At 47.2% G+C, this 72,089-nt stretch overlaps 1 long non-coding RNA gene across 3 annotated transcripts; it reads left to right on the forward strand.

Moving 5' to 3' along the window:
* The first annotated feature begins 2,769 nt into the window (after positions 1–2,769).
* Positions 2,770–54,887, forward strand: LOC146871987 (uncharacterized). 3 transcript variants are annotated; one of them, XR_014981301.1, is made up of 4 exons: positions 2,770–3,543; positions 15,383–15,466; positions 49,062–49,317; positions 53,044–54,887. It is a non-coding gene; the product is annotated as an uncharacterized LOC146871987 (long non-coding RNA). The 3 variants fall into 3 exon arrangements; XR_014981302.1 differs by having other exon boundaries at positions 2,774–3,543; positions 49,062–49,249; XR_014981300.1 differs by lacking the exon at positions 53,044–54,887 and having other exon boundaries at positions 2,780–3,543; positions 49,062–50,135.
* Positions 54,888–72,089: the final 17,202 nt, after the last annotated feature.

The following is a 72,089-nucleotide window of genomic DNA, read 5'->3' on the forward strand; positions in this document are numbered from 1 at the left end:
TGTGTGCCCGCTGCTGGAAGGAGGGGGCAAACTTGCTCCACATGCTCTGTGCCTGACCACAATTATCAATTGGGCAAGTGTAACAAAAGCACTGGATGAGGTCAACGGGCCAGACCTGATGGGACATTATAGAATGTTGCATACTGGGGATACCTGTAGGCCCTGGGGGTTTAAAGATGAATGTGTGTTTTGCAAACCTGGCATTATTACTGATGAAGCGCCTTCTCACTAGATGCTTGAAGTCCCCAAGGGCCCCAGGATCTAACAGACTGGCGTGACAATTTATGCCAGTGGGACCTAGCCAAAAATGTTGCCCTTAGACGAGAAGAATGTAGGGGACCCCGTAAAATCCCAATCTCTATGACATGGGCAATGTTATTAGAGAGCTGTAAGGCACAAGCTCCGGATCTTGGAGGTACGGCTGACTCCCAGTGAGCAGATATCCATGGATTCAGAAATTATCATATGCTAGTAAATGCGAGTATATATGACCCATTATCACCGGTATTCGTTAGGTTCATAAATAGGTTGCACTATACCCACATGAGCGCCCCCGTTCCTCTTCCTCACCCCTTTTTTGCTTCTTTTTTATCTAATATTGATGCCACTCAAGTGACACACAATGGTCTAGTTTGGGTTGGGATCAGGATGGAGAGGTTTTATATCCATGCAATTGATCTTTTGTCTTTGATTACAACCAGTCTATGTTCTGACACAAATTAAGATGGAGACTAATGAATACATTATGTTAATATGTCACAGCCTGCATTATATTATATATGTTACCAAGATGGACATCACTTTCCTGTACTACTGTCTAAAAAAAGAAACTTGGCAAACACGAGGAGATGATGGACGGAGAGCTGAAACTTTTCAAACACTCACCCCCAGTCACAGATCTGGGTTGAATCCATCATCATTCTTTAGCTCACTTTGCCACCCCAGTTCAGACACAGCTATATGCTTTGCCACCCCAGTTCAGACACAGCTGTATGTTTTGCCACCCCAGTTCAGACACAGCTATTGTTTTGCCACCCCAGTTCAGACACAGCTATATGGAAAAAAGAAACTTCCCTTCTCTCTTCGAAACATAAGTCACATATAGGGTAATTTATCAAGGGTCTCAAAATCGAGAGCATATTAGTTATCAGCATGATCAGACTTCGGTAGAAGTTTTGGAAAAAGGAAATAAGGGCCACATGTACGACTGTCAGGTTTTGAGACTCTTAAAACTTATGTATAACAGTGTCTCAGACACTGTTTTCAATTTCCAAATGGGTTGCAAGGGACCTGCCTCATTAATATTCATGAGGCAGGTTGCAATTTGCAACCCATTGGAAATGCCTGTCACTCACAGGGACGGTGGCCTGGTGGGGGACAGCAGACCACCATGTCTGTGACTGTGTATTAAATAAAACATTTTTTTAATTTATAGCCCATTTTCCATAAAGGAAAATGAGATGCATTTCAAAAAGAAAAATTACAAATTTTCTTTTAATTTTTTTACAGTGAGCAGTGGTCCGTGGGACCACTGCCTGCTCTGAAATAATGTAGACGCCCCATTACCAAAGGGTAATAGGTCACTTGGAGACCTCTACCCATGTGTGAATGGCTTACCACCAATATTAAATTGGTGGTAAATTGTGATTCTTTTGCGACCGCATTCCTGGTCGCAAAACATTCATACATACCATTGCAACTCGCTATTAGGAAGGGACACCCTTTATACGCCCCTTCCTATTAGCAACTCACAAACCCTATTTTGCGATTTGGTAATAGGTTACCGACTCTCAAAATAGGGTTGGTGTTGGACTTGGCCTTTTTGGCAGGTTCACCCCAAAACTTTTTGCATTCTCCTAGCCTTTTTCTGTAACCTGGTGTTGGTGATTTTAGGCCTCTGAGCACTTTAGCACTATGGTCCAGTGTAAAGTGCGAGCGCTCTGTGTGCGTGTGGTGAGATTGGCCTGCCCTCCCATAGGAATGCATTGGGGATGAGTGTGTCCGTGGTAATTCCTGGTATGAGGGGCGAGTTTAGTATGTATGAACTCGTGAGGATAAATGCTGCGCAATGGTGTGCACACTTTTATGGTGACTGGTGGAGAAATACCACTTCTAGAAGTTGGTATTTCTGGGTGCCCTGTGTCTGCCTGCCTGATGTGAATTGCATGTCTGGCTTGTGAGTGACAGGAGCTGAGAGGTGTGGTTGGCTCCAGGAGGGGCAGGGTGAGTCAGCGCTGGGCTGAATGGGACACCTGGGCTGGTAGTAGTGGGAGGAGAAATCCCCCTGACTCTGAATAGGAGTGTGCCTGCCCTGTACAATGCTGGCTCTGCCCCCTGAGGTGTGTCTGATCACCTAGCCCCCACCTGACAAAGGGGAAGAGGAGCTTGAAAAACAAAGTGCTCCAAATCCCCCTTGAACCAGTTGCATCTGGTTCCCCCATGCCCTGTACTGCAGACAAAGAGATTACCTGGTATAAATGTAGGGGCTGTGACTCCATGTTCAGTGTGTGCTGATCCTGCTGGGGCGTGCTGCTGCTGGGGCCCAGGGGGAATGCCATGAGGGCTTGCCTCCCTGGGCCCTGCATTGCCTCTTGGTCTTGAGAGGAACTTTTGGCTGGCTTCTAGCGCCTCGTGAGCGCTGATTTTGAATTGCCCCCTTTACCTCTAAAAGGACTTTGGGACTTTAAGCGCCCTGAGAGTGCCCTACTGGTGTTCTGCTGAAAGAGCTTGGCTATCGCAGCGCAGAGCAGCCACCGGTGTGGAGGGAATCCCGACGTGGGGATTCCCCTGCATTCCTGCCCAGCGAAGCGGGAGCCCACCCCGCGGTTTTGTATATTTAGGAAAGCGGGTGCCCACCCCACATTGCCACGGTGTTGGTGGGAGCCCACCCCACTTATGGGGTAACTAGCGGGTACCCACCCCAAAATCGCTTATATCTAAAAGCGGGCGCCCACCCTGCACTTTCCCGAGTGAAAGATATCACCGCCGCAGCTGAGCGACTAAGAAGACAGGCATGGTTACCTGACTGTGGGCGGGGCCTTGAAGCCAGCAACAGGAAGTGCCGGGCGAACGAAGGGGAAGGAAGTCCTGGAAGTCGGCATGCCTGCGCCGGGCTCCCGTGTGAAAGGAAGAGCCCCGCGGTGCCAACAGCAGGAAGCGGGGAGAAAACAGCGCAAAACCAGGAGACCCAGGCAGGATCCCACCCCGTGCTGGGACGCTCGCTGAAGAAAAACAGAGTCTGGCTGCTGGCGGGGCTCCCCGTGAGAGAGAGGAGAGCCCCGCGTGTCCCTGAATGCAGGAAGTTGCCGGCCGGTGAGGAAAGGAGGACAGAGGACGGGAGCCTACCCCGCCTCCCAGAGCGTCCCGATGCAAGACGACGTGCTGCCTGCAGCCTAGGACGACCGGAGAGTCCCGGTGAGCTGGGATGCCTAGAAGTATGCCAGGAGCCACCTAGAAGAGGTCTCGTGATCGGGGCCTGCTGGTGATGTGTCACGGCCTGCCTTCAGCCAGCAAGAGGAGCGGAGGGGAGCTTGTAATGACCCGGTGAGTGGGGCCTAACAGGAGGCAGCATTATTTTGATTAGGGAGCCCCGTGGGGCTCACACAAGCATTGTTGGTGCCTTCCCCCCCCCCTGCAAGAGATACGGGAGGTGGCGGAACCAAGCCCCGGTGAGTGGGGCTTCTCTTTGGCATTGTAGGAACCAATCGATGGTTCCCAGGGCACCTGGGCTAGTGAGGCCTATTGTGTAATGTGATTAATGCTGGTGATACCTAATGCGTAAGGTGTTTATGCTAATGAGGTCTGGGCCTAATGTGCTAATGCCTAATGTCATGCTATGATGTTTTGGGGTAGTACCTGTTTGCGTAATGTATTTATGCTTATGGGGTTAGTGCATAATGTGTTTATGCTGGTGAGGCCCATTGCGTAATGTGTTTATGCTGATGAGGTTTGGGCCTAGGGTGGGTTTATGTCTAATATGATAATGCTGAGGTCATTATGGTATCAGTAATTACTGGTCGTGGTTTATACTTACCTGTTCTGATGGTTCTGACCGTGGCCCGATTGGCCTGGTCCTGTATATAATTCCCCTGTGAATATTGCCCGTGCCAGTTGGCACAGTGTAAATGTGTGATTATGTGTCTAATGTGTTTATGACAATACAAAGGCTATTTTTTTATTACCTTATGTGGAGTTCCTTTTGTGGTGTGCCTAGTGTGTTGCTTCTGTGTGTGTGTGTTGCGCAAACGCTTTACACATTGCCTCCGGGATAAGCCTGACTGCTCGTGCCAAGCTACCAAGGGAGTGAGCAGGGGTTATCTTCGACGTGTAACTCCCTTGCCCTGACTAGAGTGGTGGTTTCTGCCTGGCTTTGGCGCTAGCCTTAGCCAACCAGAAATCCCATTTCTAATAGTTGGTATATAGGAAAATGCTTCTTTTGCTACCGGTAATATGCCTCGTACATCTGGCCCCAAGTGTTTAGCACAAAGCTTCATACTTGCAAGAATAAGGCATGCAGAGAGGTCTGTAACTCTTTAAGTCTAAAAAGGATGTGCCATGACCCTAACTCTGTAATCACCAATATATTAACAGTAACGGGAGACTCAGAAAGTCCTTACCTCCCTTCACACCATCAGGGACAGATCAGGCCATTGCGTGAGTGCATCTGCAACATTGCTCCACTTACCGAACGCATCAAGCTGAGATGGTGGTTTTCAACCTTGAACATCTTGCCATCGTGGTACATGATGGACAGAAAGTTTCTTTCAACCATGTTCTTCCATGTTCACTGCCAAATTTCCCTTCAGGCCTCTCTATCAGCAGTTTAATGCAGACAATAAACCTTTCTCTAACTAACGAAATAATAAACCTGCAAGAAAGGAAAAACATGCTCAGCCCTGCCAAGTGTCACACATCTCATGTTACACTAATGCATTTTAAGTCACTGTACCGCATTACTGTAAGTAAATACATTGTCATGCAAATCAGCTTGTTAAAAAGAGGCGCACTAGTAAACTAATAAATAAAAAGTGACCTGCCAGTGCTCTAAAATTGGCTTGCTCTGCATGCACCTCTGATAATTTTCTCTCACAGTAGTGATAATGAATCAGGATCTGTTATCCGATTTCATTTCAAGCCACCGTGAGCTGCTCATGCTATGCAGACCTGGTGAGCTAAACATAAACAACAACAGTGACTGGCCCGCCGGCAGCAGCACATGGATCTGGCAGCACCGAGCTTGCCTTGGTTTAGGGTATCACAACTCACAAGTCATAAGGCCAGTAGGAGAACTGCAGCCTGGAGCATTTCTATTCTGTGCCCTCTCTTTCCCAGTGCATCCCCTCCCATAGTCATTGTGTGTTTTAACTTTGTTGGCCCAGGGAGAGTGGCCCCATCTGGAACTCGTCAGGGTCCCACAATCGATCCCAGGGGTTGGAGGCTGATCACTGGGCTGCTTTCTCCCTCGACTTCAATATTGATCACTACCACAAAAGGCGTTATACGTCTGTCCAACCAGCCCCCTGGGGGGCCAATGCAGCGGTGAGGCCAGCGGGAAGGGCCAGGCCCAGTTGTACAACCTGTCGCCATCATAGCCCGCCAATGGGCGGCGACTTCTCTCCCCAGCCAGAACAGATTTCACCCCTTCTGACCCAGGTAATCGGACAAGGGACAAGCTGACCCAAGTTCCAGGGGTTTTACACCGCTAGTTTAGGGCAGGGGCTGATATCAAGCCCCCTCCTCCAGTCTTATCAGGGGCCTTCTTTCCCAGACGACTTGCCCCTCGGCCTCAGTTGTACAGCCCGTACCCTGCCTCCCTCTGCTGCTGGACCTGGATGATGTGAAGTCAACAACTTCTCACACATGACCACCACTGTTTGTTGGGGGTTGGTTGCACACAGTGTCCGTCTGGGCGCGAGCAAATATTTAATGAAAAGCGTCAATTGCGATCACCAATCTAGCTAGCCACACTGCTGTCAGAGCAGCCCTTTACAACGTGGCTCCTCAGCTCTGCAGAAGATGGAGTCCTGACTTACAACAGACTGAGGTACTGGCCTGGAGTCCGATCTAGAGCCTGCCCAACACAGCAAGTGGCGCACCAGAGCAGCACTCTAAAGCTCAGCAAGCAGCAATTTAAGGCAGCAAGAGTTAATCAACCAATAAGTGCATTAGGCAGAGGTGGCAGTGCCTAGCGCCGCTCCAACATTAGAAAGGCTGGCGAGAGCGGTGGTAAGTAGTGGTCACACCAGTAGTTTCCCAGCTTCTCAAGTTATGCTATGGTGGTTGTCATAATTAAGATTGTAGAGTTAGGATGAGTTCTCCTGTCGTATTTGCCACTAGAAGCATATATAGTTGAAAAGTGGCCAGTGGGATGAGACCTTACTAATCACTAGGTGATCTGTGGCAGAGGTTGGCTGCGCCGAGTGTCAGATGACATCAGGACTGTGTAATGGCTTTGAGTGATTTTTCTAATGTTTTTACTGGCAGGGGGACTGGAGTTCATTGATTGATTTTGGTCTCGAAAAAGTGTCACTCATAGTCATTGAAATATCACTCATAATTACACTGAAATTATGAAAATATCAAACATAGCAATCTGAAACCTTAGCAGCTATGCATGCTGGCAAAGCTAAATGCATTTCAACTGAGGCCTGTAGTTAGTCTAACTGTAACTAAGCACATAACGTGCACTTCGAATACATGGTTATACATGCACACATGTAACCCGTGAGGGTCTCAAGGTGCTGGGGGAAGTGGGGTGGCAGCTCCGGTCAGTCGAAGAGCCAGGTCTTGAGGGTCTGTCTGAAGAGGTGCAGGGTTTTTATTATGGAGACTGTGGTAGCCTCCAATCCACAAGTGCCTGATCATGTTCCAGCAACACCAACACTGAAGCATACTCTTTGCTTCAATGCAAGAGTAACACCACCTTAGCAACACAATAATCTTCCAATTCACATAAAACAATTAAAACCGTGTCCACATTCAATTCAATAAGCTTTATTTCGACAACTAGTCCCATAAAAGCAAGTTTTACAATAAATACATACAGTGTGTTTAAAAATAATAAAAACAAATCATACAATAGGTGCCAGCTCTTTCTAGTATGAGAGCCAAGGCATCAAAGCATACATAAAAAAATTAGATGATACACTAGTAAACATTTCGTCGTTCTATTTCCACAATTGATGCTCAGATTGTGATGTCATGCCTAGGTGGCCGCCGAGCACCGGGCCAAAAATCCAAGTGACCCCCCTTGCAAAACCAGGTCGTTTTGAGATAGGCAATTTTTATGTCGCCTCACTGCGTTTTGGACCCTTGCCCGTGGCGGGTCCTTAGGCCTCCCACACGATTGAGGCACCGTTTTTATCGGGAGACCCGGGGGAACGCTGGGTGGTAGGAAATTTGTGTCAGCCCGGTGATGCCACAACTTTCCCACACAAAAATGTGTGAAAAAGGTGATTATTTCAGCTAAATTTGAGGTTTGCAGGGCATTCTGGGTAAGGAAACGTTGGGGGATCCACGCAAGCCATACCTCCCTGGAATCCCCAGGGGGTCTAGTTTTCAGAAATGTGTGGGTTTGGTAGGTTTCCCTAGGTGGCCGCCGAGCACCGGGCCAAAAACCCAAGTGACCCCCCTTGGAAAACCAGGTCGTTTTGAGTTAGGCAAATTTCATGTCGCCTCTCTACGTTTTGGGCCCTTGCCTGTCGCAGGTACTTGGGCCTCCCACACAAGTGAGGCACTGTTTTTATCAGGAGACCCGGGGGAACGCTGGATGGTAGAAAATTTGTGTCAGCCCGGTGATGCCACAACTTTCCCCCACAAAAATGTGTGAAAAAGGTGATTTTTTTCAGCTAAATTTGAGGTTTGCAGGGGATTCTGGGTAAGGAAACTTTGGGGGATCCACGCAAGCCATACCTCCCTGGAATCCCCCGGGTGTCTAGTTTTCAGAAATGTGTGGGTTTGGTAGGTTTCCCTAGATGGCCGCCAAGCCCGGGGCCAAAAACTCATGGGACCCCCTTTGCAAAACCAGGTTGTTTTGTGATAGGTAATTTTGATGTCTCCTCAATAGGTTTTGGGCCCTTGCCTGACGCGGGCACTAGGCCTACCCACGCAAGTGAGGTACCATTTTTCTCTGAAGACTTTGGGGAACGCAGGGTGGGTGGAATTTTGTGGACCCACGCAGATTCCAGAACTTTCCACCACAGAAATGTGAGGAAAATGTATTATTTTGGACACATTTTTAGGTTTGCAATGGATTCTGGGTAACAGAACCTGGTGAGAGCCAGTGAAGTCACCCCATCCTGGATTCCCCTCTGTGTCTAGTTTTCAAAAATGTACAGGTCTGCTAGGTTTGCCTACGTGCCAACTGCGCTAGGGCCCAAAATCCACAGGTATGCACATTGCTAAAAAAAATTCAGAGCCCAGTGGGCTTTCTGCCGCCCTGGGGGGGAATCGGGGAAGGGGGTTTCCTCCCGATATGCCCCTAAAGGGGCAGAGATACTGTGACTATTTTTTGTGGGGGTGGGGGCATTGGTATGACCATTTTGGGCAGCCCCCACCCCCACGCATAAAAAAAGCCTGCGTACTCGCTGGCGCCTAGCGGGCTTTCTGTCCCCCCAGGGGGCAGATCAGGGGCCACTGTCACCATCTGCCCTCCCGGGGGGGGCAGAAAGATTGGAAATTCTCTCTGGGTGGGGTGGGGTATTGTCATGCCCATTTTGGGGAGCCCCTACCCCTACACTAATAAAACAAAAAAATCCATGGTTTCTAGTGGGCATTCTGCGCCCCCCAGGAGGGCGAGATTGGGGGCTACAGCTCCCATCTGCCTCCTGGGGGGCAGAAAGACTGTCATTTTTGTCGGGGGGAGGGTGGGGGCATTGGCGTGCCCGTTTCGGGCAACCCACACCCTAAAAACATTTGTGCAAAAAAATCCCTGGTGGATAGTGGGCTTTCTGCCCCTCTGGGGGGGGCAGATTGGGGGCTACTGCCCCATCTGTCCCCTGGGGGGGCAGAAAGGCTGTAATGGTGGCAGGGGGTGGGGGCATTTGCGTGCCCGTTTCGGGCAGCCCCCACTCTAAAATAAAACTAAAAACAAATCCCTGGTGTTTAGTGGGCTTTCTGCCCCAGCGAAGGGGCAGATTAGGGCCAGTGCCCCATCTGTCCCCCGGGAGGGCAGAAAGGTTGTAATGGTGGCAGGTGGGTGGGGGCATTGGCGTGCCCATTTCAGGCAGCCCCCGCCCTAAAAAAAAATGAAAACAAATCCCTGGTGTGTAGTGGGCTTTTTGCCCCCCCGAAGGGGCAGATTAGGGGCCAATGCCCCATCTGCCCCCCGGGGGGGGCAGAAAGACTGTAGTAATTGGGGGGTGGGGGCATGGGCCTGCCCGTTTTGGGCAGCCCCCACCCCTATTTTTTTTATTCCCTGGTGTCTAGAGGCCTTTTTGCCCCCCCGGGGGGGCAGATTGGGGGCCAATGCCCCATCTGCCCCGGGCAGAAAGGCTGTAATGGTGGCGGGTGGGTGGGGGCATTGGCGTGCCCGTTGCGGGCAGCCCCCACCCTAAAAAAAAACTAAAAACAAATCCCTGGTGTGTAGTGGGCTTTCTGCCCCCCCGAAGGGGCAGATTAGGGGCCAATGCCCCATCTGCCCCTGGGGGGGGCAGAAAGACTGTAGTAATTGGGGGTGGGGTGGGGGTATGGGCCTGCCCATTTTGGGCAGACCCCACCTCTATTTTTTTTTTTTTTTAATTCCCTGGTGTCTAGTGGGCTTTTTGCCCCCCCTGGGGGGCAGATTGGGGGCTACTGCCCCCATCTGCCCCCCAGGGGAGACAGAAAGACTAAATGTTGCCAAAATTAATTGGGGGGAGCAAAGGCCCTTGCCCAAGGGGCCGCTCCCCCCTCCCTGGTGTCTAGTGGGTGGATCCCTGCTTGGGGATCGCCCTCCTGTGGTGATCCCCAAGCAGGGATCCACTGGGTTTCACTTTCACTGTAATGATGTCGGCGCAACATGCGCGCCGATCGTCATCACAGTGAAAGGGGGGGGGGGCCTCGGGAGCTGGGGAAGCTCTTCCCCAGCTCCCGAGGCTATTTTGAATGAAAGGGATTCCCCAGGGAATGCCTCATGACATGCTGGACACGTCATGGGCACAGCGCGACTGTGCTCCATGACGTGTCCAGCACGTCATGGGCACAGAAGGGGTTAATTAACAAAACATGAAGATCATGTATTTCTGGGAATAAATCATACTTGGAAATATTACTAGCTGTACTAAGCCCAACAGTGTTAAAATGACATCAGTAATATGCACACTTGGGGAAAATCAGATTTTACCCCCAGCACCCTTATGTGCTGCGATATCAGGAATACGTACACACAGGAATTTATAACACTTTTCAGCTGCACTGTGGGCCTAAGCTACACGAGTAAAACCAATGTCAAAACACAGTATTTGTTAGGTAATGAAACAAACAAGCAAAACAACACCACTGCATGGTGCAACTATTAGCAAGCTGTTCTCATGTAGCACATTCTCTGACACTCACACAGCACCGTAACGCGGTTCAAAGGATATCGGCAAGTTTGTATGAAGCACTCAGCACCGTAACAGGGTCAGTTGATAATAAGAATGCAGACCCCGTGGCCCAATCCCTCCACAACCTCTCAGTTACCCCCTTTCTACTCTGCCCACAGATTAGAGTCGAACCCCCCCACCCCTTCCTATACCGGTTTAAGGCCAGAGTCACACTTAGTTAGGGGCCCAGGGGAGAAGGCTGGGCTAACTATCAGGGTAACCAGGCAACAGTCGACAAATGGGGGGATAGCCACCACTTAGGTAGTTCACCCACTTTATGTGAAGCAGAAACAGCTAGAGGCTGTCCCAGTTCAATCAAGAGGTCCCTCAATTGCCTTCCGGCACAAGCCCAGTTCTGCGAATCACAGGGGGCTCACGCAGTCTTCCAACCATCTTCGGATTGCTCTCGGAAGTGTTCCTCAGCCCAGTCACTTACTCTCATCACCCAGGATCGATCCGGGCGATATGACTTGGCAGCACAAAATCATCTGGCTGGGTGAGGAAAGGGCAGTTGATTTGCTGCACTGAGGGCAAGACAGAACACTCGGTAACTGGGAGGTGCAGCTGTCCCCGCACCTCACGGGAAGTGATAAAATTATGGTGCGCTTTGATCCGAGTCACACCAGATAATCTGTTCACAATGAACCATGAATCATGTTCTCGATACCTCCCTCGAAATGAGGCACAATGTCTGGTGCTCCATGATATGAGTCGAACCAGATAATCTCACCACAATGAACCAAAAGTTGGGTTCGCCGTACCTCCCTGGAAATGAGGCATAAAGTCTGGTATGTGATCATCCGAGTCGCACCAGACAATCCGGTTGCAATCAACCCCCGGTCGGGTTCACTGTACCTCCCTGAAATGAGGTACAACGTCTTGTGAGCCATGATATGAGTCACATCAGCCAATACAGCTACAATCAACCCAGTCAGGTTCGCCGTACCTCCTGGGAATGAGGCACAATGTCTAGTGCGCGATGATGCGAGTCTCACCGAAAATTCTGGTCCCACATACACAGTAGTAAGTTCAGTAGTGCCCCACGAGGTAGAATGAGGCACTTCTATGGATGCGCCCTCTCTCGGAGAGAGTCGCAACCTGTGAATTGGACACGGCACGCAATGAGGAATGCAGGTGGCATGTCGCACAAGAGAGATGTGGCACGGACGATGATGTGGGCCATGCTGAGTCCCGCAACCGGGGAATCCACTCACCACCAGCAAGATACTTCTGCATGCTGAGGCCCCACGCAGTAGGGGCCTCACTCCTTAGATGCGTGCAAAGTTTGGGGACTCCTGACAAAGCAATCTGGTCTCCAGGCACAATACTTAGTTCCACGCTCACACGGCTCTGCAGGCAAGATCCAGCAGATGAAGTAGGTGCTTGAGAGGGCATTGATCTCCAGGTGAAATATGTAAACTAGGTAAGTTTCTCACGGGAGGTCTTTGATGTCCCTGAGGCCTCCACATAGACCAGGGGGCAAGCCAACAAGCCCTTGGAGAGCACACCTCAGGGTGCCAAACAGCAGCAGGTAGTCAGCCCAGGCCAGCCACTATTCAGGGAGGGTACAAGGTCCCTCCAAATGGCAGTCTCCTCCTTGTGCACAACAGATTCCTTTGGCAGTGTACACCACGCAGTCCAGGATGTCTGGTCCCACATCCCCACAAGTGTATCTCTGCCCTGCTGAAGTATGGCACCAGTAGTTATACTGTAGTGTGCCTTTGAAATAGGGGGTAGTTCAAAGAGTTCCCTTTGAACCACACATGTCTCCCCTAAATTTCAGTCCTGTTTGCCATAAGGCCTTGGAATGCAGATCCTAATCTTTAGTGGGGCCATTATCTGGCTTCACAAAGTGCAAGTTTCAAAACCTTAATCCAAATCCAGCCAAGTCCTCAAATGGCAGAGGTCTGTCATTCCAGTTGCATGCCCAATGTTTATGGCTGTCTCTGGGGAATGCACAGATGTGCTCCCCCAACCTCTAGTGTGGACTTGAGTCAACTTAACGGGCACACAAAATAGTTTAGTGCAGATACATGCCCACTTCAAAGATGTAGCATTTCTCAGCTGTTAGCGACAAATCCACCTTTACAGCAAGGGAGGATTCGTCATTGTGAATCCAATGATAGTAAACAACCTGGGGCTGCTCCACTGTAAGCCACCATTGCAGCTTAAAGTAATCTCAGCCATTCCCCCATGTTAACCTATGGGGAGAGCAAACCTCATAGGTAGTGAAAACACACATGGGGTTTCTTCACTACCTGGGCAGGGAGCCCACAAGTGTACCTGTCCTGCCTTTCACCTATCACTTGCTCAACCCGCAGGGCTCACCATAGGGGTGCTCTAGTGCTGGTGAAAGGCACCCTCAGCATTGGCCAATGATTTAGAAAGGCCAACCTGAGCTTAAGTGCAACTACGCACACACAGGCCTGTAATTTCAGGCTTAAGACATGTTTGAAAACATCATGAAGCTACTTCCTACTGTAACTATAGTTTGAAAGTCATTCAACGGCGTGGCTTGAGCCCGAGGAAGATGGCGGCATTCCTGTGACTCGCTTGAGGTGACAGGGCTTTCTGAGGGATTTTCTGGCTTTACCAGAGTCTTGAAGGTCTGCAAAACTGCAAAATTTATGGTCGGAATGTAAGAGCCTCTAAATGGAAGTATTTTTGTCTTCTTTCTGGCAAGCTTTGACCTTTTATTAACCTTTCTGCTCACAGCTGAGGTATCTGTGACAGCTGCTTAACTGCCGCTCACGCGCTGGGAGCATAGATTTCTGGAGGTTAACAAATTGAACTAACATGAGAAGAACTCTAAAGTTAAATTCTGCAGTGATTTATTGCCTCACTTTGCCTTGCAATGCCCTTTCTGTGAAACACATGGCTTCTTGACTAACTGAATGAGAAATGTGGCTTCAAAGCAATCTGCACACTGAGGAGATTATTTCCATCGCACTCTGAATTTCTTCAGAACGGAGCAATGTTTTATTCATTTACTGACCCCGGTTCACTGATTATGGATGTTTCACACTAGAAATCATATTGAAAAGTGAATTTGGACATTACTCCCTTGCGCTTGTATTAACAGGCTTTAGATAGGCATTTCAGCAACCTTGTTTCTGTGTTGCTAATATGTGTATGTGCAAATATCTGCATTTCTTAGCTGTTTTTCTCTCAGAACCTACAATGTTATATGAGTGTACCACGAGATTCTTTATTTAAAGTGGCTTTATTGGATATGGTATTAAGCTAAGCATGTGGTATGGTTTGCTTGGGCATAGACACACTCTTGTAATGTATTGTGGTGACTTACATTTCATACATATATTCTATTCCATTTAAGCATACAGATATCACTTTTATATTTCACTTCATGCTTATTGGTAAATGTATATTTTGATATTCTGTCATGCGCCAAATGCACACAAATTCTGTTACAGTGTGCCTTGCCCACTATTATTAGGTGGAATTACGCACGTAAGTTATACCTTGCAGTTTTACATTATCTTGTCTCTATAGGTTTTAACTCTCCCCATTGCATGGGTAGGTTAAAAAAAGTATCTTCATCGCAAATATCTTCACATCGTAGATTTATTGTCCATTCAAAGTCACGTGTGAACTTAATTAAAATGGAGGACTCCCAAACATCGACGCCCAAAACAGCTGCTTCTTCGAATACGACTAATGGCTCCTCTTCTCTTACTAAAATAACAACTAAACGCCTTAAACAAAATCCACCCTCTCCACCCAAGCCTTCTTCGTCTGTCTCCATGGATCTCCTTCTGGAGGAAATTCGAGCTCTGCGGCCATTTGTTGAAGAGACAAATTCTAAAATACAAATCTTAACCGATGGCTGGGAAAAATTGGAAGAAAGAGTCACCAAGGTTGAACATAATGTTGAACCTCTCAGTGCATGTTACAACAAAGTAGACATCTTTCATTCCCAGATTACATCCTTGCAAAAACAGGTTGAAAGCCTTGAAAATAGAAACAGACGCAACAACCTTCGCATTTATGGATTATCGGAAGGCACGGAGGGATCGGATCCCATCTCCTTCTTTCAAAAATTTCTACCGACAGTACTAAATCTACCGGAGGGCACTACTCTCAATATACAACGTGCTCATAGACTGGGCCCACTGCATTCAACACCCTCAAGCACGAAAAGACCAAGAGGGGTTATATTATATTTCCTTGAGTATACGGACCTCCTCAAAGTGATTTCCGTAGTTAGGCTCCTGAAGCGTATTTCATTTTCAGGTCATCAACTATTCTTCTCGCAAGACTACGCCAAATCCACAGCAGATAGACGCAAAGAATTCCTCAATATGCGTCCAGCAATTGGAGCAATTGGAGCTCGTTTCGGATTGCTTCATCCTTGCTTGTTTAAAGTCACTCTCAACAATAACACCACAACTTATGAGGACCCAACAAAGCTGAAGAGTTTTCTCAATGCACAATGCCCAGAAAAGATGGACATTTCCAGCACTCGCTTTAAATAGTTTTTTGTCTGGAATATATTTGAATAGGGATTAAATCCTCAGTGTGCTGTTTTAACTATAGAAGTTTAATATACCTTTTGCCATGGTATAATGGTTTGTTTGATCTCATGAATCTCTAAATAGCTCTTCTTCTGTTATATATTGGAATAGGGTTTAGCTTTTCAGTATGTTGTTTTACTTACAGAATTCTAGAATGATTTTTGTCATGGTATAATGGTCTGTTTGTTCTCACTATCTTCTTCCATTTCACATTATGACCTCATAATGTGTCGTGACATATTCCATCCTGTTTGTATTAACTATTTGTTGTTTCTTTTTACACAGGACCGAACCTCATGTGCTTGACCTTTTAGTTTTGAATGTTGTTTACATCCCGAAGTCTTCCCCGCCTTACCTCATGGAGTCTGGGTACGTCATCATTCCATGTGGTCTCCCCCCCCCACATCCTTCCATTGTTTTGACTTCTTTGTGGATATGATCCTTTTTCTTATATTCTTCTTTACAGCTCTCACCCCTTCTCATTTTTTCCCTCTTCTTTCTTATCATACATGTTTCTATCATTTGCCTCTTTTTCCAATCTTGCTTCTTCCTTTTCTTCATCTTTCCCACCTTTTCAGCTTCTCTCAATTGGTTTTAACTTTTAATATCTTCGTACCTAATATAAGTTTTACTTCAATGTTTTTTATAGTTTCTATTGCTGAATTTTTCACATGTACTATCGTTCACAATTTACGAGATTTTATTGGTTCACTTATGTTTTTATTACTTTCATTTCACAAATGTTTTTGAAAATTGTCACATGGAACGTCCGAGGCTTGAACTCCCCCATTAAGCGACAGAGAGTCTTATCTCACCTCTCCAAATTAGCTGTTAATATTGCGTTACTGCAAGAATCACATCTTACCGAAGGAGAATCACTAAAACTCAAAAGAAACTGGGTTGGTGAAATCTTTTTCTCACCAGGAGATGGCAAAAGGAATGGGGTTATAACTCTTTGTCACAAAACACTGAATGCCAAGCTTGTATCTCAAGAATCCGACACAGAGGGTAGGAGGATTCTCACTAACCTTCTGCTGGGGAAGACCCATCTGTCTTTGCTTAACATTTATGCCCCTACTAGCGGTGATGCCACGTTTTGGTCTCGTATATCTCAATTATTGCTCAAGTACCCATCAGAAAACTTTATTCTTGCAGGAGACTGCAACCAAGTGATGGACCCGTTTATTGATAGAAATTCTAAATCCCCCTTTATCCCAAACACGCCACACAAAGTTTTCACACAAACTATCCAACAAAGAAACTTATTAGACTCATGGCGCCTCTGCAACCCATCCACAAGAGAATACTCCTTTTTTTCCTCTCCACATCAAACACAATCTCGGATAGACCATATTTTTATTTCCCGCAACATTTCCCAATCCTTACGTTCTGCTGACATAGGCCCTATACTCATTTCGGATCATGCACCTGTTTCAATTCAATTAGACATTTTAAATCAATCCACATTGCCAAAAAAATGGCGTTTCAATAATTCCTTACTCCTTGACCCTAATTTCAATTAATCTTTTACCTCTTTCGCTCGAGTTTTTTCACATTAATTTAACGAATGATGTCTCCTTTCATACAGTGTGGGACGCCTTTAAGGCCACCGCTCGGGATTTCATCATTAGATTTGTGTCAAATAAACGTAAAGTTTCCCGCATATTACATAACACACTTCTTGCTAAGATTAAAAAACTTGAGCACTCCTTCCACACCTCCAAGTCGAAGGACTCCCTTAAAGATCTCATCACTGCAAAAATCGCTTTTAACAAGTCCACTACCGAACAGGCCTCCCTATACTTACTGAAATCCTCAGCAAAGTATTATGGTGGCCAAAATAAATCAGGCAAACTTCTAGCCAATTATCTAAAGATTAAACAACAAACTTCATATTGATTCCATTATCGATGATAGCCAAGCACCGAAATTCAAAGACACTGAAATACTCCAAGAATTTGTACATTTCTATCAATCCCTTTACACACCAGAAAACACACCCTCAGATACAGACATATCCCAATATTTCTCCGCGATTCAAAAACATATTAATCCCCAATTAGATTTAGCCTCTTTGGAAGCTGAACTTACACAAACAGAATTGTTAAATGCTTTAAAAACTCTTAAAAAAGACAAGGCCCCAGGCCCAGACGGCTTCACAGTGGAATTTTATTTACATTTCGTTCATCTATTACTCCCACACTTACACACTCTTCTTTCTTCCTTTATCTCTTCCCGTAATTCCACTGGCTCTTTTTCCGAAGCCTTGGTCTGTCTAATACCAAAGGCTGATAAGGATTTACGTTACTGTAAGAATTATAGACCTATATCCTTAGTTAACGTAGATTATAACATTTTCTCGAAAGCTCTAGCCCTAAGATTAGAACCATATCTTCCCATGCTGCTTGGAAAAGAACAATCAGGTTTTGTCAAAGGTCGCAACATCACTGACAATACACGCTTATTCTTTGACATTTTATCTAAATCATCACATTATCCGGACTCCTTGGCAGCAATTGCGTTAGATGCAGAAAAGGCCTTTGATAGGGTTTACTGGCCTTTCATCTTCCACGCTCTCAAGTGGTTTGGGTTTGGACCGAAAATCATTTCTTTAATAGCCCTACTTTACTCTGAGCCCAAGGCCGCCATATCTACCAATGGCCTCATCTCCCCCTACTTTAATCTTAAACGAGGAGTACGCCAAGGATGCCCCTTGTCCCCTTTTCTTTTCAATTTGGCCTTAGAACCCTTTCTCTCAAGAATACCCCAGAATAACTCAATCACAGGTTTTGTCTCGGATCCTCAACAAATTAAGATGGCAGCATATGCTGACGATATTTTAGTTTTTCTCTCCAAACCACAATCTTCACTTACAGCTTTCATGGGAGAGGTGGAGGCCTATGGATTGGTATCTGGCTATAAACTGAATAGAGGAAAATGTGAGATATTACCCTTAACCAAATACACCTTTAAGGATGATTTTAAGATCTCCAATTTTACCTGGAGCCCTAAACATATAAAATATCTTGGTATCTGGTTCTCTCCCTCTATAAAGACATCTATCTCTTTAAACATAGACAAATGTTCTGCCAAACTTAAAACTTTGGTCGCAAGATGGCATCCCCTTCATCTTTCTTGGTGGGGTCGTCTGGACACAATCAAAATGATGTTGACTCCGATAGTTTTGTATATCCTTTCTAACATTCCACTTTCCATTCCATCTAAATTCTTTCAAAAGATTAATTCTATTTTGACTTCTTTTTTATGGAATACTAAAAAACCAAGAATGGCGTTACAGAAATTAACAAGACCAAAATCTGAAGGCGGTGTCAATTTCCCCCATTTCTCCAATTATCACAAAGCCTTTCAGTTACGACAACTATCAAATTGGATCACTAATCAATCTGAAGATAAACCTCTCTGGGTGGATCTTGAGACCTCGTTTTTAGCTCCCTTTTCATTTCAGGAATATCTCTCCTTTACTCGCAAACCACAAAAGCTCTCTACTCCCATAATTAAGCAATCCTGTAAACTACTATCCACTGCACCCCACTTAGTAGTACATAATTTAGACACTTTTCTCAATTCCACAATATGGCACAATAAACAAATCCTTCTCAATAGGAAACCTATATTTTGGAAGGCTTGGAGAAATAAAGGTCTACTCTGGGTTCATCAATTTTTAGATCAGGGCACACCCATTCAATTTACGCAATTACAAACTCTTTATCATTTGCCTTCTTCCTTTAAACCTACATTTTTGACCTTGCAGAAAGCAATACTTGATACTTATGCTAAACTCAAATCTTCACCTTCCTCACCCTCCCACCCCCTTTTCCCATGGCATAACCTTTTGCACATAAAGCCCAAAGCGTCCACCATTTATTTCCGTTTAATGGTACCTCCTGGGTTCCGAGACAAAACCAAAGTGGAACTTTCGTGGGAATCCGATCTGGGAACAAATTGGCCTATCTCTTTTTGGAACAGAATTTGGACAAAACTTAGGAAATCATCCAGAGCGGCCAGCACAACACAAACACTCTTCTTTATTTATAACAGATTGTTTCTTACTCCCACATACCTACATAAAATACACAACACAAATCTCAACACTTGCTGGACATGTTCCCAGGTTCACGCTGATCTCCATCATATGCTTTTCACATGTCCACATGTTTTTATATTTTGGAAACAGGTCTGGCACCAATCAACACTATATTTCACACCACAATTCCACTCTCCCCTACAAACATTTTCCTAGGTAGTTTAACACCGGACCGGAAAACAAGTCAATCTCAGTTACCACTTATTGATTTGTTAATAGCTGTAGCTTTTCAGCAAATATCAAAAAACTGGAAAGATTCCTCTAAATTGTCCTATTTAGCTTGGTGGTATGCTGTATGTCACAATCATCGCCTTGATACAGCACTCGTTCATCCTATCTCTCTTGCTACTAAACGTTCTCACCTTTGGGGCCCACTCACACAATTTCTAGACGATATTGTGAAGAAAACTCCCTTACCTGCTCCCTCACAACAAGAAGTGACGAAGCCTCCGTGACCTCCTATTGTTTATTTATAATTATGTTTAATTTATCATTTTCTATTATATATATCTATATATATATATATTTTTTTTAATTTTAATTGTGTATTTTTGACATGTACTGTTATTTACGATTTCTGTGAACCTTTGCTTGTATTCATATCAACTTCTATATTATCCTTTTACTATTTTAATGGATATTATATATGTTATTCTTTATTACACCTTCATGTATTTATGTATTAACAAATAACTGCATATATGAAGTATTGTTTTTATGATCATAATAATGTTTCCAATAAAACTTTTCTTGAACTGAAAGTCATTCAACAATTCCCCCATGTTGACCCATGTGAAGAGCAGACCTCCTAGGTAGGGAAACCCCACATGGGGATTATTCACTAACTGGGCAGGGAATAGACATGTGAACCTGCCCTGCCTTCCATCTATCACTTGCTTAATCCCCCAGGGATCACCAAAGGGGTGCTCTAGTGTTGGTGAAAGGCACCCTAAGCATTGGCCAATGATTCAGAAAGGCCAAAATGAGCAAAAGTGCAAATGTGCACACATAGGCCTGCAATTGCAGGCTTAAGACATGTTTGAAAACACCATGAGGCTACTCCCTGCTGTTAACTAAAATGGTAGTTTAAAAGTCATTCAGAAATTCCTCCATGTTGACCCATGGTAAGAGCAGACCTCCTACGTAGGGAAACCCCACATGAGGATTATTCAATACATGGGCAGGGAACACATGTGAACCTGTCCTGTCTTTCCCCTATCACTTGCCCCACCCCTCAGGGCTTACCCTAGGGGTGTCCTAGTGGAAGTGAATGGCCCACTCAGCATTGACTAATGGTTTAGAAATTCCAACCTGAGCATAAGTGCAATTGCCCATACACAGGCCTGCAATGGCAGGCTTGAGACATGTTTAAAAGGCTATTCTTGTGGGTGGCACAATCAGTGCTTCAGCCCACTAGTAGCCAGTGTTGTATCTGCCCTGGGTACTCGCAGGTACAGCACCTAAACCAATCAGGTAAGCACCACTTCTTAGCATTTGTAGGACAGGCGTGCGCGCTTTCACATTGCATTACAGTAGGAAAGTGCCCAGAGTCTTAAGGCCACAAAAAGAGAATCAGCAAAAACCAGGAGGAAAAAAAGCAAAATATTTTATGTAAATCCCCTAAGAAGGGCCATGTCCAACAATGATTGCCTCTTGATCCACTATGCATGACAAACTTGTGGGCATTTCTGCTAAACAGGATAGTAGGTCTTCTCTAATGGTGAACAAAGTATCAGGGGAATCGGCTACCTGGGACCATATAATTTAATGAATATCATTGGATGGCTGTATGTCCCTAGGTCTGGCCAGAGTATAGGAGTTGGCCTCAATTTTCATGCACCAAGATTCCATGGTGAGGCAGAGGGGGTTCTGGTCGCCCGCCAACCTTTCTTTAATGATCATATCCCTGAGCAGTGGCAAGAGTCTCAGATCTAATAATATATTATCTATACGACTAGAATGGAGCAGATTGTTGTAAGTATTGCCCCCCCGTCTGATTTGGACCTTCCATTAATTGCTCTAAGCCCTAACTCCAGGGAGAGTGCCTTGAGCTGTAAAGCTGCTTCTTTCTATCTTCTTATGACAAGCAAATCAAGTCACAGAATGCCCCACGTCTCCTCCTCCTCCATAGCTAGGTTGACATCCTCAGTATGCAGAGGCTCAAAGATGGTTCTAAAGTGCCTGCTTTTATCAAATGTGAGTGGCTATGGTTCTTTTCCAAGTGATCCTCTAAGAGCATGACCGTTTTGGAACTCAAACCCCCCTCGACCTCTCTCGTATAAATATTGTAGATATCAATGCTGGTAAAATTGTCGACCACTAGGCGAATGGCCAAGATATCAGGGCAGTCAATGTGAAGTTCCTGAAGTTTACAATCTAAGTCTGATCTAATCCACATTGTTAGCCCTCCTGATGGTCTCCCGGCTAGGCCATGTGACGCCGGAATTGAAAAATGTAAATAGCCAGGTTGAAAAAGAGGTTTGATGCACCAGGTTTACTGGAACAAACAGATGTCATCCAAATCAGTAACGTTGTTCCAGTCAGGGAGTACAGCCTTTGATCTGAGGCCTGCCACACTCCAGGAAATTATAGACACCATAGCTTCAGTCTGGATAGTGGTGAAAGGTGGAGAAAGTCTGACAGGGTGCCATGGGATTAAGGCTAACAGATAGACACACGGGTTCGCCTGCAGCCAAGTTGTCTTGAAGGACACCCGGGGCATTAGCATGGAAGAGGCCAGGGGAGGTGCGTCGATTGGGGCGTTGGGGCATTGCCCCCCTGCCCGCAGCATGACGTCGGACCACCCACCCCCTTCAGAGTCTGAAGGGGGTGGGCGGTCCGGCGTTATGTTGACTGACAGGCATTGTCATACCAGGGGCAGCAGCAGGCAGCAGCATAAGTGCGCATGACTGGGGCAGGTCGGCAAATTTTTCCGCCGTGCCCAGTCATGCACACTAGTGCCTGCTCAGGCTGACGCATGCCCATTAGGAGAGCGAGGGTTGAGCAAACGCTCAAACCTCGGTCTCCTATTGGGCAGGCGGGCGAGTAGTAACCGTGCCCTAAGCCAATCCTGACGCTGCTGGCAGCGCCAGGATTGGCTGAGAGGGGTTAGGGTTACCACTCCAATGCTGTTCGGAATCGTGAAGGCGCCAAGGGCCTAGGAACAGACCGGCGCAGACCGGCGGTCACTCCGGTCAGGTAAGCTTTCTTTTTTATATTACTTCCAATTCCCGGCCCCTGCGTGAACCACCCATCCCCCGCGCGCTAGTATTGCAATTGAGTGTCACACAGGGAGTCATCGCCACCCGGGATTTCCATGTTCGATACCCAGCTCCATCACTCTGTGGAGATTTAAGGCAGCTGTGACCTCGGTCCCATAGTTGTCACCCGTGTTTGGTCCCTGAATTTATACCAATGCAGACGGTGGGACCGTAGTGACCCCAAGAGACCCAAATTCCTGCCTCCTCCTCCGTAGCTTGACCACACTGTGTGACCCTGGGCACATATTTCTCCGTGCCTCGGTTCCCCTATTCACAAAATCTGAGAGCGCTGTTATCGCAGATGTAGAACCCGAATTAACAGTTGGATGGAAATATTCTCATGTAAAGCCAGCCCTCATCTCACCGTCGGCTCGGGCACTTACCTTGCTCTTCTCTTCCGCTGACAGACCATACACGGGCCCCCTGTTGAAATGGCTTGACATTTTTAGGGCTGCTTGGTGAGGTGTCCTGATTATTACAGCAACAGATCTCGGTTTAAACCCCTCTCCGTCTCTCTCTCTCGTCCTCTTCTCCTGGGCTCTGGTGCCTTCGGTAAACTTTCCAGCAACTTTTTAAACTTTTCATAAGTCTGGGATGACTCTGGATAGCCATCCCTTAGCATCTGTGTTTGTAATGTCACGTCAGACGTCTGTTTAGTGTTTAACCATGCCATTAGAGAGAGGCCAGGAGGAATCGTCCAGTTGCATTTGCCGGACGGCCCTATTGGCCAGTCCCTTCTGTATGGTTTGGGCCGTCACTGTTCCACCACAAATGTGTTGGTTGCCAGGGAGGGTCACCTTGCTCTGACTAGGCGCATGCAGCATCACTGGTTGGTTTACTCACAGCACCCAATACCACCAGCTGCGAGCACTCTCAGGTTCTTGTGGGACACTTATGGAGGGGTGGGGAGGTGTTTAAAAGTAAGCAATTACCTTGCAGCTCCCACAGCAGCTCTCTGACAAGTGCGCACTGCACGCCGCTGTGAGCCCGATAAATGCAACCCGGGGTGAAGTATTCCTGGTTGGGCAAGTGTGTGGTAAGGGCGGGGACGGGAGCAGGTTATCCATAGACGTCCGCTTCTAAGCGGTGCTCGCGGTGCGGTCTGTCTGTACGCCATGTTTACACTGAGAATCCCCGGGTTCCGAGTGATGGATGGCTTTTTGAGGGCCCGCGCTGTACCCGGTAAGAGGTATGAGGCGGCTGTCACTGCAGCCAAAGACCGCTGACCAGAGATACTCATCTCTCTCCTTCCCGCCAAAAGCATCCAGGCAGTATATTGAAGGGTCTCCACATTTACTCGCAGCCCTAGCACCCATGGGTGTTTTGCAATCGGTGGTGCAACAGGTGCAGTGGCACCGGAGCCAACCGGTCTGTATAACCTCCCATGCGCCCTGATTATGGCTACCTTGCTACACATTTGAGATAAGGGCGGTCCGTTTCTTCCCTTGCATTAGGGCCTTCTGACACTTGCTACGCCACTGCCACCTCTACTGAACCGTTCAAATCCAGGGCGGGGGCCAGTGGTGGGTGCCAACAAACGCCAGCGGGGAGGGACAGCTCTTATAGGATAATTTGGGAAAGGGAGCAGCCTCTTTATCAACTCAGAGACACCCCCACACATTCTCAAGAGCCAAGGTTTTAATCCCCCTGCTGCACGAAATCCCCTTCATGCGCCCTAAGGCACTTGCAACCCTCTCTAGGCGGCTGAGCGCCAGGCGGGGGTGGTTCAAAGAACAGGCTGGGGCAGACACCTGTTCAGAGAGAAATAGAGGCACGCAAGGCACGGGGTCTCAGGGAATGTAAGGAGGAGTGGAAGCATGGGGGAAGGGGTCGACCACCGCGCCTTCCTCTTGACACGGGAACATCTGGACCAAGAAGCAAGCAGTTGTTTTTACGACAGAAAGGAACATCATGAGAAATCATTAGTAGCAACTGCAACAGGCAGGGAAACATTAACCTGGACAAGCATAACACACTCAGGCAGACAGACACAGTGACGCATAGATGCACACACCCCAGACACAAATACTTCATACACAGTCCTGAAGACTCCCACCCAAGCTCAAATACTCGCGCACACACTCTAAGACACAGTAGGCAGACAGGCACTCAATTGCATATAGATAGAACCACACACACTACATACACGCAAGAATAAGGATGTTCTGTTTTCCTGTACTGCACTCACTTCACCGAGTGTTCGGTCTGTGTTTGTCCAAAAAAGTAAGTAAGGATCGGGAGTCGGATGGCTCTGTAAAAATAAATGCAGTGAAATAGCGTTTCACAACTTGTATGTCACTATGTGCTCAAATCAAATCAGGTGTTTGTTAAGCGCGACTACTCACCCGTAAAGGTCTCAAGGCGCTGGGGGTGTGGGGGGGGGGGGGTTCGCAGGTTCCAGTCCATCAAGGAGGGGGTCTGTCGAAGAGCTAAGTTTTGAGGTTGCTTGCGAAGACGGGGAGCGATGTTATCTGTCTGAGGTGGAGCGGAAGGTCGTTCCAGGCTCTGGCCGCAAGGAAGGAGAATGAGCGGCCTCCCGATCTGGTCTTTCTGGTGCGGGGGACCACTGCGTAGGAGAGCTGGGCTGATCGTAGGGTCCTTTTGGGTGTGTGGAATTTGAGTCGGCTGTTCAGGTATGCTGGTCTGGTGTGCTGTGTGTGGTCTTGCATTATGTGACCCTCCACTCAGGCCTGTCACGATTAATCACAGGTTAACTTAAGCTCGGAGGGGGCCTCAGAGACTCTCGCCTTTGTAAAGTTCCATCATTGTAAAAAATCAAATATCACAGGTAACAATGTTTCTGTTTCCTTTGCATACTATTGCTACTGCTCTGCAGTGCCCCAAGTGTCCTTTGCGTGTGGTGGTCCTGGCCGAAAGGCAGCAGTTTAAATTTATTATGTATCGGGATTCTGATCGGTGTCTCATTAGCAACTCGTTTGTGATGTGCTGCCTGTGTACAGTGTTGTTGAATTAGGTGACTCTCTGGTCTGCCCCTAAATGAAAAGCCATAGTCACGGGGGAAGGGAAGCAATGGAATCATAAGAGCAGTGCCTGTAGTGCTACTGCCGCATGGCACATTTTTAAAAAAATCAGCAATGTTGTGCACACTACCGTCTCACCAAGGATATCTATCTTTCTGTTTAACCTTGCAAACTGCCACTAAACTGCCCTGCAGTGCGTAATGTGTTCTTTCTGTTATTGTTCCGGCTGAAAGGCAGCAGTGTGAGGTGATTAAGTAGGGGGATTCAGATCGGTGTGTTTAACTGCAGTGAAATAGTATTTAATAACTAGCATGTGGTGTGCCACCTGTGTGTAGTGTTTTTGAATTATGTGACTCTCAGCTCAGGCCTGCCCCTGAAGGAAAAGCCATAAGCACAGCAGGCAAGGCAAGCAATGAAGGCAATACTAAGAGCAGCTCATGGAGCGCTGCCTGTGTACGTATTTAAAAAAATCAGCAATGTTGTTGTTGATGTTGTGGCAATGTATGTAGATTTGTGTGATGTGGCATCAAAGGAAAGGTGCCTGGGCTAATTCCTTCATCAAAGTAGTTTAAAGGTCTGTGTTTAAGTCTTAACAAATGAATTAAGTCTGAATAAAACTACCGAAAGCAGGTACTTGGGTCCAAATTCAAGCAATAAATACAAACCATTTGTCAGCACATAAATACGGGGCCTGGTAACAGATGGAAGGACATATGGATTCGGGCTGTAGTCTGCGCTCGCTCGCATACATTGATTCGTTCTGCATACGCCACACCAGTTTCAAATTCCACCAGCTGCCACTGAAAGAGGCACTATGCTTTTCACAGTCAGGAGAATAGAGAAGCCGATCAGAAGCTAGAGGGTGGTTGAAAAACCATGGTTGTCAGTATACATTCCATGTAGGGAATCCTTCCCCAAAAGTATCCACATTCATTTTGGGCATATTCTTGGATTATAATTTCAAGATTTAAATTCCTTTTGTGGATTACAGTTGTGATTATAATGATGCAGATAGCAGACAGACATTACTTATAAAAAGATCCAACTCCTGTTACAGTTACTATGGAAAAACAGCCACATTTGCCATCTTGCCATGTTCAGAGAAATGCTTTGCCAATGTTCGCGTGTATTTCTAGCTCATATGACAACCTATGGATTCTTCCATTGACACTAAACAAATGGATTTATGAGTTCCAAAACCATTCACTTGTTTTTTTAAAGTATATATTTGTGAACCCCTTTATATATATTGTACATATGTGTATGTGTTCTAGCACCCTCACGTGCATGACCATTTTTGAGCACCCACTGCTACTCGCTGATTTTCTTTCAGTATTTTTGTCAGAAATCCATTTGAACTGAACTGAATGCACAATTGAATAAACCTCACTCTGTCTACGTATAATACCGTTGTGATGAGGATTTCAAATAAAACCAGTCCTAGAAGCCATAGATTTGACATCTAGTATATTTGTCAGTATGCCGTTTTTAATTATGAAATATTTTCCTACATTGAATTGAATTGTCCATGTGAATCATTGTTTCTTGCTGTCATTAACTTTTACCTAGCCCCGCTTCTGCTGAGGGTAACACTCGTTTTAGATCACAGTATAATAAAAGTCGAACATACCAGTCAACAGTGACGTCTTGTCATTACAAGGACAGCAGCCTTTCAACAGAAGTCCAGTCCGCTCCATCAGAAGTACAACCCCCCTGGGGAGAAGCGCCAATCCTGCTTCACTGAAGGTATAGCAGCTGCACTGACAAGTGCTATACTCTCTCAGTAAGCCTATAGCCACTCCGGCGGAAATGTAGATGTATTGTTTGATTAAAACTTGACCACCCATGCTAGGGTGTGCAGTTGCTGTGCAGCTAAAAACATAACAGTGCTGCTGAGAAGTACTGGTTCTTTTCTGCTAATGAGAAATCAATTGAGCAGAGAAATGCTAGAATTGGGTAGTTAAAGGTATAGCAGTTCTGCCAAAATATGCTGGCACAGTCCTATCAAAGTTCTGGTACTCCAGCTGGAAGGTTCTACCTAGCAAGGTCTCACTGAAGTAGGACAGTGTTGCTGAGAAAGAGCTGCTACAGTACTGTTCACCTGCCCCGCTGAAGGGTTCTGCTACTTTTTCATTAAGAAGTAGGTTGTTTCCGCAGAGGTGTGATACTACAGCTCTTGTAAAGTGCAGGAGTCCTGTTGATAGGTTTTCTCACTGTCCCATTATAAGGATTGAAGTGTCACAGAGACCTGTCCCTGTCCTTATGAAAGGTATGGTAGCAATTCTTAAAATGCTGTCACAATCTCATTAAATATTGATAAAGCTGGATTCTTATCTGTCTTACCATCACTAAGAATCCTCTCAGGTTGCCAGGCTCTTTTTATCTGCTAAATAGTGTAGAGGGGAGGAAATCAAATATCAACACATAAACAATTGAATCAAAATTTGATCTCTAAAGGACCACTGACTCCGAATCTCAATATTTAGGGGTTTATTACAAAGCCAAAAATAACTGCACGTACAAGCACCTCAGCACGAGGTTAAGAAATAAATGGGCACTAATACAAAAAAGATTCTACGCAGGAGTCTCATCCGACTCAGAATAAGGAGACTAGTCAGTTCCAAAAGCATCAGGCAGGCAATAACAACTCCAATCTCGATGTTAGAGGTCATCAACCTAGAAAGAAATTCAGTAGTCTATCCCTACTCTATCTCTAAGGTGACATCCCTACTTAGCATTTTCCCAGGCAAGAGGATAAAAAGGTGTCAGAAGTGAAGACTTCCTTAGAAGTACACTCACTTTGTCAGGGCTCGTTCTAAGATGCTCCTTCTATCTTCCCACCTAAACCTCAACTGCTCAACCCACGGGGCACTGTCCCTAATTCAAAATCCCAAAAACGTAGAACACGCCCTCCGGCACACCTCTACAGCCAGTTCTTCTCCCAGTAATTTTCCACTGAAACTTGTCTCCCTTCCAACGACGGTTTACTCGTCCTTGGGTCCCAGGCACCTTCTCGGCCGAAAGTATCATCCATGCATTCCAGTATACTCCTGTGTTGGCTTCTCATGCCATCCTAACTCCTAAAACAAAGGGTTAGTTCTCTAACGAGCTAGGTGTCCTTGCACCTGCAACAGAAACATGGGAATGAGAAACTTTCCACTTCTCTGAGATTTTCTAACATCCCTGAAACCCAGAGCCTTACCAAGGGAAACCATTTTCGGCCTGCAATATTTAGCTAACATAAGAAACGAACAGGCCTCTCTCTTACACGTATATACGATCAGGCCTTTACACAATTTAAACACACATTTCTAGAATCACATTATAAGCATTGATTTCAATATACTTCATGTATGAGTAAGTAAACTACACTTGCAGACTTTAATATGGTGCACGTTTAAACCTAATGCATCACATTAGATGGGAACCAATCATTATACGTTGCCTAAAATACATTTCAATTAACCACTACATTGCACTTCATAAATGACATGATTACATTTCTAATTCATTCTAATATATACTGCTTAGTAATACAATTCTAAGTAACACGTTAATATAAATCCACTAAATATATGGGTGCAGACTAACGGTGATTATGATGCACCCCCTCAAATTTCAGAAATACATGGCGCTCTGTCAGTTCCCCCTTTGATGACTAGAGTCATCACACCATTTCATAATTCCCTTGGAGAAAGAACCGACCTAATCAGTGCTTGTTGCCATCCTCCCCTGTCGGAGTCTCTCCATATTCTTAAGTTTCTGATATTGACTGTCCTACAGTCTAGCCATTCGCATTTCGCTCGTTCTAAGAGCTCTCTCAACTCTGTTTCCTTTATACCTCTTATAAGCTCTGATGAACCCCCACAAGCAAACCACACAAACCACAACAATGATGAGTGATCTTAACACAAAGCCAAGAAACCCTTTCCCCAATCTAGCAAACCAACTTCCTACTCGGCTAAATCCTTTACCAGCTTTTTCCCACACACCCTCTTCAGTCAAATCCTCTATCTCATGATGGATCGTAGTAATGTTGCTTATATATTTCTCCAGATCCTTGCTTTTGTCTGGAATATACGTGAAACATTCCTGGACCCTCAGTAATTTACAGCCCGCCCTCTTTTGCTAATAATACATCTAAAGCAAGACGGTTCTGCAAAACCATCGTCCTTATCAACAACATCTCTCCATCCACAAGTAACAGTGACTTTGCTGTATTCATCGACAACTCATCAACCACAGTCGCCAATCGTCTGATCTTCACATCATTCAAAACCACACCCAAACTCGGTATTATTGCTCCAAAGACCTCTCTATATCTGATAATGAACAGGTTAAGTTATGCCGATGAGCATATGCTGTATCCAGTTCCGAAGACGGTATGAAGTACTTCCTAAGTCTGTCCTCTGACTTGTAATAGTCATACTTATTCAGGTGCTTGTAAGCTGGGACCTCAGGAAGCACTGCATCGTAATTGGAAAAGAAATACTCAAACTGACCTCTGTCATAAAAAATACTAAGCAATAAACTACATGAAATTCCATACGTCAGCGGAAGATGGTGATATCTAATACCCTCGTCCACTGAAGCTGGTAACTGCATACACACATAGCAGTCCTTCGCATCCATCGCATCCACGTACTCGTATAGCAGCCTTGCATACCCATTAAGGTTAAAATCACCTTTAGACAAATCTACGTGAAATCTACGACTCTCTTTGATTAGTAAAGCTCTTTCAGCTCCTATGGTGACCTCCTTTCGGCTAGGAGTGGTAGGTGTAGGTGTCCCCTGTAACTCCGCTCCCTGCTCATGTGGAACAATATATGAAACTACAACTATTATGATTATAGAAACTATCACTCCACCTACAAGTGTACCTACTACTAATTTGGATCTACGATGGGTATCTCCAGCATCCATGATCTCACAAAGTTCTCAAAGTTCTTGGTTTCAGCAGCAACCAATTAAGAGTCTTTCTCCTTCAAATGTCGCTTGCTAACCAGTCCGAACAATACTCCAAGAAGCTGGAAATCCACTTTGCAATTTTCAGTTCCTTATTTACACAGTCCACAAAAAGACTTCCCTAGACCCCTCTTGTCTTCTCTGCGGAAAGTCCCTACGTTTATTCTTCTTCCACTCGGTCCTAGGTTATCTTCTCTATAGACTTTTATTTACAACAAGTTCAATTTCAGTCCAAAATAAGATCAGCTCCCAGAATCTCTAAAACATGTTGCAAAAGTTCAAGACGAAGAATAATCACTTCACGGGTCGGTGCCTCAAACCCAAACGTCGGAAAGATCAATCTTTGCAGTATCAGTTCATGGACTTTACTCAGAAGTGGGGGATTCGCAACCGGTAGAGTCAGCACTCCTTCGATTTCGAGACCTGGGACCACAAATCCCATGTTGATTTTCACATTTGGGATCTTGCTGACCACAGTCACGAACCTCAACCTGTCCTAATTCACCACTCCTGGCATCAGTCACAACGTACGTCCACTCTGGTGTGGCGTATCTCTGACACGGCACTCTTGCTCTCCTGGACCTCCTCAGGCCTCTCCGAGCTTGTTCTTCATTACTCTGTTCAGATTCAGATGTTTCAGAGACTGGGGCAAGATCTCTCTCAGGAGCCAACCTCAGATTCAGCCACCTCTGACTCACGGGCCAAACCTCTTCTGCTCTCGTTGCACTTCTGCTCTCTTCTTGAGTACCCTGTGCACTACTTCCTTCTCCAACTGAATTTGACTCTACTCCACCCACAGCAATACTTACTCCGTCCGAGTCAAATTCGGGGCTCTGATTGTCACAACCCCCTTCAGCTCGATCCAGTGCACAACCAGCTGCGTCAGCAACCCTCACAGCTTGACTTACCCTCTCAGATGGCCCTGCCACCTCAGCTGGATTTTCATTCACGAGAGGGGCTGTTTCTTTCAAGGGTGCTGGAACTCTGCGGGTATGGGAGGCATGCACCCAGTTCGGCAACCCTCCACACTTCACTGCTGCGTTCGCTACCAGTATCACCTGGTACGGGCCGCGCCACCGAACATCCAAGCAACTCTTCCTCACGTGCTAACGAACAAGCACCCAGTCTCCACGAATCAGGTCGTGGCACAGGTCACTCGAGGCTGGAACAGTTGCTGCTTGCACCTGCTGAGACACAGAACGGACCACATCAGCCAGTCCTTTGCAGTAATCGAGAATTAAGTCATCAGTGATGCTAATTAGAGCAGTAGCTGGTATTGCCCTCCCCATCAAACTTTTGTGTGGTGAAAACCCAGTTCTCCTGTCTGGGACATTGCGAAGACTCATAACGACCAAAGGCAATGCATCAGGCCATTTCAGGGATGTCGATGTGCACATATTTGCCATCTGTGCTTTCAAAGTTCCATTAACCTGCTCCACAATCCCAGAAGCCTCTGGTCGGTAGCTGCAATGTAACCTCTGATCCACATTCAATGCAGCATAAAGCAACTTCATGGTTTCGCTGTGGAAATGTGTCCCTCTATCTGATTCCAACGAGGTCGGGAAGCAGAACCTCGGGATAAGCTCCCTCAACAACAGCTTAACTACAGTGAGAGTGTCACATCTACGTGTTGGGTAAGCCTCCACCCATCTTGAGAAAACACACACCACAACTAAAATGTACCTCCACGCATTACATTTTGGCATCTCAATGAAATCCAACTGCATTCTATTGAAAGGTCCTCCTGACCTCCCAATGTGACTCAAAGTAACCACAGTCTTCTTTCCTGCAATCATCTGTTGGCACGTAACACATCTCTGGCATACAGCTTCAGCTGTATGCCAGAGATGTCTGTCTAAACACTCACACCATTGCGTCTCTGCCAAGGTGTACTGCACCATGTATCAATCTTGCCATTGGGCTCAACAAAGTTTCCGGTAACACACCCGGTTGACCATCACTTGAGACCCACACGTCCACATCTCCTTTCTTATATCCTGACCATATCCATCCATCTCGTTCCTGTTCTGTAACCTCATCTTGCAATCGTTTTAGTTCCTCCCAAGTGTCTGCCATGGCTAACATCATGCTGAGCTCGGTTCTTTCTTGGCTCGCTCCGGTGTAACCTCCTGTAAATATGCATCCTTGTTCTGCACAGAAGCGGGCAACTTCGTCCGCATAATTATTACCCAACGAAACAAAATGAGCAGAACATTTGACAACTGCAATTTCCTTGGGACACTGTAATGCTTCTAACAACTCTCACATTTACCCCATTTCTGATGGAAGATACTGAAGATGTCATGAAACCTCTCTGTGACCATAACTGCCCGAAGTCATGAACCACACCAAACTCGTACTGACTGTCAGTGTAGATCGTTATCCGAATCTGATCAGCCGCCAAACAGGCATGGGTCAAAGCAATGATTTCAGCTACCTGTGCGGAGTGTACTCCTTCTAAACGAGCAGCTTCAACAATTCCGGTGATGGTACATACAGCAAATGCTGCTCTTAGTCGCACAACATTGTCTCTTAAGCATGAACCATCCACAAAGAAAATTTCATCAGGGTCAGGGGGTGGTTCATCGACAATGTCCGGTCTTGGTTTGGTGCATAGTTCAGTCACATCAAGACAATCATGGTCCTCACAATCTTCATTATCTGCATTTGGGATGGGCATCAATGTCGCAGGATTAAAAACAGAACACCTCCTCAAAGTCACATTTTCTGTGCCAAGTATAACTTGCTCATAGCGTGTTAATCTGTTGTTTGTGAGGTGCTGTGTTTTGGTCCTCGTCATTAACAACTCAACAGAATGTGTCACGTAAACTGTCAATGGGTGTCCCATCACAATACTCTCACATCTTTTAATGCTGACACCTGTTGCAGCAACGGATTTGAGACATCCGGGCAACGCAGAAGCTACTGAATCTAAAGTAGCTGAAAAGTAGGCAACTGGTCTACGGACACCTCCATGATTCTGAGTCACAACTGACAATGCACATCCTTCTCTCTTGCAATAGAACAATGAAAAAGCCTTGTTGTAGTCAGGCATTCCCAAAGCCGGAGCACGACACATAGCCTCACTCAGCCTTAAAAATGACATTAAAAAGTCGTTGTCCCATGGTACCGGATCACTCACATCCTTGTGCGTCAGTCGCTGTAAAGGTTTTGCCTCGAACGAGAAGTTGGGGATCCATTGGCGACAGTAGCCAACCATCCCCAGGAACATTCTGACCTCTCTCTGTGTGGTAGGCACGGGCATGTTCATAATTGCCTCAATGCGATCTGGCGACACCTTCCTCTTGCCCTTCTCAATTCTGTGACCCAAATACTGCACTTCACTCAGACAGTACTACAATTTGTTTGGAGACACTTTGTATCCATTCTCTGCCAAATGATTCAGTAGGGCGATAGTATCGATCCTGCAAGCGTCTTCCGTTTCTGACGCAATAAGCAAATCGTCGATGTATTGCACGAGAACTGAATTCTGCGGTAACACAAGACTCTCAAGGTTCTTCTTCAAGATCTGATTAAAGATCGATGACTCTCTGTATACCCTTGAGGGATACGACACCACGTTAACACACAATTCTCCAGCCGGAAAGCAAAAAGAAATTGGCTTTCCTCATGGAGTGGTATCGAGAAGAATGCTTGACACAGATCAATCACCGTAAACCACTCAGCTTTGCATGGAATCTGAAACAGTATCACAGATGGATTCGGTACCACTGGACAACATGGAACAACTATCGTGTTGACCTTTCGCAGGTCTTGAACGATCCTAAACTTCCCGCTTGGTTTCTGTAGTCCCATAATAGGTGAATTACATGGACCACCCATAATCTCCTCCAGAATTCCCTGCTTGATCATGGACATCGATTACAGGATTGATCCCTGCAATAGTTTAGGGTGACAAATTGTACTGGGGCGTCTGAGGGAATTCTACATTCTGCTTAACCTGAATCTTCACTGGCTCTACGCCTTTGATCAAACCAATCTCTTCTCCGGTGAAGTCCCACACCTCATGTGACACAGAATCGCTGAGATCAAGTGGAAGCTCTTCCACTGTCAGCGCTGGGTACATTTCTATACACAAATGCTGATTGGCAACTTTAAAGGTCACGTCATCATCCTTTGTCTGTACTTCAACTCCCTTAGGTGTGCAATAGATGGTACAATTTAACTTGCACAGCAGATCTCGACTTGGATCAATTGTCCCGAGAGGGGTAGGTTAGGGACTACTGCTGATCTCACAGTAGAGCGGGTAGCACCAGTGTCAACCAAAAAGGTGGTAGGGTGACCATCAACATCTGCTTCCACAAATGGTCCCCTCTGGACTACCTCCAAGACCGCTCCAAGTGTGCAGTCTTCCTCCCCCCTCAGGCACCGTCATGCCAACGGGTCTGGGCTGAATTCATCATACCCTTCAAACAGAGGCATCTGTTGGTAAGTCTGAAATCCCTGCTGAACCCTCGGTGGCTGGGGAACTTGTACTTGCGGACTGAACGTCCCCCCTTTCATCGACCTTGGTCTAGTCACTGTAGGGACCGCTTCAGGTACGGGTACCTGAACTATCTCTACCTCCTGCTGCACTTGGTTAATCAGGTTCAAAAGACACTCGCGCTTCCAATGTCCAATCTGGTGATAAAGATGACACGCAGTGGTCTTCTTCAATGTTGCCACATCCACTCCTGTCTTGGGATCAACAGATTTTGCTCTTCCCTGACCTTGGACATTCTGATTTCCTCCTTGGTTATTTCCCTGTCTCCTTCCTAACGTCCCTCCATTAGGCTGCACTTGAGCCGTTTGCATCTGGACAAGCATTAATTTATCTTTCAACTTCCTGTGCTTCGAATCTACCTCATCACTGCAGTATCTAGCATTCCGCAAGATTTCATCTACCGGCTTGTTCTGCCAGCAAATCAAATGTTGCTGTATCATGAGACTAACTTCTGGTTTCAGTCCCAAAACAAACTTCGAAACAAACTGTCCCATGTCTTTGGAATCTAAGGCATCTAATCCACTATAATGTTTGAAGGCTTGCAAAAGGCGTTCGTAATACTCATGTACCGTCTCTTTTGGTTCTTGAACAGTTCGATCTATCTTAACCCAATCAATATCTTGAGGTGAAATCTTCAATTTTAACCATGTAATCACTTGCTCAAACTTTTTCATGACTATTGGTGATGGACCATTCGTGACAGCATCCCTTTCTGGCTCAGAAGTCGGCCATTCAACAGCAACCTTGCATGCAGCCCACAAATCCACTGGAACTACGATGTCAAAAAACTTGTTCAAATCAATCCACAACACTTTCGAAATTTTAACAAAGCGATCAACCTGCTTGTACCATTCTACAGGCTTCTCCCTCAGCCGAGGAAAATCGTTCTTAAATGCAGCCAAATCACCTCTACTCCAAGGCCCATGCACGTACCCTCTATTTTGTACCTCTTGTAAAGGGTAATTCCCTACGCCAAGCATCCCTCCACCTGGAGGTGGCGTCTCTCCTACAGTCCTTTTGAAACTCTTCTTCTTAGACCACCTTTCCTCCCATTTGTCAAGCATGATCCATGCACGCATCCCTACGATCAAATCTCTGATGTGTGTCCTCAGTCCTATGACCCTTTTCTCTTCCAGTTCTTGGTCACTATACTGCAACCTATGGCTCCCTTGTAACGACTTCGTCTTAGATAGATCTACCTCGTATTTCTTGGCCAAATCAGTCAGATTCTCATGTGAAGTCCTTGCCTTACGAGTCACATCCTTAGCTACAAAGAGCAACTCATCTTGTTCATAAATCTCTATCCTGTCCAGAGGTAAATTCCCATTTATTATTTCATCTACTTCTGCTTTCAATCACACTATATCTAACATTCGTGCCCTCACGGCACCTCTCAATGGTTCTCGACAACCTACTCCGTTGTGTTCGTCCCCCTCGCAGCTCTGATCTCTAGACCTACTCTCTTCTGACATGTTCCTAAGTCCTGATCTTTTCTCCGACTCATCTAGCTCACCATTCCCCGTTATCCTACCATTCTGATTCCTCGCAGGTGGTACCCACATTCTCAGATCTGATCTTGACTCGGCCAATGACCTTGGTCTTACCGGTCTCACATCCACCTGTCTTCTAGAGGAGTTTGCAGTTCTATAGGTCTCGGAGCCTGTTCCATCTCACTCACTATACCATTTCCTTCAGCAGTATTTCTTTGTCCAGCTGTTGACTGTGCTAAACTACCAACTTTCTCCTGGTCTGGGTTATAGACTGAAACTATGGGTCCAATAGTAACCGGTACTTTTAAAGCATCCGGTAACCTCGCACATCCCGCAGCTTCTGAACTTGCTAAAGACTGGATTTTCATGTCCTCCGCTTCTGTCGAGATTGTTCCTACTACTCTCACGTCTGGCTGAGTCTGTGATCCACTAGTCCCTTCTGCTGGGATCGACTTTCCTTCGTAAGAATCTGGATTGAACGGAGGCGGTCTTTCAGACAACAACCTCTCTATCAAGCTGTCATCTGTATCACTGTCATCCTCTTCTACACTCTTTGCCTTTGCACTTTCTGTTTTCTCTAGTATTGGGTACAATCGATCCCCCTCAATCGTTTCCACTCTCCACCTTTTCTCTAGTGCATTCCACCTCGCATCTTGGAATGCCCTGATCGACTTCTTCACCCTTTCTTGACTTCTACCTCTTTTCCAGTCATACGCTGCTCTGATCCATGCATGTAATGCCTCAAACTGGGTTGGTCTAGGCAGAGGTCGCAAGGAAGACATCACAGATTTCAACTGATACAACACATCCAACCTGAAAGTGCCATATCGTGGGAAAGTCAATTCTCCCTCTCCACGAGTCATCTTATGCCAATTTTCAAGCCAAATTATAGTATGCAATCCCACATTCGTTGCGTTGCCATATAATGTGCTGGAGTATCCTCAGGAGGGGCTTCCTCTCCTCCCTGAGTAACCACATGTCTGTCACCTCTACACAGTTTTTGGAAAACCTTAAAACATTTCATGATGAACAAAATTTTGATCGCGCACAATATTTTCGTTCACTACCTGATATCAATCCACCAATAGCAGCGCGACTCACACCAACCGACCTATCGCAGCGCGACACCTTCTGACATCACACTTCCTCCGCTCGCAGCAGTTCCCCTCCTTCACAATTCGCTTCTCACTCTCGCATTTGTCTCATTCACACTCTGAAATATTTATCTGTCCATGAAATGACCAGGCAATCACTTCTCTGACTGCCTATGACAGTCTCTCAAAATTGTTGACCTCAAACCTGGCAACTGTCAGTCTGCGAAACGACCGGACAAGCGCCTCAATGATAGGTTTCAAAAGCTCAAAGTTCCACATACAACAACCCACGACCAGCATCGGTTACTCACGCACTCACACATTCCCTCCCCCTATCTCGGTCTGGGTAATCAATGACATCTCACGGTTCCCCTCTCAATGGTCAACAAAGTCTACCTTGGGTGTCTTCTACACCACAACTTCTCAGACTACTCATCTAGCCAAAGAATCCCCGGACTGCGCGCTCTCACAGCCTGATCTCACAATCACTCAACTCTCATTCCAACATCGCAAGACATCACCCTTGACCTTAGGGTAGACCGCTCCCCTGCCTCCGCAGCGCCATCTGTGCTTGCCTGCCTCAGTGTTGCCTAGTTCTGCCTGTGTGCCCCCGTGACTGCCGCTCCCACTTCTCTCCTTGTTCCCCGAGTGCATGGCCCCAGAGTGCCCGGTTCCCTCCTTCTATTTTGTACCCTCGAGTGCCTGCCTCAGAGACTGCCTGGTTGAATGTAATCCCACCTTTTTTCTGTATCCCCGAGTGCGTGGCCCCCCCCTGTGCGCCCGGTGCCCCCGCTCGTTGTGCTTGTTTTCTCCGCCTTTTTTGCTCGTCCTTTTCCCGCCTTTCTCGTCGTCCGCATCGCTTCTTCCCCTGTTTTCTCGCCACCTTCCCAAAGCCGTTTTTTCCTCGTTTTTCCCGCCGTTTTTGCGCTCCTCAAGCGTAATCCCATTGGCCCACCTACCCTCCCGCCTCCCAGCTGACCCCCCCTCCCCGGCTACCCCATATATGGCGGCCGCTGCGAGGCCGCGCAGCGGACATGCGCAGCGGGCGCGCCGCTGGCGCGCCTAAGGCAAGCCCGTCTGCGCCCGTCCGCGCCTGGGCCGCGCCCAGCACCCGTCCCCCTGGTCCCCACGACCCCCACCCCATCCGCCACCCCCGCCTGACCTACGACACCACCACCCTCACCGCCCTCAACCCCGGCCGCACGCCCGGCTGCTACCGCGCTACCCCGAAGCGGACCCACGGATCCTTCACCTGCCGCAACTGCCGCTTTACCTGCCTACGAACACATATCGCACCCGACAAGAACGACTCCCCCGGAAACAACCTCGACTGCATCCTGATCAACACCCGATCCGTCCACAGGCATGCCATCGAACTATGGAACCTCATCGACTCAACAAACCCGGACATCGCCTTCCTCACCGAGACCTGGATGAACCCCTCCTCGACACCCGACATCGCCATAGCCATCCCTGACGGCTACAAAATCATCCGGAAAGACCGCACCAACCGCACCGGAGGAGGCATCGCCATCGCACACAAAAGCTCCATCCGCATCTCGACCCACGTCGATAATTCACTCCCCGACGCCGAACACCTCCACTTCGCGATCCACAGCGACCCCAAGACCACCCTCAGAGGCACCCTCATGTACAGACCACCAGGACCATGCACTAAGTTCAGCGAAGACATCGCAGACTTCGTCAGCCCACACGCACTCCCGTCCACCGACTACATCCTCCTAGGGGACCTCAACTTCCACCTGGAGAACCACACCGACAACAACACCACCACCTTACTGGACAACCTCGCCAACCTGGGACTGAAACAGCTAGTCAACACCCCCACCCACTACGCCGGACACACGCTCGACCCCATCTTCTCCTCCAGCAAACACATCTCTTTCAGCCACACCACCGAACTCGCCTGGTCGGACCACAGCTGTGTCCACTTCAGCTTCAAGAAGACCACCGTGCACCACCACACCCAGCAACCACCAAGAAGACAGTGGAATCGAATCACCACGGAACAACTCACATCGATCCTCTCTCAGAAGCAACCCACCAGCACCACAGACCCCAACGAAGCCACCAACAACCTCACGAGCTGGATCTCGGACTGCGCCAACCTCCTGGCCCCCCTGAAGACCCAAGCAAACAGCAACAACCACAAGAAAAACTCCTGGTTCACCCCCGACCTCAAGGACTCCAAAAAAGAATGCCGCACCCTCAAAGACTTGGCGCCTCAACCAGACCGAGGAGAACATGTCTGCTCTCAAGAACGCCACCCACTAACACCACCAACGCCTCCGCGCCGCACGAAAATCAGCCTTCCAGAACAGACTAGACAACAACGCCCACAACAGCAAGGAACTATTTGGCATCGTCAAAGAACTCTCCAACCCCGACGCAGAAAACAACTCCATCCCTCCCTCACAGGACCTCTGCGACTCCCTCGCAGCCTTCTTCCACCACAAGATCACCGACATCTATAACAGCTTCACCACAACCAACACGAACCCACCACTGGAACCCGCCACCGACAACACCACCATCCTCACCTGGAACCCAACCACCACCGAGGAAACCACCCGCATCATGAACTCCATCCACTCAGGATCACCATCCGACCCCTGCCCGCACCACATCTTCAACAAAGCCGACAACATCATCGCACCCCACCTCCGAGACATCATCAACGCGTCTTTCACCACTGCCACCTTCCCGGAGAAATGGAAACACGCCGAACTCAGCGCCCTCCTAAAGAAACCAACAGCAGACCCCACCGAACTCAAAAACTTCCGGCCCATCTCGCTCCTACCGTTCCCCGCCAAAGTGATTGAGAAAATCGTCAACGCTCAACTCACCACCGCCCTGGAAATCAAAGACTCACTCGACCACTCACAGTTCGGCTTCAGAGCTAACCACAGCACCGAGACCGCCCTCATCGCAGCCACGGATGACATCAGATCCCTGACCGACAAAGGAGAAACCGTGGCCCTCATACTCCTGGACCTCTCTGCAGCCTTCGACACGGTATGCCACCATACCCTGAAACGTCGCCTCAGCAACACCGGCATCAGAGGCAAGGCCCTGGAATGGATCATCTCCTTCCTCTCCGGAAGAACCCAGAGAGTCCGCCTCCCCCCCTTCAGATCCACAGCCACAGAGATCATCTGCGGCGTCCCCCAAGGATCCTCCCTCAGCTCCACCCTCTTCAACATCTACATGACCCCCCCTGGCGAACATCGCACGAAAACACGGACTCGACCTCGTATCCTACGCCGACGACACCCAGCTCATCTTATCCCTCACCAACAACCCCACCTCAGCTAGAACCAGACTACACGAAGGCATGAAGGAAGTAGCGAACTGGATGACAGACAGCCGGCTTAAACTGAACACAGAGAAGACGGAGGTCCTCATACTCGGCCCTACACCCTCCGCCTGGGACGACTCCTGGTGGCCTCCCGCCCTGGGCAGCACTCCCCAACCCACTGACCACGCACGCAACCTCGGCTTCATCCTGGACTCTTCCCTCTCCATGACCAGACAGGTCAACTCGGTGACCTTGGCATGCTTCAACACCCTCCGCATGCTCCGCAAGATCTTCCGCTGGATCCCCACCGACACCAGGAAGACCGTAACCCACGCCCTCGTCACCAGTCGCTTGGACTATGGGAACACTCTGTACGCCGGCATCACCATCAAGCTGCAGAGGAAACTACAACGAATCCAGAACGCTGCCGCACGACTCATCCTGAACATACCCCGCCACCACCACATCTCCGGACACCTGAAGAAACTTCACTGGCTCCCAGTCGACAAGAGGATCACCTTCAGACTCCTCACCCACGCACACAAAGCCCTGCACAACCTCGGACCAAAACTCATCAACCACCGCGTCTCCTTCTACACTCCTCCGCGCACCCTACGCTCGACCGGACAAGCCCTGGCAGCCGTACCCCGCATCCGCAAAGCCACCGCCGGAGGAAGATCTTTTTTTTTTTTTGGCAGCGAAGACCTGGAACTCCCTTCCCAGCCACCTTCGCGCCATACAGGACCACCTCTCCTTCAGAAGGCAGCTCAAGACCTGGCTCTACGAGCACTGACCCCCCCCCCAGCGCCTTGAGACCCTTACGGGTGAGTAGCGCGCTTTATAAATGTAACTGATTGATTGATCACACAATCAAATCAACACTGCAATCTACAAAACACATTACCCTATTCATACTCCCTTTACCACGAACTGCTGCTTTCTGCCGCACCGCTACTCTCTGTCAGTTTCCATCAGCTGCCGTCGTCTGCCGCTCACCATCCAGTGGGTCACCATCACTCGAATTCTATGGGCCTCTGTAATCTCCTATCTTAATCTAGATCTCCCCTCACTATCAGAGATAACCATCCTCTGCTACCAACTGATAAAGCCGGATTCTTATCTGTCTTACCATCACCAAGAATCCTCTCAGGTCGCCAGGATCTTTTTATCTGGTAAATAGTGTAGAGGGGAGGAAATCAAATATCAACACATAAACAATCAAATCAAAATTTGATCTCTAAAGGACCACTGACTCTGGATCTCAATTTTTAGGGGTTTATTACAAAGCCAAAAATAACAGCACGTACAAGCACCTCAGCACCAGGTTAAGAAATAAATGGGCACTAATACAAAAAAGATTCTACGCAGGAGTCTCATCCGACTCAGAATAAGGAGAATAGTCAGTTCCAAAAGCATCAGGCAGGCAATAACAAATCCAATCTCCATGTTAGAAGTCATCAACCTAGAAAGAAATTCAGTAGTCTATCCCTACACTATCTCTAAGGTGACATCCCTACCTAGCATTTTCCCAGGCAAGAGGATAAAAAGGTGTCAGAAGTGAAGACTTCCTTAGAAGTACACTCACTTTGTCAGTGCTCGTTCTAAGATGCTCCTTCTATCTTCCCACCTAAACCTCAACTGCTCAACCCACGGGGCACTGGTCCTAATTCAAAATCCCAACAACGTAGAACACTCCCTCTGGCACACCTCTTCAGCCAGGTCTTCTCCCAGTAATTTTCCTCTGAAACTTGTCTCACTTCCAACGATGGTTTACTCATCCTGGGGTCCCAGGCACCTTCTCTGCCAAAAGTATCATCCCTGCATTCCAGTATACTCCCATATTGGCTTCTCATGCCATCCTAACTCCTGAAAGAAAGTGTTAGTTCTCTAATGAGCTAGGTGTCCTTGCACCTGCAACAGAAACATGGGAACGAGAAACTTTCCACTTCTCTGAGATTTTCTAACATCCCTGAAACCCAGAGCCTTACCAAGGGAAACCATTTTCGGCCTGCAATATTTAGCTAACATAAGAAATGAACAGGCCTCTCTTAAACGTATATGCAATCAGGCCTTTACACAATTTAAACACACATTTCTAGAATCACATTATAAGCATTGATTTCATTATACTTCATGTATGAGTAAGTAAACTACACATGCAGACTTTAATATGGTGCTCGTTTAAACCTAATGCATCACATTATATGGGAACCAGTCATTATACGTTGCCTAAAATACATTTCAATTAACCACTACATTGCGCTTCATAAATGACATGATTACATTTCTAATTCGTTCTAACATATGCTGCTTAGTAATACAATTCTAAGTCACACGTTAATGTAAATCCACTAAATATATGGGTGCAGACTAACAGTGATTATGATACACCCCTACAAATTTCAGAAATACATGGCGCTCTATCAATATATAGCGTTCCTATTGAAAAGTCCTGTGGACAAAACATAAAACTGCCAAGGCACGAGGCCGGTCTGCTGCTTTAAAGCACACTACAGGTTTCAGTTAGGCAGATTTTAGTACTTCCTTCCTGTGATCACCGAGGACTCAGAATGACTACAGCTGTGCCAGTAAAGCAGAGGCTGACGTTTCTTGACCACTGTAAGGGGTGTGTTATGTTCTGGGCCCTAGGCCCACATGTTGTAGGAAGGAGCACATGGACACCGGAATATGGTACTGGAAAACTAACTACGAGCACTAGCACTCGGGCTCTTTTATTTGCGGGGTCTCCTGAATGGTGATGCCCATTTTGGATGGGTGAGGGGGTGTGTGTGTGGGCCAGCCCTCGGGGGAGTGGCTGGCAGAAACACTAGACTGTGTCCAGCAGGACACAACATTCCTCCCAAAGTTTATTAAAACGAAAAATAACAAACAAGAGTCCAACCTATGGGCAGGAATGAGAGAAAGAAACCAAAATATAGGAAGTTTCACAGTTCAGAGATGTAGCTCGCAGGACAGCGCTGGACAGGTGCAGCTGGGAGCACCCGTACATCCGGGCATATGTTCATCCTTTAACCAGGCATATCTGGACACGGATAGGAGTTCCAAGGGGCACGTGACGTGCTACGTGCGGACAACAGTACCGCATCAGTCTACTTGCTGAAGTTCCTTGAAGTGGTCTTGTTGTCCGCACGTAGCACGTCACGTGCCCCTTGGAACTCCATCCCTATTTAGGAATCCACATCCAGCCCCAAAACGTGGCGGATTCACCGCTGTGGACGTACCCGCAATATTAGATTGATTAGTCGACTACAAGCCACAATTAGAGTTCCCCTACCTGTTCCGGCTCATTTTCGCCGGGGTACGCGACCTGCCACTGTGCTGCTCTATCCTTTGATTGCCTGCTCACACCCTCATCAGAGAACCCGGCTGGGTTTCCTTGTGAGTACCTTCCTTTCACCTTACACACGGGTTGCACACTCCCTACAAGCAGCAGAGCAATCAAACGTCCAGATGTCCCCATTATCATATGTCCTGACGAGACCCTACAACCTAAATAGGGTTGAAACGCCGTTGACAGTAAAGATGAAAGCGAACCAATGATTCAGCACTTATGATTGTATACAGTGACTGAATATTCATGTGTAAATTTAGAAATGGTCGCTTTCTGTACAAAGATTCTTTGAAACCTTGTATATATTGTCACGTTGTGTCACGCACTCTTTAGGTTCATGTTTCACTTGGGACACTTTTGCACAAATGCTTATTTTCAGTTTATTAATTGAGTAATACATATATGTGTCAAACCAAATCATTGGTGTGTGTGGTTCTTCCTTTATGACATCATCTTAAAACCCTTATATCGCGATTACGCATTGTTGCATTTATATGTGGTTCAGTGGCAGGTGCTGCTCTGCTTCTTGTCACCTTCTTAGGCGCTGCTCTCCTTATGCCTTGCTGCTTCGGGTTGGGATGCCGTGGTTCCATTATTTTGACTGGACAGCTTTGGGCATCTTGGGTCTCTGTGTGGGGGTTAACAGTCCGTCCCCTGAAACACTGGGTTGCCCACAGGGGTGTGTTGCACTCACTTGGTCGGTCTCGTTGGCACACTTGCTTGCTTTGTGCAGGTGCTTTACCACAAGCCTCCGCTAGGTGGTGCTGCAGCATCTCCTTTGAGGCAGCGCCATCCGTTTCTGAATTGATAGCCTGCACGGTCTGGAGTTGTAGGCGTGGGAGCGCTCAGTACAGGAGCAGTGTGGCATTCTAAGACTGGTGACCACTCTCTCAGGTCCGGTATGGCAAATAGTCCTATTTCCTTTCACAGTGGCAGTAGACCTTCACCAGGGACCCTCAGCACTCTGTGTTCGTCCAGGCTTTTCCTCAGTCCCCACGTGCAGAGTCCATGGGGGTGAGCGTCTCTCTCGCCACACAGCTTGTAGGTGTGGCCGGTGCTATGTCCTGTAAGGGGCGTTCTGGCCACCACTGACGACACGCTGCTGCTGGGCACTTGCGATGTGTGGGTCAAATGGCTGCAGCTCAGGGTGTGGTGCAGCTCAGCAACCGCTAGGTGGCATGGCAGCCACCTTTCTTTCCGGGCTCCGGCAGTTCTCCCTCCGCTGTGGGCCTTGCAACTTCTCCGCTTTTCTTCTCGCACGTCGGCCCACCCAGAGAGTAGTTTTCACGCTGACGCAGTGTGAGCTCTGAAGATGCCGGTGTAACCTGCCGGCGACAGCCAGGAGAGGTTCCTGTCCCGGGAGTGCTGATGAGTGTGTGTAGCCGTATTTCTTTACCAGGGCGTGCACGGCAGGTACCGGGAAGGGAGTCTCTTCACCCAAACAGGCACTGGTGGTGTAGGAGTATGCAGTGCAGGTGCGGTAGGGTGGCGCTTACTGCAGCCTTCCCAATACTGCAGGCCCGGACTTCCTTGAAGTCTGCACATGTAGGGGTGGGGGGGGCGGCCCTCATGCAGCTGGGACTCACCGTGCTCTTTGGAGAGTTCACATCAGTGTCGGGTATAGCGGGCAGCTCACAGGCGGGGTGGGCTCCCGCTCCGTTGTATTCACTCCATCACGGGAGCATCTGCACAGCTCCACGGGTGTCATCACCGGTGTAGTTGTTTTATTGATGGGGTCAATCTGTGTGCCCCATGCTAGGTACTTGGAGCGCTAGCTGGCATGCTTCACATTAGACGTGCTGACTCTCCCCGCTTCACTCACGGTACAGACTTTCACCCGTGCAGGGGAGGGAAGGCGCCGCTCTGCGCTCCTCCGGGCTGTCTCTCTGATGCGGGGTGGGCTCCCGCTGACCTTCCTCTCCCCGGGGCTCTTCACATGCCCCACGTGTTGTCTGATGAAATCCTCACCATCTGCAGAGGTGTCCTTAACACAGGTAGAACATATTCACCCTTCACAAACGGCGGGTGCACAGACGGGCAAGTCCTGCTCATCCCCAGTGTTATGTTCTGGGCCCTAGGCCCACATGTTGCAGGAAGGAGCACACGGACACCGGAATATGGTACTGGAAAACTAGCTACGAGCACGTACACTCGGGCTCTTTTACTTGCGGGGTCACCTGACTGGTGACGCCCGTGTTGGATGGGTGAGGGGGTGTGTGTGATGGCCAGCCCTCGGAGTGGCTGGCAGAAACACTAGACTGTGTCCAGCAGTGTTCTTCTTCATCAACCTTCTTGCGGGCCCAGCTTCTAAGAGTGGGATCTCTAGAACAAGGGCAGCTCTAAACATTTCGATGAGTAGCTGCACCATTGCCTGCATAATGCTGTGCTCAGGATCGGGAAAGAAAATAAATATGCAACACAACAATACAATGGAAACAGAGTAACAAAATGACACGATAAACAACACACAACACACTAACACGACATAAAATGAAGCAGCTGCATGACTGTGTTGTGATAATGTGTTGTATGTTGCTGGGAAAACTGTTGGTGTGTTTTATGTGGTTATATTGTTCATGTACTGTGTTCTTGTGCTGATGTTGTGTTTTGTTGGTGTCTCGTGTTTTCTTGTTTTGCCCAGTTGATAAATTATGATCAGGTTTTGTTGCATTGTGTTGGTATGCTCTTTTATTGTGTGCTTGTGTTGGTGTCTTGTATTTTTTTTTTGTGTTAGTGTGTCTTGATTGGCATGCTGTTTTGTATTATTTTGGTGTTGTCTTCTATTGTAATGTGTTTTGTTGTATCGCATTGTTCTACTAGGTTGTATGTTAAATTGATGTTTTGGTGTATTGCATTAGTGTAGCTGTCTTATTTTGGTGTACTGGTGTGTTGGTATGCTACACATGTTTTTTTCTGTAAGTTTTTGTGTTGTTCTGTTGTGTCGCAGATGTGTCGTGTTATAGTTTGTTGTGCTTTTTTGCATTGTTGCGTTGTCTTGTTGATGTCTTGTGATGCGTTTTGGTTTAGTTGTGTGGTAGCTGCGCTGGTGTTTTTTTTGGGTGACATTGGAGTGTTGTGTTGGTGTGCTGGTAGGTGTGTTGTGTCATGTCAATGAGATGTATTATCGTGTTACTGTGTTTTGTAACTGTTATTGTGTTCTGCTGTGATTTTGTTATGTTATACTTTAGTTGCTTTTCTAAACTGTGATGTGTTGTTACGCCATAACAGCAGTTTGTCTGCTTAAATTAGCGCAAACACTTTCTCACAATCACACTGCCTCAAACAAACTTTAATGGTGTGGCCTCGAAATTTGTTTTTGTCAAAACTTACTATTTACTAACAAATAACACTGATTGAAAATGTTTTGTGATCTGGCCAGTGGTTGTATAACAATATTGCTGTTATGGCTTATCCTGCTGATCATAGACAAACTGCCTTTAGGGTGTTTCCTCAGTATCATCTATTCATGGTGGCTCCATGTTGGATCCCTGTCCAGGCAACATATTTGCATTAGCATTTAGCAGTACCTAGAAAGCTTTAGCCAATCTCTGTGCACTATCTCTCATCCGAAACTTTCCATGATCTCTGGAAAAAGACATTCATCGCCCCACTTTATAAAATATCCTCTGCAAATCCACTAAGAGCAACTATCATCCATTCTCTGTTTCCTTTTCCTTCCATGCTACTAGAGAACACTGTCAATTCTCAGTTAGTTTGCTAATCTGATATTTGATCCTGTTAAATCCAGCTTCCACCCAACAAACAATATGGAAGTCACTCTTCTTGCAGTAGTAGATAACATCAAACATATTATGGCTCAAGGAGGGTCTGCTTTATTGAACCTCCTTGACCTAACAGCAGTCTTTGACACAATTTCTCACCCTCTTATCTATCTCCTCCCTCAATCAACTCGACATAAGTAAATCTGCTCTCAAATGGTGTGTTTATTTTTGTCTTAAAGGAATCAAACAGTCTCTACTACATTTCCGCTTCATTTATGCTCCGAAAAGTTGTCAGGAGCCACAGGACCACTCTCTGAGCCCTACACTCCTTTAACTTCTACATCACAAGTCTTGATTCCTTAATCTGCACTTTCAGGTTTGCGATCATGTCATGCGCCAGTGACATTCAAATAATCATCTCCAATCAGGACAGCTCCACATCCATCGTGATAATTTTAAATCCAATATATCTTAAGTAGCCATCTGGATGGAAAAAATTGTCTCAAATTAGACAAAACTGAAGTCCTTCTCAAAACCGAGGTCCGTCTCTTCGGGAATATCCCATGTGTCTGACAAGAAACCTAGGAATACAAGATCTCCTTCTCTTGCCAGCTGTGCCAATTTGCAGCAACTTCTTTTGGTAGCCTGAAAATGATCAGCAAAATTCCTTCTTTTCTTCTGGATGGTTTCAGACAAACTTGATGACTTCTTGCCTGGACTACAGCACTCGCTTTACGTCCAAATCATCTACTGCTGTTGAAGATTGCATTAATCTCTTAGCATGAGCTGAAAGCCATTTTGTACTTGGCAGCCATTTTGGTTAGCATGTGCTGGACATTTGCTGTTTCCCTCTCCCATAGTCTTGCACATGCTCAGATGTGCTTAGCTAGTAGAGTGCACCTGTTCCTAGTATAGAACTGTCAGGCTGTTCTAACTGATGTCAGCAACTTATTACTCCTCCTACTTGTTGACTGTGCAGTTTCTGTATGACCATCTATGTGCATAACTCTTCTCATGTGTACTTGTACCGCCTTTTTTCAGCCCCTGTGTGGGTATATAATGCCCCTGTTCTCTGTATTCCTTAGAAATGTCTCCTACAGTGATTTGAGAATTCTGTATGACGCATTTTTCCCTCTGTAGAGGTTAATAAAAATATGTCTTTTATATTGCAGCTTCTGTGCCAATCTCTTCTTTGTTGGTTTAAAAGGACCAGGTGTATCAGTGAAGCCCCAGATTAGGTTTTGATTTCTACAATTGGTGCCCTCTGTGAGGATCATCAGAGAAGTGGCTATCCAAGGGAGTGATCCTGATGGGAGACAGCAATCTACTGAGGAGGACAGAACAGGACTCTAGTAAAAAGGTACCCTAAAACTGTCCTGAATGGACTCCTCCAACAGCTTACCACTCCTGACTGAGAACATTTTTGGCGTGAGTATTCTAAAAATGACCGTTTGGTCACTCAGAACTTGGCAGTTAGAATCTGGAAACTTGTACTTGGTAAGGTCGTTTGTTACGACGCTTCATTGATTTGTATGGAAATTGGCCAATATTTGGAATTTGGAAATATGTAAACTGCAGTTTGTGTAGGCAGGTAATGAGAAACTTTTGTAAACTTGAATGGCACACTTTGAGTTAAGTGCTACTTTGTGTATAATATTGTATATGCTGCAATATTTTTGGCATGCCTGTTCTTAGCACACATCGTAGAATGTGTTGCATCTGTGTAGGTACCCTTGGAACTTGTATTGAATTAGCCGGCTCCCCTAGAGGGGATACTTAACTAGGTTAAGGTATAGAAACGTATTTCTTCCTTGGTGACTAGTACCCTGAGGAACTAAATATGTACGTAGAAAGCATCCTGGTCTGTGCACTTAGTAACATTCATAAGTGGTGATATGCAGAGCGTTTTTTCTTGGTGTTCTGCCAGCCAAATCTAGTGAATATGACTTACAACTAGTATTTACAAATAGTTTGGTTTAAGTACAGTCTGTGGGCTGTCTTTTGTTTCTGTCCTAAGTGTTGATCTGTGGGTTAAATGTGTGTTTAAATGTCTGTGGTTTGTCATTAGTGGTACTTGTAAGTAGCGATTGCGCTCTTGGTGCAAGAATGGCTAGCCTTAAGTGCCCTGTATTATGTGTTCTGAGTGTATGACACCGTTTTGAAAATGTCTGGAATGAGCTCAATGTTTTTTTTTTTGTCATCATTCTGTTATGCCAAACATCATTAAAATAAAATATATTTTAAAAGAATCCAGCAATGAATTATATAATATATGCTAAATAGCTGCACGCTATCATTAAATTGACAGAGTAAGATACTATACATGTGTGCAAATTGCCACAATGTTACAGATAACATTAGAATCCACATTTAATAGGAATAAAAAAGCTTCAAAAAACGAAATTGTGTGTTTTGCAATAGATAAAATTAAGATACAAAATGTCACAACATTTATCCTTCTGTATTAGGTATTAACAGGCATTCACATTATCTGATGAGTTGGTTGTTGCAGACCTGAATACACATTACAGAACGACAGATTTGTGCAAAAGCTGACTTGAAAGGCGTGTGAATTCGACGCCTTTACGTGTCAAGCAGCTGTGTAAACATTAGACTATTTCTGACTCCGGCCACAGAAAACAGCTGACGTCACTACCCCTTAAGTCAGTGCAAGCACGGTGTAAAATCCTGCATTTCAGACTGCTGTTTTAAAAGTTAGAAATATAGTTTCATTATTTTTGATAAACAGAGGACCGATTGACTGTAGGGATTTCTTTTCTTAATGCCTTTTTAAATAAGGATAAGAGTGGTTTTTGATGTTAAATAATAATGACTGTCCTTCATTTAAAAGTGGCGCAGACTTAAGATGTTTCAAGTTAAGTTTCTGTGCTTAGGGCTAAGAATGAATGTGTTTAAATATGATGGGCAAAGGGATGCAGCTTGCTTTTCATATGTGGACTCATCAAAATGATTGGATTTATTAAAAAAAAAAATATTTTGATTATATAATTTTTTTTATTTAAAATAGGTGCATTAAATTCGTTTTTTAATATTTATAATGCCTAATAATGATGCTGTGACCTCCTAGCATCTAAATTGAATTTAAGCCGTTCTATACAGCAATAGGGGGTCACTTACATGTGAAATGTCGCTTTACCCAGGCGTACAAAACTTATTTTTATAAGGGTATACATTATACATTTTTGATGCCACATCTCTGGGATATGTAGAGGACATTCTGGGGATGACTATTATGCAAAAACATTGTAGGATATTCATTTTTAAGTGCCCCAAACATCAAAGTCGAAATTGAGTAAAATTCACTATTTAAATGAGGTTATTCCAATCAGAGCAGCTTTTAAACTGCCTTAGGCTCCAGTAAATGCACATATGTAAGTTTAGAATGAATAGCTGACATCTATACTGCTAGACAAGCACTCAGTACACTGCTTACAAATATAAATATGTACAAAAAACTGGCAGAAGTTATTAAGCTTACCTCTGAATTGCTGGTAGACAGGAATGGAGTGGGTTGTTGCGCTCTCAGTCTCCAGGGTCACTTTGAATTGGTAAAGATAAAACTGCATGAAAACCTTGCACGCAAGATGGGACAGCTGCGAATAGGTTAAAGGTCGAAGTTCTACATGTAGAAGCCTAGCAGGGCTCAGCGCAACGTTTGCTTTGACATTTTGACATTTGAAAGACGAAATGGCAGGGCAGGGACAGAATTTTTTTGGGCAAAAGCAAGTTTTTGTGCACTCATATGAACAGAGTAGTATAATGGTATATGTGAGCTCTTATTAAGACAATGGCTCTGCCATATGTATAGCGCTAATGCTTTTAGGGCTGAATTAAGGAAGCAATGGGATTTAGTTTTGATTCATGTGCCCTCGTGTTACACTTGTACATTTGCTAAAGGAATATGTTCTTTAGCTAGCTCAATGTGCTATTTAGCTCCTCAGAGTTTGTTTATGCCCAGTTGCTACAAATTGGGGTTGATAGTGTTGACAGAATGAAACCTGTTACAGGTTTCCTACTGTCAAAAATGGGGGGAGGAGGCTAGCTCTTCTACAAATTAAGGGTAGGCAAATTTATGTTTTCTCTCTCTTTTTCTCAAATTTCTTTTGAGCCTGTCTAAACTGTCTGTGAAATAGCCATGAGACATTTAATTGGCTATTCAGTAATACTGTTTTAAACATTATTAGCATTAATAAAATGAATAAATAAATTTGCTATGTTACTTCCCATCCTGTCTGATGAAATTATGAAAAGATGAGTAGTCTAGATTGCTGTTTCCTTATTTGATCTTTAAGGGGAACTAGCTGTGGGTAGTTTTTGTTCTCAGGTGATAACACCACTATTGTTTGTTATTCTCATGCTACATACAGTTTTGCAAGGGCATTGCTAGTTTTTATTAGCTAGTCTGTGTAAATAAACTGACAGTCCTTACTAGAGCTGATGTTGCATAGTTTGGCTTGTGAAAAAATAGAATGCAGAGAAGATGCCCATGTGATCCTTAGCAAATATTTTTGAGGAAAATATTGTTTTATAGGAGTCTGTTTGTCACAAGATGTTCTGCTGGAGAAAATGTACCCATTATGTTGAAGTTTTTAGTTCTTTATGTAATAGGAATCCTTGTTAAATTAGCAGTTTTAGATTTTCCTGTTGCTCCTATAACATGAGAGCATGGTCCTAAGCATACAATGTAGGTGCTTTTATTAAGAGAAATCATTTTAGAAGTGTCTGCAGTCCTGTACAAGTAATGCAAAGTCTATGAGTAAAAGTGTAGAACATTTCCTTTTTTCTTGAGGGTCTTTAGATGATTAAGCTATGAATATACAGATGTAAGGATTTGGAGTATGTCTGTATTGTTTTTCTCTTTCCCTCAGAATTTAGTAAATGAACACAGACTTCCTTGGCTGCTTGGGATTGGGTGACGTATTACTCTTGTCAGTTCACCAAAGAGTTCCTTTTATACTTGCCAATAGGTCGAGGCTGTTGTTTTTTTTACTCTCACATAGATGAAAGTGGTTCTTGGGTGCCTTGCTAATATATGGGGCGTCCCTAGACTAGGAAGTATTCTGAGACTAACCTCTCTGTTGATAGATTATTTCTGTGCCTTGTCTAAAGACCTTTTGTTCTGTCCACCAATAGATATTTGCTGCCTTACAACCATTGCCAGAGGGGCGCGGACGTCAGATCTAGCTTGAGGAGTCAGCACCAGTCCAGCTTGAAGTCAAAGTGAAGGTAACCAGCACAGGCTTTGCTGGCAACCAGGACCTCAGTGAAGGTAGAAGGCCGGAAGCACTGGGATGTGAAGTGTGTACCCCTGCCACTGTCTTGGGCGAAAGACGGGGTCACAAATCAGAAAGGAGAAATCGTGGATCAAGTTTTTGATGCCCAGCCGAGAGTCACAGCCCGACCAGGAAGGCGAGAAAGTTTTTGCTTGAGGTAACCCCCTTTGAAACAAGGGTTGCTTCAGAGATCCTAGCATCAGGCCTCTGAATCCTGGTCCCAAAGTGGCTGTAAAGTCTTCACCTTTGTTGGTCAAGAGATACCTGGGCACACTGAATGCAATCTATGGCCCCAGCGAAAGAGCAGTGTGCCAGCAGAGCAATACAGGAGTTAGGGAAGGACTTGAGTTTAGGGTACAGGTGCTGTGTCTCTGGTGCCTGTTAGATTAAAGTGAAGAAAACTGGTGCACTGCCTGAGACACTGGACAGGATCGCTGAGAGCATTTGCCCTGGTGGGTGATTGCCCTATCCTGAAAGAATAAACTTTTCCCTTGAAACTGGGCCATGATTCCTGAGTTGCGAGTTGTGCAGCTCCACTGTGGGAACAACAAGAGCCTGCCTGTGAGGCTCAAACGGACACAGGGAGAAGACTCCCCTCTGGTTGGTTGTACAGCGGCTTTAATTTCCCAAGGACTTCTTTTTCTTTTTTGTTGAAAATGTACCCCATTGGTCACCCCATTTTTGAGGAGGAGCAGCCCTTTGCAGCTCTTCGTCCTAATCCTCATGGTCCTGTGTGGTCCTCCTGGTCCTCTGGATCCAGGATCATTTTTGTAATAATATGTCTGACTGCTTTCATAATTGTATTAGGAATAATGTTTATTCTGCGAGAGAAAAGTTCATCTGAGCAATTGACAAATGTTACTTTACCCTTTCCTTGATTGATACTCTTACCCTCATAAAGGAAACACTGGAAAAGTCTAGTGAAAATGTTTTTATTAGATATGTGCTGTTGGCTATTTTGAAGTTGAAATTGATGGTCACTGAAATGCATAGGAGCCTTGAAAATGTTTTTACTGGATGGTTCTAGGATTTGCTTAGGACTAGAAAGCTAATAGTTCTGTTTCTGATAATAGTAATTACTCTCTCCTGCTATCTGTATGACCCAATGCTCTGTTCCCTTTGTACTCCTGCTTATACCTTATACATACCAGCTTAACAATATTTAGAATGAGAAATGCCCATCTAGCAATGAATTAGGATATTGATACATTTTATGAAAAAAATTAATATGCATATTTCCTACTGGATTATAGGAATGTCTTTAGCTCATGCTAAAAGGACCATCTGTTGAAGATTGCATTAATCTCTTAGCATGAGCTGAAAGCCATTTTGTACTTGGCCGCCATTTTAGTTAGCTATGTGCTGGACATTTGCTGTTTCCCTCTCCCAGAGTCTTGCACATGCTCAGATGTGCTTAGCTAGTAGAGTGCACCTGTTCCTAGTATAGAACTGTCAGGCTGTTCTAACTGATGTCAGCAACTTATTACTCCTCCTACTTGTTGACTGTGCAGTTTCTGTATGACCATCTATGTGCATAACTCTTCTCATGTGTACTTGTACCGCCTTTTTTCAGCCCCTGTGTGGGTATATAATGCCCCTGTTCTCTGTACTCCTTAGAAATGTCTCCTACAGTGATTTGAGAATTCTGTATGACGCATTTTTCCCTCTTTAGAGGTTAATAAAAAGATGTCTTTTATATTACAGCTTCTGTGCCAATCTCTTCTTTGTTGGTTTAAAAGGACCAGGTGTATCAGTGAAGCCCCAGGTTAGGTTTTGATTTCTACACTGCTTACAGACAGTTCAGAATCCATCTGCCAGGCTTGTCCAAAAACTCACACCTTGGGCCTCTGTATCTGCTAAGTTTAAAGTTTTGCACTGGCTATCTATCCAAAAATAGATTGCCTTTGAACCTTTTTGCATCACCCAATATGCCATATAGAACTCTGGTGCTCTCTATCTGGGAAAAATATCCACTCCTATCACTCTGCTAGAACTCTCCGGTCATCTGTACCTAATCTGCTAGTAGTAGTGGACCTTCCGCTGGGGGCTCCTCTTGTTTCTCTATAGTTCCCATGCTCAGGAGCATCCTCCCAGTTCACCTAAGTTCAACCACAGACAACTCTCACATCAGGAAACAGTTGAAAATCTGACTCTTCAACAGCACATAATTCCTCTTTTATCCATTGGTTGACCCTGTTTTCAGGTTAGGCTGCTCCCCACGCCACACAGCACCACCTGTGTGTCATGCCCCCTAGCCCCACTGCTGACGCTGCTGCCAGTTTGAGGCCGCTACTCTCTGCGCTCGCTCTGCCGGTCTGCTCTGTGCCTCTGCCTGGTATTGCTTTTAAGTGCTTTTAATTGTATTTCGCCTTGGTTCTGTTTCCTGCATAATTATTTGTATTCACCCTGTTCTGTTCCTGTAATTCTGCACTGTTGTTTTTCTAACTGCGTCTCCTTTTGCCTTCTGTACCCCGCTTCCTCCCGTTCCCGCCGCTGCCTACCCTGCGGCCCTGCCCCCTGATCACCCATTCGCCGCCCCGCTCCCAGCTGCTCCTCCCTTCCACCTCCCCTTATATGGCGTCCGCTGCGTGGGCACGCCGCTGACACGCAAGCCTGTCTGCGCCCGTCCGCGCATGGACCTCACCCAGCGCCAGAACCCCTGACCCCCGCAAACGCCATGACACCCATCTCCGCTACGACGCCAGCACCCTCCTCGCACTCAACACCGGACGACCACACACCTGCTTCCTGGCTGCCCCGAAGCCCACCCAAGGACCCTTCTCCTGCTGGAACTGCAGCTTCACCAGCATCCGATCCGCCAATCCACCCACCGTGAAAGAACACAACCACCTCAGATGCATTCTTCTCAATATCCGCTCTGCTCGCCAATACGCCGTTGAACTCTGGGACCTACTCGACTCAACCTCCCCAGACGTGGCCTTCCTGACGGAGACCTGGCTGAACCCCTCCTTGGCACCTGACATCGCCATAGCCATCCCGGACGGCTACAAGATCATCTGCAGGGACCGTACCAACGGAGTAGGAGGAGGAATCGCCATCGTCCACAGGAACACTCTCAGAGTCTCGATCAGCACCGACGACACCCTCAGCACCGCCGAACACCTGCACTTCCAGATCCACACTGATCCCAACACCACCCTCAGAGGAACCCTTGTCTACAGACCCCCCGGACCCTGACCACAGTTCAGCGACTCCATCGTGGACCTCATCAGTACACACGCCCTCGCCTCCACAGACTACATCTGTTGGACTTGGCCCTTTCTCCCTGAAATGTTTCGCTTTTGTGGGAAATCGCATGTTATGTGAATGCAAATATTGAATACTGTTCAAAGATGTACGCAGACTGAGTTTCCCCATTTTAAAACATATTACTTTTAAAATGGATGCCATGGCTGTGTGGTTGTGCCGTTTGACTGAGCTGGGTTAACAGTCTAGTCGTTATTTCCCAGCAACCCCAGCTTTTGGAGGGAAGCCTGGCACCCAGGGTGCTCTACCCCTCCCCCTAGGCAAGTTAGAACCAGTTTCCCCAGATGCTTCTAGAAGCTTCTGGCACTGTCTGGTAGGTGGGGTGAGGGGCGTATAAAGGGCGGAGCTGGGCTGCCATGTGCTCAGTCAGAGGGTGGACCTGAGAGAGAGGGGACCTGCTGCCAGGGGTTACCGCCACATGGGCCTGTGTGCTGGGCCCTGAGCTTGCCTATCCCCCCCCTACTGTCCACAGGGCGAGGGAAAACTAAAGTTGGGGCGATGCTGACCTGGAGGGACCTACGCAGGAGCTTTAGGCGGTAGGGCTTAGTCAGGGACCTATGCCACTGGAAGGGACAGGGCTTAGGTGCTGCCTTTTAAGCTGAGTGAGGGATCTTAAACTAACCCACTGATCTGGCCCGGCGGAAGGAGAACCCAGGGACGACCTGCAGAGACTAATTAGTCCGTCTTCAGCCACCAACTCAACCCCCCCCTTAAGACACCCTCAACCAAGGGTGCAGTAACCAGCAAGCGCCTCGTGGGACCCTGACTGCAGTACCTGCGGAGAGAGAGCGCTATATACAAGATGCCTGTGGAAGGAGAGCGCTATATCCGGTGGGCGCTACCCTGGGATGGACTGTGCTCTGCTGGTGAGTGTGGTAATCCCAGCTGCCTGCTACCTAGCGCCTGGGAAGTGCTAAATCCACACCCCCATAGCGCTGGGAAGAGAAGTGAACTGGTTTATTTGAAAACCCCGCGTTATCGCGGTCCTTTTGCTGACTTGAAACAGCGGGAGCCCACCCCGTGTTTCTGCCGCCTGGATACTGTGTCTTGACAGCGGGGGACCACCCCGCGTAATGGCGGCGCTCTGCATGCTGTGTAACTAAGCGGGTGCCCACCCCGCATATTGCTGCCGTGGAAAGGAGAAAGAATCCCCGCCGTCGGACCCGGAGGGCTGCGCGGGCTCCCCCGTGACGTCAGGGGAGCCGCGTAGCGATTGGTGCTGGCGCGCCCCCCAGGAAGTCCCGCCTCGTATTGGGAGCGCCGCGGCTGCTGAGGCCCCAGGCAGGAGCCCACCCCGCGCTGGTGGAGACCCCAGGAGGAGGATGGGAGCCTACCCCTCCTCCCCCCAGTCACGGACGTCCCGTTAAGTACCGGGTCCCAGGAGGGGGCCCGGGTGAAGCCAGGAACCCGGAGGCCGTGGATGTGCCGCGGGTTGTCGGCGGGGCTCCCGTGGGGTAAGGGAGAGCCCCGCGAGAAGGTTGCACCGCCAGGAGGAGCTGGAGCGGGAGCCCACCCTGCCGGTCCGTGCCCCGAGGACAGGGGCTGGCACCAGGAAGAGGTGCTGCAGCCTGGGGGTCTCCCCATGCACTGAGGAGAGCCCCGGGTGCAGCCGCAGTCATCGAGGCCCGGGTAAAGCCAGAAGAGGCGGAGGTCACCCGCAAGATCCCCGGTGAGTGGGGGCCCGTTGAAGGAGGAGGGCGGGAGGCCCACGAGGCCCGGAGCACGCCCCTCCCCCGGGGAGATCTATCGTGAGGCCCCCACTGCCACGGAGCGTGACTGAACTGGGCCAAAGCCCCCTTCACTAGGTGCCACACAGGAAGAAGGGACCAGGGTTAATACCCACAAGGAAGGCTCCAAGCAAGGGCTAGAGGTAGCGCTTGGATTCCTGGTATTGGGAAGCGCTGTCATAGCTCACAATGTTTAATGATCCCAGAGCTTGCAAGGTTTAATGTTCCAAGAGCTTGCAAGGTTTAATGCTCCAAGAGAATGCAATGTTTAATGTTCCAGTGAGTTATCAGGTAGTGCTTCAATGACCAGCCATGTTGAATGTGCCTATGTCAAATGCCATGTTTTAAAGCGCTATTGCCTTGCTATGTGCAGCGCTAGGTTGAAATGCTCTATTTGAAGCGCTAATAATTTGCTATGTGCGGCGCTATGTTGAAATGCTCTATTTGAAGCGCTAATAATTTGCTATGTGCGGCGCTATGTTGAAATGCTCTATTTGAAGCGCTAATAATTTGCTATGTGCAGCGCTTTGCGTCACAGCTGTGGTTGACGCTCCCCAGGATTGCCAGGTGACGCGCTTTGATTCCATGCCAGGTTTCAATGTGTTAATGACCTGCCAAATTTATTTCTAATGCACTGCTTTTGATATTGATGTTGATCTAGATAAAACTGATTGGTTTTATTCAACATACTGTGTGGTGTCAATTATTGCGTGCGTTTCCTGTCTCAGTGGATGTGTGTGCTGTATGGTCACTTTACACGTAAGCCCTTGGATGCCTACCTGCTCGCGCCACGCTACCCCCATAGGGCCTGGTGACCCCCGGTCCTACAACATCCTACTCGGGGACCTGAACTTCCACCTCGAGAACAACAACAACCACAACTCCACCACCCTGATTGACAGCCTCGCCAACCTCGGACTCAGACAACTTGTCACAACGCCCACCCACTCCGACTGCCACACGCTTGATCCCATCTTCTCCGCAAGCCCCCACGTCTCCTTCAACCACACCACCGAACTCCACTGGACCGACTATAGCTGCATCCACTTCACCTTCTGGAAACCCACCACGCACCACCGCACCCAACAGATCCCCCGCCGCTGCTGGAGCAAAGTCACCGAAGACCAGCTAACCACTACCCTCGCCCGGAGCCCACCCGCCAACCCCACCGACCCAGACACTGCCGCCCGCAACCTCAGACAATGGATCGACAACTACGCCAACACCCTTGCCCTGATCAAGAAACCCTCCAACAGACACACCAAAAAGAAAGCCAGCTGGTTCACTGAAGACCTCCAGGCCTCCAAGCAAACCTGCCGAAAGCTAGAGCAGGAATGGCACCGTGAACAGACACCAGACAGCTACGCAGCCCACAAGAACGCCACCCGCAGACACCACCACCACCTCATCAGATCCGCCAAAAAGGCCTTCTTCAAAGACCGCCTAGACAACAACGCACACAACAGCAAAGAGCTCTTCAACATCGTGAAGGAACTCTCCAATCCCAGCTCCAACACCAACAACATCCCACCTTCGCAAGACCTGTGCGACTCCCTGGCCTCCTTCTTCCATCGCAAGATCGCAGACATCCACGACAGCTTCAACGTCACGACCACCCCGACGACCACTGAGACCTCCATCCTCACGGCCACCTTCCGCACCGACCCCCTGCTCTCCTGGTACAACATAAACAACAACGACACCATCCAAATCATGAACACCATCCACTCCGGATCTCCGACAGACCCATGCCCACACCACATCTTCAACAAAGCCAGCACCACCATCGCACCCCATCTCCGGAAAGCCATCAACATCTTCTTCGAGACAGCGACCTTCCCGGAGAGCTGAAAGCACGCCAAGTTCAGTGCCTTACTCAAAAAACGCCAAGGCTGACCCCAAGGACCTCAAGAACTTCCGGCCCATCTCCCTGCTCCCGTTCCCGGTGAAGTTCATCGAGAAGACCATCAACAGACAACTGACCCGCTACCTCGCGGAGAACAGCATCCTGGATCCATCCCAGTCCAAATTCCGCAGCAACCTTAGCACCGAAACTGCCCTCATCGCCGCCACCGATGACATCAGGGCCCTGATGGACAATGGAGAAACCATGGGCCTCATCCTCCTGGACCTGTCAGCTGCCTTCGGCACTGTCTGACACCGCACCCTTCACACACACCTCCACGACGCTGGGATCCAAGACAAGGCTCTGGACTGGACCACCTCCTTCCTCTCCGGCAGAACCCACAGCATCCGCCTTCCCCCTTTCCGCTCCGAAGCCACCGAGATCATCTGCAGCGTACCCCAGTGCTCATCCCTCAGCCCAACATTGTTCAACATCTACATGGCACCGCTCGCCCGCGTCGCCCGACTGCATGACCTCAACATCATCTCCTACGCCAACAACACCCAGCTGATCCTCTCCCTCACCAAGGACCCCCACACTGCCAAAACCAACCACCACGAAGGAATGAAAGACGTTGCGGAGTGGATGAAGAACAGCCGACTGAAGCTAAACTCTGACAAGACGGAAGTCCTCATCCTCGGATCCACCCCCTCGGCCTGGGACGACTCCTGGTGGCCGACCGCACTGGGAACAGCCCCAACACCCACCGACCATGCACGCAACCTAGGGTTCATCCTCAACTCTACTCTCTCCATGACAAAGCAGGTCAACGCCGTCTCGTCCTCCTGCTTCAACACCCTCCGCATGCTCCGCAAGATCTTCAGGTGGATCCCCACCGAAACAAGAAGAACGGTCACCCAGGCCCTCGTCAGCAGCAGGTTGGACTACGGAAACGCCCTCTACGCAGGAGCCCCGGACAAACTCCTGAAACGACTTCAACGCATTCAAAACGCCTCTCACGCCTGATCCTTGACATCGCTCACCGCAGCCACATCACACCCCACCTGAGAGACCTGCACTGGCTCCCTGTCAACAAGAGGATCACCTTCAAGCTCCTCACCCACGCACACAAGGCACGTCACAACACCGGACCAGCATACCTCAACAGACGACTCACCTTCTACACCCCCAAACGCCAGCTCCACTCTGCCGACCTTGCCCTCGCCACAGTCCCCCGCATCCAAAGAGCGAACACCGGTGGCAGATCATTCTCCCACCTCGCTGCCAACACCTGGAACACCCTTCCCATCCACCTACGGCAGACCCAGGACCTGCTAACCTTCAGAAGACTCCTCAAGACCTGGCTATTCCAGCAGTAGCAGTACCCCCCCCCCCCCCAGCGCCTTGAGACCCTCACGGGTAAGTAGTGCGCTTTACAAATGTTCTGATTGATTGATTGGTTTTACCTCTCTCAGCACCAAGACGTCCTTTTCTGGGTATCAGAGAGCTCTACATACCCTCTTGCATTTATTCATTCGTCCATTCATTCAGTTTGCTTAGAGGTATAAGGCACCCGTTAGAGGGAACCATACGAATCCACTAAGTTGCAGGGTGTGATATTGGTAAGAGTGCTTAGCTGAATAATAAATATTTGTGTGTAATCTGCTGGCCACGGGTTTGAATCATCATTAAATAACTTAGTGGATGAATATCCTTTCTGCACAGCCTTATGTGTAATTTGCAGAATACAGGTTTATTTCTTGTAATATCTTTAGTTGGTTACAAAGCATTTGTCGCTGAAAACCATGTGCAACCAATAGGCCACAAGATCCATTCTTAGTAAAATAAGTCAGCAAGTTGTGCACCTGCTGGAAATATCACCACACCACTTCCCAAGGATATGTTTGAATCCTTGAAGGTTTTTTTCTTAATCGTTTGCTCTTCTAGTATAATTTACAACAATTATCAAGTGGCAGAAAGATTGAAGTTTGTGTTATGTGTGATAAAAATGGTAATTAAAAGTGTAATGACAGTACTGCTGTAGACTCTTTTATAGCTGCTCATTAACGTCAAGAAGAATTTCTCTTTCCGATTTGCATTTTAATGGGCACCACTACATAATAAAAATGGGAGCTATATTTTTCATCCTTTTCATAGGTAGCGAAAGAGCATAGAATTATTGGAAGGATAAATGCTGGAAATTCCCTTCTGCTAGCTACTCTTTTCTATTGACTATTCGATTCACTGAAGATTGACACAAAATGCATGTAAGAGGCCTACTTTTATCAAATCAAGGCCACGGTTTGTCCTTTTTAGCCTTTTTTTAGGTCTCGCGACCTGCGTTGCACTGCGCAGCAGTGCTCGCGCAGGCGAGAGTCCTTTTGTCTGGGGTTCAGAAATGGACCCTGGAATCGCACATGCTCGTGCGTGTGCGATTCCTTTTGTGCTACGCGATTGGCCTTTACGTGCGTCTTTTTATAAAAGACTGCACGCAATTGGCCAAAGGCGGCCGCATTGCTCCGCTCATGGCCTATTGGCCATCGCTCACAGTGGCGCGCGCGCACCAGTCGCGGGCTTCTTTGTGTTTTTCAGTAAGGTATTGAAACTATTAATTTAAAAAAGGCACATGTGAGCGTGGACTTTCCAGAGGGTGGAAGCTGTTTCCCCTCTGTGAAACAAAGCACTGATGGTATGCACGGTAACCCGAGAAGGTAGAAACCAGAGATCCGCCATCAGCTGACCCGGAGAGTTAAACGAAAGAGGTTTATCATATATTGACACAGCCCTTCGGATGGGTTTGTTGGGGCAGCAGCGGCGGCAGCGGGCTGAAGAGGGCCGGTGTGTCCCATCTGACGTCTGTGGAATGTAGAGTTTGTACTCCAGGCCGGAGCGGCGTGTCCTGCAGGGTCGCTGGGTGCAGGTAATGTGACAGGCGTCCTCGGTCCTGGACGTGGCAGCACCGAGGGGAGGGCCCGGGCCTCCTCTCTGCTCCACCGCACACCTTGTTATGCCACCCTGCCTCTGGAGGTAAGATCCCATGTGCTGACACTCGTCTGATCCGCGGATCTGTGGACCTGCAGGAGGAGGCTTTGAGGGTGTCTGGGAGGTAAATCCCTGCCTGTGTGTGGTGCCAGAGGAGTGTGGTGCACCTTAACCCGTCCCTGTCTGAGGCTGGCTGCTGGGGCCGCCCTGCAGGAGTCACAGTGTGAGGAAGAGGCAGATACCTCCGGGTGAGGAAGTTGCCATTTCACTCACTGCTCCCTCGGGCTGCCAAGGGGAACTGTGCCGGCTGCCGCGAGGACAGGAATAGACCAATGGACGGCTAGCACGGTTCAGGGGATCGACCACCAATGCTGAACCGGATCCCCAGCACTGATCGGGACGACCGGGTAAGTATCACTCACACTGCCCCTCCCGCAGTAGAACACCTGTCACGTCTTTGAGAATGACATTGACAGGTGTCTGTCTTTAGATATGTGTCGAGTCTAACAGACATTTGTTTCTTGTGATATACACCAGCTTTCTTTTGGATAGCACTTCAAACAGCCAATTCCAGTTTCTAGGGCCAATAGGTGTCATTATTTAACCAGTTATGTGATACTTAATTGTCTGGTTGTTATAGCTCGTCCAGTTATGATACCTTTGCATTCATGGAATTCAATGCCATTTCAGGATATATCTGATAAAATTAAGGCAACTGTTATAAATTAACTCTGGAAACTGAATGGAATCATTTTAAACATGCAGGATCATTTCTGACCGCAAGGAATTTACACAAATAACGAATCCTGTAGGTGACATTAACCTATTGTAAAGCAGTCATTCAATCAATCAATCGGGAGTTTGTGTAGCGCTGCTACGCACCCGTAAGGGACCCAAGACACTGAGTCTATTCTTTGCCCTGACACTAGACAATTATTGCTTCCCTTGATGCACCTGTTAGGTGGAGGAATGTGCATTTGCAAAAACTTATTACAATTTGTGCACAACCCATAGCTGGAAATCAGGCGCACACACCCAATTTCAAAGTTGCCCTGACACTTAGAATTAGGATGTAAATGATATTCATATTATTGAACTTGCAAGGATGAAAGGTCAAGTATACCAAGTAGGATTTGAACCTGTAACCACAAGGTCAAATGCAGACATCTGCAGCGAATTCACTTGCCTCATAGAAACAAAACTGCCTTCTTTTTCATTATTATGGACTACAAATCCCAGAATGCAAAGCACAACGTGGAACTGGGCGAGCTACTCACGCCAGATGTAGGATAAGAGTAGATCATTGGGCATAACAAAACCATATCTTTATAGTGATTTGTATTCATGCTCACATACATAGATGAGCTAACGCTGTCTGCGCTGTCAGTCATCACACGAGTGTCAGATATCTTGCCTCGAGGAGGTTTCTTTAACGCCTTCAATGCTTAGAAAGGTGCCGTGAATGCGGCTTTATCTGGCTTGTATCACAAAGAATTGTAAGCAGTCACCGAAAGTGTGTATCAGATTCTGGAATAGTGTGCGCTGTCAGACTGCCAGCAGTGGGAGGCAAACCTGATCCCTGAAGCAGGAAGATGATGCTAGGGTTTGCGTTAAAAAAATGTGGCCTGCTCTCATACTTGAATCATTGACATTCAAGGAATGTTGGGACTAGCCAAGGGTCTGTTTGGGTAATCATTTTTGCAGCTGGGCTGACATGGCTTTATTCCCTGGGGGATCCTAAGAGAGAACCCCGGTCACGTGGTCCACTCAACGCCCAATGAAAACGCAGAGTTTGAGCATATAAGTATTCACTAGACCGGCGCACACCCTCTCCATTCCTACACCTCCTCCCCGCAAGGGTTTATGCCTTTTGTGTGGCTACGGAAAAAAAGAATGTGTGTGTAAAGCCCCGGGGTGGGCTTGTTAAACAATCAACGCTTGAAAATGTAGAGAGGGCATTTCTGAGAAGATAGGCGGTGTCCGTCTGCGTCACTCAGGGGGAAAAAAATGTGTTTCGCAGCCTTTCAGACTCTACCTGTATGGCTGTGTTCCACACACACTCTAAATTGTGCGTTCACCTTTAATCGCTTTTCATTATGCGGCTGTGTGTCCCAGTAATGCTATGATTACTTACCGGTAATCCCCATTATTCTTAGTCCTACTCGTCCTCGACCCAGTCATAACTAATGAGGTATTCCACATGACAGGAAACAAAACAGGAAACTCTTTAAGCCTCCACCCACCCTACCGTCAGGGGCTATAAGTACATAGCCAACCAAAAGCACATCCTGACATACCAAGCAACAAAGGCCTGAACAGGGAGGGCGGGTGGTAAGTATGACTGGGTCGAGGACGAGTAGGACTAAGAGTAATGGGGATTACCGGTAAGTAATCATAGCATTACCTCTACGTCCTTCGTCCTCGACCCAGTCATAACTAATGAGGCATACCAAAGCAACCCCACCAGCAGGCCTTTGGTGAACCACACAGAGAACAGAGACTGAACACAAAAATGGAGTGCAGCAAGTGAAACATTTAATAAACAAACAGAATCAGGGAGGGGGAACAACCCCCACAGCACACAACACACCACAACCAAAATTGGTCTGGTCAGACAAAGCACAATTCAGATGATAGTGCCATACAAAAGTAGAATCAGACGTCCACGTCCCAGCCCGACAGATCTCATCAAGGGAAACCCCATGAAAGGCAGCCCAGGAAGCAGAAACACCCCTAGTGGAATGGGCCTGAACCCCAGAAGGGCACACCAGAGCCCTGATAAGCCAGAGAAATGACAGCCTTGATCCAGCGACCCAGAGTAAGACGAGAGGCAGCCTTACCCCGACCTGCCAAACCAAAGGTCACAAAGAGGGAGTTCGAAGAGCGAAACCCCGCAGAGCGGGCAACATAAACGGACAAAGCACGCCTCACATCCAGGGAGTGAAGCAACAGCTCAGCAGGCGAGGAAGGAGAAGGACAGAAAGAAGGAAGAATCAACTCCTGAGAGCAATGAAAACGAGAACGAATCTTCGGCACAAACCCAGGATCCATAGAAAGGACCACCGCGTCATCCAAGAAACGCAAAAAGGGAGGAGAACAACGGAAGGCAGTGAGCTCACCCAACCGCCGAGCAGAAGTCACAGCAACCAAAAAAACCACCTTAAAAGAGAGGAATTTAAGTTCCACAGACTCCAAGGGCTCAAAAGGAGAGGACTGCAGAGCACCCAGGGCCAAAGAAAGATCCCAAGGAGGAACCTGAGAGTGAGTAGAAGGATAGGACAGAGAGAAACTCCGGAACAACCTGGAAACCAACAAACCATCCGAAGACGGAAGAGAAGCCGGATCCCGGAAATCCCGAATAGCAGCCCACTGCCCCCTCAGAGTAGACAAGGCATACTTCTTCTGAAACCCATCCAAGAAAAAACTGCAGGATAGAAGCGATGGGACAAGAGACAGGAGAGAGAAAAAGGCCCGAACACCAGGAGGAGAAAGAAGCCCAATGCTTAGAGTAGGAGGACAAAGTGGAACCCCTACGGGACCTCTGCATCACAGTGATGAGGTGATCAGGCAAACCCCGGACTCCAAGAGACATCCGTTCAACCTCCAGACCGCCAGGGTGAGAGGGACCAGGAGGGAGGGAGAGGGAGACCTCAGGGGAGATGGATAGCGGGGAAGAATCCAAGGAGGGCCCACCGCCAGGCTCAACAACAACGGGAACCAGGACCTCCGTGGCCAGTGAGGCAAGACCGCCACCACCCGGGCACCCACCCGCTGGACCTTCAGCAAGAAGGCAGGAATCAGGGGGAAGGGGGAAGGCGTACAGCAACCAAGGGGGCCACCGAAGAGACAACGCCTCCACCCCCCAAGCAACCAACTCCGGGGTCCGAGAACAAAAGAGGGGGAGTTGGGCATCGGCCGGGGAGGCAAACAAGTCCAGCAGGGGAGTCCTGAACCTCCGACAGATCAACCGGAATATTCAGGGGGGTTAGAGACACAGGGATAGAGAAGATGGAAACCTGTGACTCAAGGCGTCCGCCACCACATTGTCCACACCCCGGATATGCTGAGCAGAGAGGGCCAGAAGATGACACTCCGCCCAACCCGCAATTGCACAGGCCACCAAATTCAACGAAGGACTGCGAGTACTGCCCTGGTGGTTGATGTAAGCCACAGTCACGGAGTTGTCCGACCTCACCAGGACATTGCACCCCAGCAGACGGGCCTGGAAGAAACGAAGAGCACGGGCCACAGCAGACAGCTTCCTCCAATTGGACAAGCGGCGGGACTCCACCCGGAGCCAACGAGCCTGAACAGACTGAGAAAATTCGATTTGCGATCGTGATCGAATCGACCCGCCATTTTGTGCTGCGCCGCCATTTTGTTTTGCCCTCACTCAGGCAGCACGGCGAACCAAGTCTATTCTGCTTTTTCTGCAGCTTCGTATCAAAATAAGCCTTCTGCCTCTATTTGCAAAGCTGGTGTTAGGATTGGCCGAGTACACTAATCCCTGTCTGGTTTTTCTAATCCCCATCTCAACTATCTGTTGGTTCACACTATTCTCTTCTGACTTTATCTTATCGTCTGGCCTTCACTGTCCTCTGCTAGCATTCTCTCGTTTCACAACTGTCTTCCAACACACACAAACGTATCTCGCCACCTGCAAGTTAGTTGCGGACCTGTTAATGAATTAGTTCGAGGGAGGGGTGACAAACACAGTTGGAGGAGAGGTTTCTTCGAGTCATCTTATACTTTGTTTTCAAACCTTTTCTATTGGTTCTGTCCTGTTTTCCAACTTTTCTTATTGGCTCTTTCTTATATGTTCTGGGTGTGTATTTGGTTAATGTATATTTCACATATGTGGTATATAAGATTGTGCGCCACGGAGTGAAGTGGCAGTCTCCTGAGAACCTACCTTGTGTACTTCTGGGATAACTGTACTAGCTGCAGCTAATAAATCCGATCTTCTAACGCCTAACAGAGTGTCCCGTGTCTCTGTGTAGCTGAGCAGGAGAACCCCGGAGATTAAGGCGTACCCTGCGCCACCAGGCCCAAAAGGTTCTGGTTCTTCAACTGGCGCCCAACGTGGGGTGGCTTCAGTGGTACCGGTTCTGCCTGAAGGTCGTGAGGAACCCCGCAAGAAAATTCCGGAGGATTCGCGAGCCACGTCAAGCGACCCCTGTATGTCGAAAGTGGTCCGAAGGTCTTTTGCAGCGTGGTTACTCCTTCCTGATGGCTACTGACGACTGCTGCCCTGACTGCCGCCCTGCCTTGGCCCTTCCTTTGGTGATGTATGGTAAGGCGAGACGATAGACGGGCCTCTGTTGGCGTGAGGAGATGTCCTTAGTTAAGTATTTGGTGGGTCGCTCCCACAATTTTGTTTCTTAGTTGCTTTGATCCTTTGGTTCTTAGATTCGACTATTGCAATAGCCGAAGCCGAGGGGTAAGTGCATTTGTGCTGCGTAAACTGAGTTTTACCCCCGTAAAGTTTGTGAACAGTCCGGTGAATCACGAGATGCCTGGTCTGACTAAGTTTGGAAAACTTTGTTGCTTTGGTTGTACTAGGGATTTCCGGCTTGAGGACTCTTGTCCGATTCCTTCGGTTGGAACTCCCACATATGAGCTCTATTCAAAACATGGTATTGGTCCCATTGCCTTTAACGAGGCATGGACCCGATACACGAAGAAAGATGGTGTTCTAAAATGGCCAGAAAATGGTAGCTTTGAGCCTGATGTGCTAGATAATTTAGAAGCAGTTTTATTCAAAAGAAAAGCCCGGCCGGCAATGTTTGATTCTTTCCGCCTTTGGCGTAAGGAAGCCAAACAAAAAGAAATTAAGCAAACAAAACGAGATAGAAAAGCACAAGGTGTGACAATTATACAGGCCGCCCAACGATTTAAAGACGATGAAATTGATAATGCGACAGAAATCTCAGAGAGACAGCATCGTATGGCGATAGATAAATGCTATCCGGTGTTGCCTGTTTCCCCTTCCGAAAACAAGAGAGATTTAGAAGAAGATCCCCTAATGTCTCACTTATTGAGATTGCCTCCGCCCTATGCACAAGGTGCCAATACACCCCAGTTGTTACAGCCTGTTCAGCCGCCAGCGGTACCTCCGCCTGTTCCGGCTCTTCCACATTTGCCTCCTCCAGTATTACCGCCTCTGCCAGTTTCACCATTAACTTCGACTTCTTTGCCCTCATCTCCTGATCTTCGATCTCCTTCGCCTTCTGCACCTCCTGCAATTATTGGTTCTCCTTCTGTTAGTTCGCCTAATACTTTGTCTCCTATTCTCATATCCAATTCTCCGTCTATGCGTAAGCGACTCACGGATACTGTCACTGGTATTCTATCTCCTTTCTTTGAAGCTTTAAATGTGTCTCCGGCTTTTGCCCGAAGACAATCTCGTAGTCAGTTCCCAGATTCTGAAGAACGAGAGAGATTGGACTCTCTCGCACATAAATGGATCAAAAAGGGTCCCCAATACAGTGTACTCGATATTATGCCTACCTTCTCACAATGGAATGCACCCACGCAAAGATATGTTTTTGATGTAATGTGTGATACTCTCATCAAAGAATGGGAGGATGTGAATTTGAATTCGGTTCCACAGGGCCTGCTAGATGTTCAGGCTGACTTTGATAAAGGACTTATTGCGGGTTCCAAAGTTGAAAATGCTGTAAGGACACTTATTTCCTTTAGAAACTTATTATCCTCTCAGACTTTCCTTGATTCCGATTCGTCGGTTAAACTGACACTGAAAAATTATCCCATGAGAGAGGTTCCTCCAGTATGGAAGGAAGAGGTTGCAGCAGTAGGTGCTAATCCAGCTATTCCCGCTCATTTTCAGCGTATATGGGTACATGTCCCCTGGAAGAGATCAGACTCTACCAGATCCTCGTAAAAACCCTGCGGGTTATTATAAAGAATTATCACAGACAGTTGACACTTGCATCATGAACCTAGCTGATATCGATATGTTGATGGGAAATGTAGTCCCACAGACAATATGGCTAGGATTCGTAAGGAGAATCACGCACAGGAATTAGGTGCTAATTGGGATGTTATAACTGCCGCAGATAGAGACCAAGTGGGTGGTGCAAAGCCTGACGCTTTGATTTCAGAACTCCCTGGTAGGATTATTACATTAATGAAAACGATGATGCCTGCATTGAGAGTTAATTGGGATAAATTAGCGGCATGCAAACAAAAGAAAGATGAAAGTGTCTCTGATTTCTTCACTTGTTTCGAGGAGACATTTATTGATCACAGTGGTCAAGATATGGCTACAGAGGGTGGACAGCGATTATTTGTGGACAAATTTGTATTTAATTTGCTTCCCGAGCTGTCACACAAATTGAAAGATTCTGAAAGTTCATGGGCTGTTTCTTCTTCTGCCCAGATATTGGCTACTGCACAATATTATGAAAACAGAGCTAAAGAAGAAAAAGAAAAGCAAGAGAAAAAGACGAAAGAATTAAAAACGAAGGTTCTCTTGCAACAAGCTTATCCTCCTCGCTATGCTCAGCCTCAGTTTCAACAGCCTCCACAGTTTCAGAGGTTGCATCAAAAACCTGAGCCATACATTCCGCGACCTTTGTTAGGACCTAATCAATGTGCCTATTGTAGAGAAGAAGGTCATTTTAAGAATAGTTGTCCGATTTTATTGCAGCGCAGTGGAACACTATCTGCTCCACGAGGTCGTGGTGGCCTCCAGTCAGCAAATAGAGGTAGAGGTCGAGGTGTGTTGACTCAAGAACAGCGTGCCCTTCCTTCTCCCAATTCCATGAATTACTTTGATCAGCAAAATGTTAGGTCTACACAGTACTACAATGAAGACCATTACATTGAAAGCGGAAATGAAAGTCTTCATGCTAACCAGGACAGCCATGGACAAAGTAAGGGAGTTGTGTCGGTTCCAGTAGATCAGAATGGACCTTATGTTAATGTCACTACAATGGGTGTTTTAGAGCCATTTCTTCTAGATACTGGGGCGATGAGAAGTTCTATCATTCATTCCAAACTCCCTGGGGCACCTTTGTCTGGCTTAACGAATGTATCTGTAGGATTTTCTGGCGCCCCTGTTCGTAATCCGGTTTCTTGCCCTTTGCCTATTTCAATTGGCCCTTATGATTTGGAAGCTCCACTTCTCTTGACGAATGGTTGTGGTGAGAATCTGTTGGGTTTGGACTTGTTGAAAAGAATGTATGCTACGATATATTGTTCCCCTTCTGGTGTACATCTTACTTTAGGACAGAAACTGATTTCTCCAATGTATTTATCCAAAGATCAGTTTCCACCTGAATTGCTTTCTCTTCCAGCAACACTTTGGGCCACGGGTCCGAACGATGTGGGCTGTCTTGAAATTCCACCTTATGTTGTCACTCTCAAGCCTAATGTTGAATTGCCGCATATTCCGCAGTATAGAATTTCCACCGAAGGTGAAAAAGCGCTTTTGAAAATCATTCATGATTTGATTCAGAAGGGTGTGGTTGAAGAAATGAGAGGAAACACATGCAATAGTCCTATTCTTCCTGTTCTTAAACGCACTGATCCTTCTCAGCCTCCTGTATATCGTTTCGTAATTGATCTTCGGGAGGTAAACAAAATTGTTGTACCACAATTTCCTGTCGTTCTAGATATCACTGCTCTGTTGACAATGATACCTTCCACAGCGACTTGGTTTTCTGTTATCGATCTAAAGAATGCCTTCTTTAGTATTCCCATTGCAGAAGAGAGTAGGGACATTTTTGGCTTCTCTCTTGGAGGCCGAAGCTTCCGGTTTAAGCACGCACCTCAGGGCTATTGTGAAAGTCCCTCCATTTACAGCCAAGCTTTAAAATGTCATCTTGATACTTTTCATTTGCCGTCTGGTGCTGCTCTTATACAATACATGGATGACTTGTTAATCGCTGCTGATTCAGAAGATATTTGCAAAAATGTCACTGTTGCATTGTTACGCCATTTGTTTAATCTGCATCATAAGGTTTCATCTTCCAAACTACAATATGTCCGTCGAGAGGTTACCTATTTGGGTCATCTCCTATCAAAGGAGGGACGACGATTAACACCAGAACGAATTCA

The sequence above is a fragment of the Triturus cristatus genome, chromosome 1_1, assembly GCF_964204655.1.
Source record: "Triturus cristatus chromosome 1_1, aTriCri1.1, whole genome shotgun sequence".
Classification (NCBI taxonomy): Eukaryota; Metazoa; Chordata; class Amphibia; order Caudata; family Salamandridae; genus Triturus; species Triturus cristatus.